The following is a 72,089-nucleotide window of genomic DNA, read 5'->3' on the forward strand; positions in this document are numbered from 1 at the left end:
CATGATCACACCGGCAGTGTGCTTCTTCCGTGTGGGCTTGTTGCTTCTCTGCTGGGTGGCTGCTTGTTTAACTTCAAGCCTTTAAGACCCCAGATGCTATATCATTTAATAGCCGGGCACCATCTGTTTTCTTCACCACATTTGCTTATGCACCCATTTTGTCTTCAGCCATTGTGCCGGGAGGGTGAACATCTCAGATTGCCAGTTTGTTAGAACAAAGTGTTCTTCTATTGAGGGAGCGTGTGAGCAGAGGTCTGAAATCCATCCACTATATCAGAGTATTGCTAAATAAATATATGCACATAGGGCAAAACATCTATTTTGTGGATTACATATGTAAATGCCTAAGCCTATATCTCTCTATCTATTGCTTTACCTTCCTCCTGCCCCACCATCATGCTCCCCCTATTTCCACCTCTTAGTAATTCCTCTTAGCTAGTTTTCTGTTGCTCCGACACCCATAGGATCTCTATTTCCTCCTGCTGCTGATTTTAATTCCCTAGTTGTTCTCCTGTCTATGGCATTGTTCACTTAGCACATCCTTCCCCCTGCCATCTTCTCCCCCCAAACCCTTCCAGGACTGTTGGTCCTGTTGCTTTCTCCTCTAGCTTGCTTCCCATAACTATCTTACATAAGTAGGCAAACAAACAATGACAAAGACCAAACAATTTTTGAGAATATTGTACCCATAGAAACATTTTGGGAATATTGTACCCATAGAAACATTTCAAGCTTGGACTGAAAAGGAAAGAGATTGGACAAGACTAAGAAGGGATATAATAATATAATTAAATAATTCTCAGGTGTGGGACCTTTGAGTGACATCCAATGTTTCACCATAGCTAATCTTTTAAAATAATATTTTTTGGATATTAGATAAAAGAGGCTACTACAAATGATCAGTTTCCTTTTTTGATACACAGGTATTTTTCCTAAATCTGTATTTTCTAAGGATGAAGTTTAATATATACTAACTTATAACCAGTTAAGTAGGGCAGGTAGAAATGGGCAAAAATAATATAAAGTAAAAGTTCAATGCCCTCTACATATGTACATTGTATATCTAAAAATAATAAGGAAGTTCATATGCCTAAATAAATTAATGCAGTTACATTTATAAGGATAGACAGGCTAAACCAACAAGATTTTTATTGTTATTTTGATAATTTCTTGGGGTTTTTTTGGGGGGGGGGCTAGATATATGCCTACCAAATATGAAAATAATTTGATTATCATGATGATTAAAAATAATCATTGGTTTGTGTCTGTCTTTGATCAAATAAAAACATATGGTATTAATTATTATTTACTGTTTTTAATCAATTTCTAGAGAAGCGCATCATGGTTGGCAAAATGGTGTAAACAACAGACATACCAGCATACATGGAAATGGTGCAGGACCCATCAATATTGTGTTCAGGTCAACAAGTCACAGTTAATATGACAGCAACTAAAAATAATGAGTCTATAAGAGTAAAACCATGTTAATAATTAAAGAATTCATTTGATGGTGGAACCACAATTGTAAGAGTGCACAAACTACCTCCTACAAAATTCGGGGACTACCTATAATTAGCAATTTGTGAAAGTTGACATGATGCGTAAAATCATTTTTTGATTCATGTTTAAATGGATGCTGGTAGAAATTCTGCTACCCATAGATCTAGAATATTACAAAATTCAACAACAAAAAAGTAAAAACAAAAAGCCAAAACTATTTTTACTTCAGAGGGAATTCAGTATAAAGCTTGTAGACTATCATTCCCAATCTAAGATATCTGCATCTCATATTTCTTTTACCAATACCTCCCCTTTTCATGTTAAATATATATCCATGTATACATGTAAATATAGCCAACCAGGTAGAGCTTGACTGTCCCTTCCTGCTTTCAGGTTGCTTCAATTTCTACCTTGAAAATAATTAATTCCAGGTATCTTGATCACCAAGTCTTCACATTCCTCCTTGGGATATAATTTTCAGTCTAGGACTGTGAGGCTGCTGGGTGCCTCTGAGTCCTTTTCAGTTCAGAGTGACCCACTGTAACAGAGGAAAACTGTCCCTACCAGACATTCTGTGGTATCATCTTTGTGGATGCAGACCACCATCTTTGTCTCCTGTGGAGCTACCGAGTGGTGTTTTGAACTGGCAACCTTTCAGTGAGCAGCTCGAGGCTTCACTAGCACACTACCAGAGCGCCTTCAGTTTTAACTATGTCCTCCAAATTTTACTTATACAAACTCCCTGAGAGCTTGAACCAAGATCATGCATCTCTTCTGAATTCTGGCCCATGCTTCATTGTTTCTCCTTGACTACATGGATGCAACGTTTACGTATTTATTTTTAAATGCTACCAAGTCAGCCTTGGTCAGGGCAAAATTTAAGAGTAAATTTTCTTGTTCCCCTCTTGGAGGCCCAGTCAATGGTATTCTTTGTTTATCCCAATCCCCAAACTTAGTTCTCTGTATTCACTTTTTCAAGGGACTCATCCATTCAAGGCGAATTACTTCCAGGTCATTAACATCCTGTAAATATCACCTCATATAGAGCTTTGCACAGTCAACAACTTAATACCTGTTTGCTGAGTGAAACTGATTTGAAAACAGCAAACACCAAACATGAATCGCATGTCAAGAAACATTCTTTGAATAAATTATCCTCAGAGGTTTATTTGAATGGTCGGCTTTTGTTTTTCTTCCCTCACCCAAGCCATATTCCTTACACAGATATTAAAGGGGGAAAAATCGCCTCTTAACACTGACAACAATTTAAAATATGGAAAGCTTAAGTCTAAGGTCTAGTCCCACTAGTCAATATAGTTATCTAAGGCCATTTTTGAATTTCAACAGGGTCAGTTAAATGGAGACTACAGGAGACTAAGCTTCTATCTGAAGACTACTGTGGTGAGAAGTGTTTGCCGTCTCAGCAGCTGAGGCCAAGTACAAAGGTTCCTCGACAGCTTGATGTCAAGGTTGAATATCTGAGAGTTCCCTCTAATTAGATCACGTGGCATATATTTTTAAAACCTATCAACATCAGAGCAGTGTTTTGCGGAAGGGATTCTGTGGCTTCCACCAGAAGTCTATATTTTTCCTCTTGGGCACATCTGTGGCAATGTTTGCTAGGTCTGATTGCCCCAAGGTATGTTATTTTCCTTTCAGGCATCCTAATTGAACCTTACTGATGAAAAGGGGTAGGGGGGGCGAGGATGGAATCCAAAAGGAACATGCAGTACAAAATAATATTTGTCACTGATGTGGTAGAAATAGAAAATTATAAAAACAGTTTTGGGAATTATAGGTTCATCCCTACTGGGGTGAAAAGTTATAGACCATTTCTCACCCTCAATTACCCACTGGTTCCCTGTTGTATGAGAGCCAAATACCTGGTCTCTTTGCAGGCTTCTCTTACCTTCAACTCACCAACTCACCAAGATCTAATACTCAAAAATGCCAGCCAAAAATGACACTGTGCAGGTTCTTGTTGAATACCTTTGAGGGCAATAATATATATTTACATGTAACTCATAATTAATCAATAAACTTCCTAGTGAAAGGGAAAAAAAGCACATTTGGGGGTTTATTTTACTGTCTTGGGGGCAATAAATGACAGGATGGGAAGAGAGGAGAAGTCAGTCAGGGGGGATGATTGAAAACATTTGACTTGGCCTGAAATAAAAGTACATATTTCACACATATTTTTAACCAACCCCAAAAGACAGCCCGACTTCGAACACACTGAACAGGAAGCCATTTAGGGTTGGAATGCTTGCTGAATCCATCCAAAGCACACACACTCCTAATACCTTTGGGCTATCTAAAAAGGGTTGGGGTGAAAATGTTTAATTTATATGTGCAATCCAGTTTCCTGTTTTATTTGTCCCCTCTTTGCCAACTCTGTTTTTCACACTTGGTGAAAAAATGACAGGAACCATATTTCATTTTTCTCCCCACCCTATATTGACCCAGCTGTACATTCTACCTCCATTTACAGTGCATACCTGGCTGGAAGACCAAAGAGGAGAGAAAGGTAAAGACGGATGTTAAGCTTTCATGGTTACTGTGGCTAAGAAGGGATTTCAGTGAAGGAAAGATTGCTGCGGTGTCGCTATCAAGGGCAGGAGGATGTGGAACGGGGCTTGTCTTGGCTCTCAGAAGGTGCGCATTCAGTAGTGTACTTTCCCAAAGGGTAAACTGAAAAAAATACAGAGGCGGGGGAGGAAGAATTTTCTGAGGATCACTCACGTGTCTACAGACACATCTGAATCCTATTCCATTTCAAAGAATCAGTCCCAGTTATCAAGACAGATTTGGAAGTCTTTGAGAGAGGAAAAACGAAAGCCCTAGATCATTTGGAATCACAAGGCAAGCATGAGATGTTCCAAAACGTTGATTAGCTATATTGGAACACTTTCTATTTGGTTTAACCCTGAAGGTGGGTTCGTTCAGAATAAAATGAGATCCAGATGGGTATACTTTACATAGCATCTCTGTTGTCCTTATTATTATATTTGGATTTCTTTGAGAATGCTGAGTCAATGTACAATCAAATACTTGAAAGAAAATGTGAAACCAAGTGGAATTCCAGCAAGTTTGAAGTTCAGATTTCAAAATTCTTGAATTCAAACCTAATTTTCCCAGAAAGCTGACCACACTCTATGGAAATCCTGTCATAGGAAGGGTTCTATAATTGAGCAGTTTGTTGGGAATACTTCAAGAGAAGGAGGAAAACCAAATATTCACAAATACTTGAACTCAAATAAGAACTTCAATATTATCTCTTGAAGGCTGTGGTGCACTTTCAGTCTCATATAAGATTTAGAGTCTAAGTGGGACAGAACACTGGGAAATTCACATCTCCTTGGGCTTTGCAATGTTTTGATCTACAGGCAACTGCATTATCTTAAACTTCTGCTTGCAGTTGCGAAAAGTGAGGTAGTAAAGCACCTTTCCATTATCGCGATCATATATAACTGTTTAATATCACAGTTCTTGATATCCTTTTCTTTTTTAATTACCTTTCACCGTTTGTAAACAATGCATATGACCACCCATTTGTACGTTTGAATCAGATATGTAAATCTGTATGTACATTTTGAAGAAAAAAAGTCAATTTTGCACTGCTCCAAATCGCAAGTGGCCACAGATGTATGTGACGTTCCTTTCAAGACTGCGTCACATATCCTTATTCTGCCAAATATTTTCACCCTGGTTTGCATTCAGGAGGGTGACGTGAAAGCAGGGTTCTGAGAAACAAGTTAAGGGAAACCAGAGTGCATCATTAGAGCGCTGGGTAGCCCCAGCTCTGTGCCAGCCATTGGCAACTATCTCCCAGGTAACCACTGCTGCAACAGCATAGGCTCAGAAGGAAGTGGACACACATTAAAGGTAAGGAGGCCCTGGATGGAGCACAAAATTAAACGCCTCCAGAGGTAACTATAGTTATATACACAATCTTGCAAACACAGTCATCTAAGAGTGGATACACAGGCCCTCAACTTGAGCAGATATGGGAAGGAGAATGGGAGAACACCCAAGTATGGGCGTGCCACTTGACAGGAGATATTTCTACACATGTGTTTGCCTAGGCTGTGCTTATATCCAAGATTATAGTATTGCATACAAGCCCAAACGTTATGGGGACTTCTTAGCCACGTCCAAACACCTGGGGGAAATATGTTGCTGGACTTGGAGGGTCAGGACCACAGTCTTGGGGACACCAAGTCAAGTGACTAAACATAATCCATAAGCACGTTCTACATTCTACTTTACTGAGTAGCAACGGATGTCTTCAAAGCTCTGAGTTGTGATCTATGGTGAAACTAACTACTGACCTCGCCCCACCTGGATTAAGAAGTGTGAAGAAAATCGAGATGCAGAGAAACGATTAGTTCAATAGATTACTAATGGACAACATAAACCTCAGCTTCCAGGACTTGAGATTAGAACTACATGGTGCCCAACTACCACTGCTGATACTCTACAAGGAATCCCTTTAGAAAATCGTTGACAGCGGTGAGAAAAAATAGGGAACACTCAAAGCCATAAAAACCTGAAAAAAGACAAGGCTTACTGGTCAGATAGAGACTGGTAGAACCACCCAGACTATGACTGGCAGTTGTCCTTCAGGCCTGAAACAAAATTCACTGCCATGGCTCAGTTTCCAGCCAAACAATTGGCAGGTCTATCCGGTGAACTGTAACTTTAGGGAGGAGCAGACTTCTCGGAGTATCATCGATGGGAGACCCCAAGGGCAGCATTTGCCCAAGGATAGAGTTCCGAGGCAGAAAGGCAGATGAAATTGATAACCACAATGGGTTAGAGAACAAGGAGGAACACCAACTGTAAATACAGAGAGTGGCATCGATTCCATTGACAGGAGTACAAACAATGGCATGAAACAAAATGTATATATATTGTTGTTTAAGAACCGGATTTGTTTTGTAAAACTCCACCCAATTAACAGTAAAGAAAATCTAAGTACATAAATTGTACTTGAGCACAAAGAAAACACAAGGACACCTCTCCTCCTCACAGAAGCTCCTTTAACTCTGGAGGTTGGAGCACGCTTGCGTTGGATGAGCGGTGTTGCTACACTCACTGAACTTTACCTTTTTATAGGATTCGGTCTCCTTACCAAGAAGGAAGGCACTTTTGTCCTGACATGATTTCTTTCATCTTCTCACTACCTTTGCTGGGTAACTACTCTTCGGAGTCATTCCTTGTAGGCACTATGTGTAAATGAATATTCTTCTTCCCCTAAAATATTGACCTCTTGTATCTTCTGCTATATAAGTCACATTGAGGCCAAGAAACTGCTCGAACCCTCAAGGTGTGAGTAACAACTTTAGCATTGTTAAGTGGCCAAAGAATGGCATGATTCATACAATGTTTCTAGGAGCTCTGGTGGCATCGTGGTCAAGCTCTCCGCTGTTAATAAAATGGTTAGCAGATCGAGCCCACTCACCAGCGGCTCTGTGGGAGAAAGATGTATTGAGTGGCCGCTGTGAAGACGACAGGCTTGGAAACCCTTGGGACAGTCCTGGAGGGCATTTATCGGTTGGAATCACTGTGATGGCAACAGGTTTGACCTTTTGATTTGGTAGAATGAAAAGTAGTTGGCTATGTCACAATAAAGGGTTAAAAGAAACCGGCACACATACACTTATGGGGACGATCCAAAGCTGGGGTGTGCAGATGAAGGCCACCTGGACACGCACACCAGAAAATAGCAACACCTAAACTCAGCCACAAAAGAGCCACTAGAGAATGGCCAATATCCTCAACCACACCCTCTGCGCAGACGCCCCGCGCCGCCCCTACCCAGTGAGGGTAAGAGGGATAAAAACAGGAACAGGTGCACACACTCCTTTTTTGGTTCTGCAGCCTTCTCCTTCTGGCCATTTTTTCCATGTGGGTTCTCTGCATTCCCTTGAAGCAGCCATTTTTGGTCATGAACTCTTGCATGGTCCCCCGTGCAGCCTTGCATACATTCCAGGAATAGCATGTACCAACTGAGACTGTATTAGTTGAAACTTCTCTTTCCCTCAGAAAAGGTACTTGGACAATCAAAAGTGCTTCTGCTGTGTGAATTCTTTCCTCATTGAGAAGCAAGAACGGGGGAAACCATTCCAGAGACCCAACACCAACACATAAGGGCAGTCTAAAGCCAATCATATCTTTTCATTAAAATGTTTGCGTTAGCTAATCTTTATATTCATTCAGTCTCCCATTAAATGAGTGAGAATGAACACTTGCATAGAATAATCAGTACTTGCACGAAGCCCCTTTCTATTGTTTGTTGTCTTAGGTGGGCTCCAGTGTGTGGTCATCTATGTAGCTGGAAAGAAATGCTTCCCAATTGCCATGCGTCTTCATGGTCAGTGGCATGCTTGTTTCCAGTTCAAAAATATTCTCTCCTGATCCACATGTTTACATGGGTTCATTGTCAGAAGTAGGCCACAGGCCTTAATTTTAGTTTCATTCGGGAAGCTCCAGTCAAACCTACCTACCCCGGAGACCCTGATGCTATTTGAAATACTGGTGGCATAATTCTCAGCAACTGCAAGCCACCACAGAACAAGAACCTGGCAGACAGATATCAGCTGTCGGGGCAACATATTAGGATAATTTACATATAGACAATCATAGCGGGGATAGGACCAGCAGCACCCTTAAGAAAACCAGTCACAGAAATGGATAACAGCCCTGAGATCAGAGTCAATGATCCTGTTCCCACGACGGGGAAGCACGTTGGCCTTCCACCCTTACACAGATGGAAGATCACATCGTTGCTCCGAAGGTCCTTATCTCACTTTGAATGGAACTCTTTTCGAGAACCCCATCCAGGGGGTACCCTATGCAGCCACAGTGTGTGTGTGTTGGGAGTGGGAGATGGGCAGGGCCCAGCATGATGAGAGCACCCATACTCCTTTCCGGTGAGTCAGAGACCACTGATGCATTTCAAAGCGGTGATGACATTCAGGCAGTTTCATTGTCTTTGCAACCGAGGGAGTTCCAGTCAAAACTGCACAGAACCCTCCATTAACCTGCTGTGGTGCCAATTAGAGAATGGCGAAGAGCTAGCCCTTTCCTTTGTACCCTTCTCTATGGTGGATCCAAACATGCTTGGTGAAATAATAAGCTAGAGTGAAAGAACGTGAACAAATCGACACTCTTCTTCCCCAGTACAGTCGTAATTCTTCTGTCCTGAATCAGTTACCATTTAGTGGTTAATTAATGAGTTTTGCCTTATGCCAATATAACCAGAAAGAGCTCGCGTGGTGTTACTGGGCAAGCACTGGACTGCTAAGTGTAACATGGACACTTCAAAGCCACAAGCGATCCTCAGAAAAAAGAAGTGATCTAGTGGCAATGCACTGAGCTGCTCACTCCAAAGTCAGCTATTTGAAACCACCAGCTGCATCTGCAGGAGAAAGAAGGGGCGTTTTACTCCGTAGAGTTGCAGCCTCAAAAAACCCGGATGGGCAGCTCTACTCTGTCCTGTAGGAGTTCTATGAGCTGGAATTGACTCGATGGCAGTGATTTGGGGTTTAATCTGCTCCTGTAAAGAGGTGCAGCATTGATGGCACAGGGTTAATCCAACCAGAAATGCTCTATTTGGAGTTGAAAGGTAGCAGAGTGACTGTCCCTGAACTCCAACCCATGCCATTTCGATCATATGTGAACATGAACAAGATGGTAACTAGCAAAAGTAAGCAATCATGCTTTTATCATTTAGACTCCAGTGGATTTCAGGGAATCTTCTTTTTCTCCATCAACACAGAAATGAAACAATTGCAAACTTCAGGAGCAGAAACTACTTACCTCTTTTAACTGAAGAGATCTGTTTCTAAAGCTGGTCTCTGCATCCATGAAAAGAAGAAGAAGGGGGGGTTAAGAAACCTTTTCCCCAGCCCTAATAGATCCAGTATTATGCAAGAACAAAGAACCAAAGTCTAGGAAGGTCATAGTATCCTCCTACATTTACCTACCGAGTTCATAATCTAGTCTATGGAGAACTAGAAGCTGTTACCCGAGAGAGTTTTCTCCAATTGGGGGAAAAGGGGAACTCCAAAGGAAAAAATGCTTTCCATCAATTGTTAGTCAAGGTCAAGAATACATTCTTGAAAACACTTGCGTGACATTTTACCACTTCAATGACAGCACTAAGGGGATATAGTACAAAAACCAACAATCCCAAGAATGCCACAGATTCCAAGAGAATCAAGAGCCTGCCTATTCACCGCTGGACACCCCCTGTCTGGGAGCCCAGAGCTAGCCCTGCAGTCATGCCTTGGGCCATTAGGCCCCTGTGTCTCTGAATTAACCCATGAAAGGGGCATAACATTCACAAAGCACAGGGCAGACCAGAATCAAATTTCTATTGAGGCTCAAAGTGGAACACTCTGAGAGACTTTCCCTCTCTGGGCTTGCTCCCCCTCATTTAAAATGTCAGAACAAAAGTGCTATTCTTGGTATTATTTCATGTTATCTCTATACCTCCCCCTATCCCACCCCCTTCCCCAATTCCAAGTCCTAAACACTGGGGATATCTGGCCTGGAGGGTGCTAAGCTGTTACCTTAGAGACTGTTTCTTTATGAGGCAATAGAGCTGCCTGCCTTTGCTGCTTACCTTGGCAACTGTGAATTGCTGAATGCTGTTCTCATGAATGCAAGCCTTTCACTGGCATCTGGACATGCCCACAGGTATAAACTTTTTTTTTCCTTGAAGAAGACCAGGGAGTACAAGTTGCATCAATAAACCTCTTGAGTGGCAAACAAATTCCTTCCATATGGCATGTCAGCTATATCACATTAGAGTTCATATAACGCAAATCTCCAATATCATTGCTTCCAAACATGGTAAAATGAAGTATTCATTCTCTGTGTCCTTCAATCTTATCAGGGAAACGGGAGGAAGTGGATGGAGAAATAAGGCATGCAGAGAGAGGTCCAAAGCAGCCCTCACTATTAAATAGGCGGCCACCGAGTGCAACTGAGAGTAAATACACTAAAAGGTGGAGGAGGGGTGATCCATTTCTCACTAGCATTTCTCTCTAGGGGGATACCCAACCGTAGGCATTCTTGCTCTTGGCTTGATGAAAGAAGACTGCCGCTTACCCCGTTGAAAAGCATGTTTATGTTCTCCATAGGCAAATATTACAGATGAAATTCTTAAAATATTTATAAGGACATAGTTTCTGTACTTGACGGTGGGGTGGGGTTGGGGGATGAAAAAAATGAAACAAGGCCTCTATTATGTTTTCTTGTAAACAAAGTTGCTATGAACCTTGGAATTCAGCCAGAGCTCTAGCATTAAGCTCAATTCTTCCATATATCTACTATTTATTTTTGGATCCCGCACACTTTGATTCCTCGTCACTATTAGTGCCTCAGATGTGATGTCTTTGACATACCTTTGTTATGTTCACGCCTTAGCACCCACAGACAAAGATAAAATACAGTGCTACCTAGAAGAGCGAGAGCACCACGGGACTGTCTTGTTTTCCTGGGTTTCCCTAGTTTTCCATTCTTGACAAGATGCTGTCTGACCACTTTACTATCATGCTGATCGGTTGAAAGTATTTTGGTTTTCAATCTTGGACAGCCTGACCCAGGTTCCAGCTTTTACGTGTTTTACAGTATATAATTGTAGCCACATTCATATGATTATGTAACCAAAATAAGATGTGTTCCATGAACCAGGGCTTCTCCAATAAACGAGGGAGAGAAAGCATGGGCACAGGGCAGTTGTTGACATGCTCGATATGACCAGAAATGAGAAGAAAGAGCAGGGCTGTGTGCAGGGAGCAACAAAAGAGAGCCCACATTTCCTTAGTTTTCCCACTTAAAAAAAATGCCTTCTAAAATTATTAACTGATGAAGGACTAATATATATTTTTTAATTCTAGTATTCTTAATACCCTTGTTCCACAATGGGTGATGTATCTGGTCGGGTCTCAAATATGACTTGGGGGGAATTTAGAAATTTGTGACGATATACTCTCTTTCCATAACAAGATGGTATTTTTGTTTTCTGTTTTCTTTTTCTTTCTTGGTGATAAAACTGTCCAGTTCAGTAAAATGATTAAATAAAAATCCCTGTTTACCAGATATAAAATGAACATTTTTCAAGATGCTAAATTGACCTGGGCTTCCCCTTCACCCCACCCCATCCCTGGCCCCCATCCCCTTTTGCCTTTAAAAGTTCAAGATGTCTCAAACAGTAACCGTTACATTCTGTCTAGCAAGTCTGGACTGTGGACAGTGATCTAACCTCTTGGAAAAGACATGGAGTTCACCCAAAATCTGGGAGAGACGTTCTCTCGCCCCAGCCGCCAACTCATAGGTTTCAAAGCTCTGGGGCAAACCTCATGAACAGCTTGGGGCTCTAGCATGTAAGCTGGCAGCGCCAATTCAAACACAGAAAGCACTTGAGCAGGTATAAACAGCAGCCACACACCCCAGGCAGGCCCCAGAATGCAAGCAGTCGGGGGCGGGGGGTGGGGGGGGCGGATGTTTGGACCAGCCAGTCTGGTCCATGGCCGCACCACTCACTCTCCATCGGGCTGCTGCTGTGTCTGAGCCACAGGGAACAGGGAACAATGATGCTCCCCAGACTGCACACCGAGAAAATCAGGGGTCTCAGATTAAGTGAAAGTGGAAACAACTTTTTTATCCCTGAAAAACAGTCTTGCTGATGAACACCCAGAAGCATAATTATTTATCTGCAAACAGTTCTGCAGCCCTCAGTAACCGATAGTCATTTGGGTTAGCTTTGGTAGGACGTGCCAAACACGAAAGCCATCCCTTTGTCTTTTAGAGAGTCTGCTCTGTTCCTTCGGGAGGTCTGCAACACCCACTCGTCTCCACATTCCATATACACAACTTGACTTTCAGTCTATTGCCACTAGCTGCTGGCACGAGGATGCCTTCCTCATGGTCACAGTCACTAAGCTCCATCCTTTTCTGGTTAATATTTCGGGCTATGAATTTCCAGAACAACAACAAAAAATATCCTCACCACCTGGGAAACAAAATGTTCAACGTCCCCAGGAGTATCCGTTCTGCCCCGGGGTTATCAAAGTTCGAAGAGTAGCCATTACGGATGTTACTCATTTACACTTTTTTTAAAAAGTTTTTTTTCTAAAAAAAATAAATAAAAGGTGTTTTCTAGTAAGTTATAAGTGCAGTTGACCCAAGAACAGTGTCGTTTTGAGCCTTGAGAACACAAGTAGTGCGCACATCCCCTCAAAGAAGTGCTGCCCTGTGTTAATTATCTCCATGTGATTAGTTCGTATCTCCAGTAACTGCATATCCCTCATTTTTCCATCCTTCTGACTGCAGAGAGAAACTCTGCGGAGATGATTAGCATTACCAGGCTTTCTGAGAGGATTCTCACCACCCTTGAGCTCACTCCAATAAGAACAAGTGGCCAGTAAGTGGAGCCAACATAGGCACCTCTTTCTCCCACACGGTGACTGGTTTGAATTTTCGACCTTATGATTACCAGTCCAACTTGTAATTGAACAGCGGACTTCTACAGCAGCAGTAAAAAAAAAAAGCCCACATATCAATAGGTCCTCCATAGTTCAAATCCATTGTCAGTTGTATTTACCACTCCCCTAAGAGTTGTTGGGATATCAATTAAAATTTTTCATTCCACTGATGAAGGACTGGAAGCACCCACTGGTCTGTGCCCAAAAAAGTTGAAGATGCTCCCTGGTCACCAGACTGAAAGAGACCCATAGCTGTACCCTGTTCAAAGAAAGGTGGCCCCACAGAATGCGGATATCATCCAACAATATCATTATTAATTTTTGCTGAAGATCATTCAACGAAGGTGGCAGCTGGTCATTGACAAGGAGTTATCAGAGATTCAAGCCAGCTTCAAAAGAGGACATGGAATAAAGAATATCATTGATGATGTCAGATGGGCTTTGGCTGAAAGCAGGGAATACCAGAAAACATGTTTACTTATTATGTTTCATTGACGATGCCAAGGTATTTGTTTGTGTGGCTCATAGTCTCATCTACAGATAACAGTGAGAACAATGAGAATTCCAGAACACTTCACTGTACTCACGTGCAACCTGGACTTGGATCAAGAGGCAGCTGTGCAAACAGAACATGGGAATGCTATATGGTTCAAAATCAGGAAAAGTGTGAGTCAGGTTTATAACCTTTCACCTGAGCAAAGAATCTGAGAAACTGGACTAGCAGAAGAACTCAGGATCAAGGCTGGAGGAAGGCTCATTATCAACGTATGATTTGCAGATGACATACACAACCTTGTGTACTGAAAATCAGGAGGACTTGAAGCATTTGTTGATGAAGACAAAGGATGTCAGCCTTGGGGATTGCTTACAACTCAATGTAAAGAAAGCAGAAATCCCCACAACTGGATCAATAGGCAACATTACAATAACAAAGAAAAGACTGAAGTTGTCAAGGTTTTCATCTTGCTTGGCTTCACAATGAATGCTCACGTAGCAGCAATGAAGAGCTCAGTCTATGTGTTTCATTGGGTGAATTCGCTGCACAGATCTCTTTAAAGTGTTCACGAGCAAAGATATCGCTTTGAGGGCAAAGTGTGCTTGGCTGAAACCATGGTATTTTCAATGGTCTCATTTGCATTCTGCATGTGAAGGTGGACGTTGAATAAGGGAGACTGAAGAAAAATAGGTGCCTTTGAATGATGGTGCTGGAAATGACTGAAAAATAAATCAACAAAATTGTCTTAGAAAAAGTACAACGACAGAGTTCCTGAAAATCAAGCAAGGGGAGGCTATGTCTTGCACATTGTGGACATGCTAACAGGAGAGACCGGTCCCTGTAAAAAGACATCATACTTGGCACAGTAAAAGGCCATGAGAAAGAGAAAGACCGTCCAGGGACGCATTGGCAGTGTGGCTGCAACAGTGGGCTCAAGCATATCAGTTGTGAGGATGGTCCAGGACTAGTCAGTGTTTTGCTTTTTGGACAAAGGGTTGTTGTGAGCTGAAATGGACTAGATGGCATCTAACAACAACAGCAAGAGTCGTCCCACCTCCTGTGGCCAAATGTCAGTTTTTCCTACCAGGTGGCTTGCATATTGCTGTGATATCAAAAGCTTTGCCATCAGTATTTCAAATACCAGGAGGGACACTGTGTTTGGGTGGAGCTTCCAGTCTATGGTGGATTAGAAAGTAAAGCTTGGTGAATTTCTGAAAATCAGCCAATAAGAACCCTCTGGATTGTTACAGAAGATTACTATATGTATTTCTAGATGAACCTCTTAAATTTGAAGGTACTCAAAACACACAGTAGATACAAAACTGAACTTGAGCAGCCAGAATAGTAAATATAAAGTATGGGGCAATATTTCATTCTGTTATGAAGGAGGTCACCGTGAATCAGAGTCGACTAACAACAACAAATTGTTTTGTTGATTCTTGTATCCTCGTATAAAGAGAATTGTTAATTTTTAGACTTTTACCCAATATTGTATTTATTTTAAGTTCAGTTAAAGTTCATTTCAATAACTGTCAACTTGTTTGCCACTTATAGGCTCAACCGAAATTAAACTGAAATGCACTACCACATTATTCTATATATATAAGTAATTCACATCCCTATCATCAAGGAGCAAGGTGGAGAAAACAGACTCCAAAATAATGACTTATACAGTTTTTTGTACCCCAAATGCCTTAGACACTCACTAATGTTTTCAGAGAACAATCATCAAATTATTCAGTACTTATTATATCTAAATTCTCTCATGAATTTCATGAAGATATAAGTCATAGGAAACATGGCTCCTGCTACAAAGGAAGTCACAATGCCCCTGTGTCATTTTAAACAACATGTTTCAATACTTTATAGTTTGAAACTGAGGCACATACACACGGGAATAAGCACCTCTCTAAAACGCCACAGACACACAATATCATAGAATGTTATGACAAACAACAAACGGTTTGTGCTTAGAGATTTGCCCGCCAAATTACAAATGACAAGACAGGACCTACCCGAGGTGGAAGAACTATTTATGGCTATTCAACATCATGCTGATTATTAGTTCTGACTGCAGCTAAGTAGAAGAAACAAACACTTGTCCAAGTGGGGACTGACTTTTGCTTTTCTAAGTCATCAAACTCTGAGCATTTGTAAATTACTTTATAATGGATTCATTGGTTGCTATTTTCATTCTATTTATTAATTTAGCAGTAATTTGACCCTTACATCACTTCAAAATAAAGTGGCCCTCGCATTGGTTTTGAACATTTCTTAATGACTTCTCAAATATGGAATGAACTTATTTTGCTACTTAAAATAAAATGGTTGGTTGTAATGATATTTCCATTTGCACACACACAAATGGGTATATGGAATCAACCACCTTTGTACAACCTTGGAAGAAATGTTTTTATTTCTAATTTATTTGTAAGTTGAGAAAACTAAAACAAGCTTATTGAAATCACTCCTTGATATGTCGCTGATTTATTTATAGGGTGGATCCAGCCCTAAAGACTCCAGAAGTATCATTTTAGTGAAATGTTAATAAATCATCCATGCCCCATAAACAATAAGAGAACCAAGGGTTTAGGGCTATTTTTGACTTAGCTTTCTCTTTTGACCAAGCCCTCTGGGATCTGAAAAGGATTCTAGATTTCTTGAGCCCATACTACTACATAGGCATTTTGTGAACTCTTCCCACAGGTCAACTCCTATATTTACATATATTAAATATCTATGCCAGGAACCCTGGTGGCATCGCGGCTCCATATTGGGTCAGTAATTTGAAGCCACCAGTCACTCCTCAGGAAAAATATGGGCCGTTTTACTCCCATAAAGAGTTATAGTCTTAGAAACTCACAGGGCCAGTTCTATTCTGTGATAGTTACATATCTGTTGTCAATTTGAAACTTATGAGTGAAGGGGTGGAGTTTAGCCTCTCAATCAGGTCAAAACTTGCTGATGTCATTTGGAAGCAATATGGAGATAAAGAGCGCACTGGAGGCGGGACACAGACTCTCTCCCTGTGAGATATTCCTGCGGAGAAGACATATGGAGCTATGCTAGAGCCCGGGAGCTGAAGGAGCCATGTGGAGACCCCTGACAGCACAGAGAAGCTTACACCATCACTAGATCCAAAAGACTTTCCACCCCCTGGCATGTGATCTTCCTGCATTCCGTGCCATTGCATGTGTTTCGTGAGTCTGAAGAGGAAATTGTAGATTGGTATCAGACATATTGGCTAATATCGGAATTATGGGCTTGATCTGGTCTGCGCTGGGATGTTTTCTCAATATTCAACTGCTCTTGTATTGAAAGCTCTTTCTTATACACATATGTGTGTCTCTGGATTTGTTTCTCTAGTCAACCTGGACTAACTAACACAGTCTCTAGGAGTGAGCATTGATTCAATGGCAGAAAATTTGGTTTGATTAAGCCAGATATAGAAATAGATTGATAAAGGTGACATGTCATCCTCAATGTCACACTACTAGTAAGTTATGGAGGCAGGATTCCTATCTGGTTATTCCAAGAACAAAGCCTTTCCACTACATTGCAGACAGTTGTGCTCTAGATCTCGCATAGACCATGTCTAAATGCACTATATTTGTAACATGTACATGTATATAGTATAAGATTTTTTGCCCTCCTATAAAAAATCATTATGTAAAGGATGAAATATTACATGACTTCCCATAAAGATTAGGAAATGACAGGGATTAGTAGTATAACCAATATTATTCAACATTGTTGATGAAATTATGGTGAATGCAAACAGATAATAATAGGATAACAAGCATATATTTCTAAGAAACCCCTTTTGAAGACATTATGAGCAGAAGAATCAGACTTAATGGTGATTTCAGTAAACGCTATGTAGGGCTAACATTTTTAACAATCAACATTTTTTGGTTCTACCAGCAAGAACTGCTCATTGATTCAGAAGTCACTGCCAGCTGGTCAATTACAAGTCAGGCAGAGCAGAACTGCCTGCCCCTGTTTGTCTTCCAGGCTGTAAACCTTACAGGAGCAGAAAACCTTGTTTTATCCCGGGAGCAGCTCGTCATTTCAAACTGCTGACCTTGTGATCAGTAGCCCAATTCGTAACTTACTATGCCAATAGGCTTCCTTCTCCCTTGATGCAAGGAACTGAAAAATCTCTGTTCAGACTAGCAAAAAGAATTTGAATGTCTAGGAATAAGCTCAGCATGAATGAGGCACACTTACATGCAAAAAATAACTATAAAATATTAATGAATCACATGCAAAATGTTGTGATATAGAGATACCATTCTAATAAAAAAAGACCTCACAATTATAAAGAAATAAATTATCTCTTTATTCTTTTGGTAAAGTATTTTGATATACAGACATATCTAATTATTAGAATTTTCTAGTCATCTACATTGACTTCTGCTTTGAATGTGTTATACAAGTTAATTAATAAATTTAATTCAATCCCATAAGATTAAAGATAGCACTTACCAAATTGGTTTTAAACTTCATGTTAAAATAAAAATATACAAGGAAATTTATATTTTTTCTTTTCATATTGACATATTTATTTTTGTATCAAAAGTAGAAAGAATATGTAATACATTAACATTTTATATGAATTTATAAAATAGTTTAACATGGAATTGCAACTTTGTATCAACATCCCATTTTCTCGATGTCAGGCACCACTCTTGGCTCCAGGCAATGCTTGTATATCACAGTAGTGTGAGAATACATCATGGCCTGTGACACATCAACAGAGCAAATCATGATTGCTTCATGACTTTTCTATATTTTTGCCAAAATATCAAAAATTCTTACCGTTGGTTATAGATGTAAACTGAAAAAACAAAACACAAAGACCAGAAAGATAATTTAGTATACTGTGATCTCTAACATTAGAAACCTTGAGAATTAAGGTATGGGATTCATTATTTAAAAAAAAACTCATTGAGTAGTCTGAGCATGCCTTTTTCCTTTTTGTGAATAACTTTTGACACCCAGTGAGCACCTTTAGTCAACTTCTCAGTTTGGATTAGCGTCCAACCTTTGCTGCTCTGCGCTGCAGCTCCAAGAGTTCCTTTCCCATAAAGAATTTCCCCCACCGGCCCCCAGCATCACTTCTGCTGCGGCATATTCGTCCTTTTCATCACAACGTTTTTCTAATCTGTTATGGATATCTCTCCATAAAGCTCTCTGGAGGCTGGTTCTAGATACCTGGCTGCCTGTTCCAGAGTCTCCTCGAAGAGCTAGTGTCAGCATTCCCATAATCACCTATTTTTCTACAACTCTCCATAGGTTTGGTTCACATTTCGTTGTTTAGTGTCCTGTTAATTTCATTGCTGCACCTTTCTCTGTTGGCTACTTCTCTCTCTTTCGATGATCGACTTTTGCAAAATGCCACACGAGTGACAAGGAGGCATAATGACTACAGGCTTTGCTGTGTGTGACCTGAATGGCTGTGGCGCAGTGACCACTCATCGATAGATTTTGAAAGGGAATGGTCGTTGTTCGTGATGTGCATCTTTTATTTTCATAGTGATCTGAGGACTGACGAGTAGGGAAGTTTCTGCCTTCTACAGTTACTCAGGTCTATCACAGTAACTGCATTGTAGGGTAACCAGAATGTCTATGTTTGGGGACTGTACAGACTGAGAACTGCCTATCCGTACTTGTTTACATTGACCTAGGTGAACCAAAAGCAAGGTGTCCATCTAAATATAAATTGAATAATGTATCTTTAAACCTCCCACATGTAGTATTTGGACACCTTGAGTTTTCCAAATCTGTTAGATGGCGATCAAGTGTAAAATGACACTACAGCTTTAGAATTACACAATTGTAAAATAAGAGAAAGGATCTTCAAAGGACTTCATAGTTTAATACCACCAATTATCCTTATGGTTATTGTGAATGACCTCTCCTGCTGCTTCAATTTTCTCATACAGTCACTTGCGGTTACAGCAGCTCTGAGCTCCACAATTGGTAGAAGTACAGGCAGGACCAGCATAGGCGCATCCCAAGCAGTCTTCATTGGGCAGTCGCAGAGGTCCATCCCGCTGAAAATCAGGAGGCCCCGGCTATGGTAGACCTTGCTCTTTGCTGGTATCACTTGTCTATCTGAACCAGCTGATGCATTTTTTGTAGGTCTTCTGGTAAAAATTCTGTTTGCTTTCCTGGGTTTGTAAACTGTAACAACCTTAAAGCTTTATCAGTGCTTCCATCTGAATCAGGTTTTCTCCTCTGGAGATTTTCAGAATCCATATCCACCCTTCCATTGCTTATCTGTGTACCTTTTGGACAAAGCTTTGAACCAGGTACAAGCTGCCTTCCAAATTTGGCCCTCAGGAAGGTGGCATCATCTATATCAATCACATGCAAAAATTTTGGACTAGATTTTGTATTTATTAAATGGTCACAACGTGACTTCTGCAGATCCTCAAATCTGTCCATGTAAACCTTTGCATGAAGGAAACAGATCGTTCTGTTCCCAGAAAGTGTCATTCCAGTTCCCAGTTGAAGTAAAAGCTTATTTGGTGATAGTTCCTGCAAAGTCTTGAAGGCTGCATGACAAGTAGAGTGGGTTTTATGGCACTCCTTTGTGGTGTGAAGTTCGACAACAACTGAACAAGGATTCATCGTTCTTGATTCTAGCAAATTTCTCTTGTCTTACTTTGCCTCCTTTTTGTTAGGCAACTCTTATTGTGAGCTCTTCACCACTGCAGCTCAAGCGTGACCTGAAAATCTGATTGTTTTTTAAAAAGTATTATATCAAAAAATGAGAGCAACTTAAATAGTATGACATTATACAGAAGTAGTCAACTAGATCATAAAACAAATATACAAATCAATGCATGTTTAAAAAGTAATTTAGTAAAAGATAAAGTAAATGGGCATAGAAGTCAGTGTGAAATATGAAAATAATAATTTTTTTAGGATTTCCAGGGGCCAGGAGGGGGTCAGGAGGGGGGCAAGAGGGGGGCAGGAGGGGGGCAGGAGGGGGACAGGAGGAGGGCAGGAGGGAGGCAAGGGCTCAAATAGAAAGTAACGCTTTAGAAAATAATAATGGCAACATATGTATAACTAGCTTGATACAATTGATGTATATACTGTCACAGAGCTGTAAGAGCCCCAATAAAATGATCGTAAAATAATAATAAAATCAGGGAAAAAGGTAAATTAAACATGCTAAAGATGTATTAAATGCACAATGGGAAGGATGGAACACATTGGGAAAATCTAGCAATGAAACATGGGTGAAGAGATAAGTCAAATGTGGGAAAAAGAAAAATATATAATAACCTTTGAAATTCACAAAAATAAACTTCAGATGGGTCAAAGAACTGTATGTAAAAATTTTAAAGTACCTATCACTTGGGGTATGAAAACTTTCTGATGAAAGATATGCATTTACAAATATTAAAAAAGAGATTGGTCATTTAGAGTTTATCAGTCATAAAGTTTTGTGTTGCCAAAGATAGAATATAATGTTTAAAGAAATTTATAGCCTAGGGAAAATATTTGCCACTGGTTTTTATATATACCCTCTATTATTAGGTACTGTTTGACTTTATTCTTTTTTAAGTAGTGTTTTGGGGTAGTACTGGCATTTTCACAACATTAAATCGTCAAATTCATTAGAATGGCATATTCTTCCATTTCTGTTGGTAAATATTTCCTAAAATTATCCACAGTTATAGGCAATCCCTTATATCCAAAATAAATGGAAATAGTAACTTTCAACTTAATATGGAGAGGGAAGAGCCCCCAATTAAGCTAAGCACCACTAAAGAGAAGAACAAAATAAGAGACCTCTCACCTACCAATCTCAAAACATACATAGTCATGATAGTCAAAATAGTCTGCTACTGGTACAAGAATAGATATGTAGACCCGTGGAGCATAATTGAGAACCCAGAATTAAATCCTTCTATCTATAGATCTTTGATAAAGGGCTGAACACATTAAATGGGGATGACATACTTTCTTTAGCATATGGGGCTGGAAAAATTGGCTACCATTTGCAAAAGAAGAATCGTTATCTCACACAATATACAAAATCAAACTCAAGCTAGATAAAAATAAAAATCATCAATGGACTCATAGGGACAAATTTAGCCTTAATAATCAATGGCGTAAAAAAACTATCAGACATAATGAAAAGGTACAAACCAGGCAGAATACAATGTAGATAACTGAGACCATCTAAAAATGAGACACGTTTGTACAACAAAATATTGCCCCCAAAAGTAAAGAGAAAACCCATAGAGTGAACAAAATATATTTTGGCAATGACGTTTCAGACAGGGGCCTGATTTGTAATATATATTTTTTTCACTCTTCAATGTTTATTTCACTAACTTCTGGTCAAATTTCCACAACTGTTTCCTGGTGAATTTACTCTCCTTGCTTGGCTTCCAAAAATGGTAGTACGGAGACCTCTTTCAGAAGCCTTGCATTTACTCATCTTCCACAAGGCAAGAGCGTGGGGCATCTGACTGTTCCAATAAAACAAAGCTTTCACAGCATCCAGGAGGGCAGGCAGGCAATCCAGGCTGCAGATACTCTTCCATTTGTCAAAATCAGACCAGAGAAAACCTACTCCACACAAACATAACAGGTATTACCATTCATCTTTTCTTTTTCTGTTGTCGCAACATTTTTCTTCTTTTAAGTATCATATCGTGTAGTTTCTCAAGTCCCTCCTTTAGTCCATCTCCTATGATTACACAGGTAGGCTGCAAATGCCAAGGAGTTGACGAGTTCAGTTCACCCATTGCTAGCAATTTCTCAATTTCTGAGAGAGACAATGAATTCCTTAGGTCCTGTTTATTAGCAACTATGAGTACCGGGACGCCTTGATTTTGTGATATCCTAGTGATTTTATGAAGTTCCGTTTTGGCTTCTTCCATTCTTTCAACATCAACAGAGTCAACAACAAAAACAATGCCATCTGTGCATCTGGTATAGAACTTCCACAAGGGCCTTAATTTCTCCTGACCACCTACATCCCAGAAGTGAAAAGTGACTGTTTTAGAATTTCCCAAGGTTACCTTAATTTTCTCAGTGTTAAATCCTTTGGTCGGGACAGTATTTACAAATTCATTGAACTGCAGTCTGTACAGTACGGTCATCTTTCCAGCACAGTCCAAACCCAGAATGACAATGTGGAAGGACTGAAATGAAGGCAGGCTGGACAGGATAGAAGTCTGGTCTGACAGTCCATTCCCCATTTCCAGCTGCAAATAAGTATCCCAAGTTGAAATGCTTTCTTCTTAAGGCTTTGGAATTTCGTTTCCTAGGTGATACAGCTACAGGACTGAGGAACCGTCCTTCCCTCGTCCGGGGCCCATGTCGCTGCCAGCCACTTAGGAAAAATTCAACACTTTCTTTTAGCAGTGCATCATCTTTTTTATATGAAATGCGTCCATTCTTCTTTAGTCTTCCTTATTTAATGTCCAACTTTCACATGCATATGAGGCAATGGAAAATGCTATGACATGGGTCAGCTGTACTTTATTCCTCACAATAGCATCCCTGATTTTCAGTAGTCTAGATCTTTTGATCTCCCGATGGTTGCTTCCATGAACATTGATTGTGGATCCAAGCAAGACAAAATTCTGGCCTTCAGTCTTTTCTCCATTTATCATGATGTTATCTATTGATCCAATTGTGAGGTTTTGGTCTTCTTTACATGGACTTGCATTCCATAATGAAAGCTCTAATCTTTGATCATCAGCAAGTGCTTCAAGTCTTCAACACTTTCACCAAGCAAGATTGTGTCATCTGCATATCACAGTTGGTTAATAAGTCTTCCTCCAACCACAGGGCCACATTCTTCTTCATATAACTCAGATTTTTGTGATGATTTACTCAGCATACAGATTGAATAAGCATGGCGAAAGGATATAAGCCTGATGCACATCTTTCCTTATTTAAAACCAAGCAGTATTCCCTTGTTCCGTTTGCACAACTGCTTTTTAATCCATGGACAAGTCCCACGTGACTACAATGACGTGTGCTGGAATTCCCATTCTTCTCAAGAAGTTTGTTATCATCCACATGGTCAAATGACACTATTGGGATTGGACCTTTTTGACCACAAATTGTTAGTTTGTCGTACTATGGTGGCTTGTATGTTGCTGTGTTGCTGAAAGGTATGCACCAGTGTTTCAAATGCCAGTAGGCTCACCTAAAGTGAGCAAAAGCCGGTGGAGCTCTTAGACTAAGAAGAGACTGTGGAGAAGGAAGTGAGTGTCCAGTTTGGAAGAACTAGTCGCTGAAAACCTTAAGCACAGTGTTGAAACATTGTCAAGTACTGAAGGCCTAAAAAATGGAAGCAACACATTGTTGTAGATGTTGCCTGAAGATGGGGCCCTTGGATTAAAGGGCACTTGGATTGTGACCAACAAGGAAAAGCTTGTGGGAGTGGTACCTTCGGGATCTTCATTTGCTGATGGGACATGACTCAAAGTAAGAAGAAATATCTGAAAAAACTGCTAATGATTACAGGTTGGAATGTGTGAAGTATGAATCTAATAAAATTAGATGTGGAAAAAAATGAAATGGAACGTGCAATGATCAATATTGAGGCATGAGTGAATTGAAACTGACTGGTATTGACCATTCTGGATCAGAAACACATACGATTTACTGTGCTGGGAATGCCATGGTTGAGAGAAAAGGTGTGCCATGCATTGTCAAAACGGACGGTGCAAAATCAACGTAGAAGAATAATGATGTCTGCAATAGAATTATATCTATCCACCTTTAATGAAATTCAATCAATACAATTACTATTCAAATGTATGCATCAACCACAAAAGCAAGTCATAAAGGACTTGCACATTTCAACCAATGACTTCAGTCAAACTTAATCAAACATGTTATCAAGATGCATTGATAGTAACTGGTGATAGGAATATAAATTTGGAAACAAAGAGGAAGATACAGTAATTGGAAAATATAGACTTGAAGGTAAAAATGACACTGAAGATCACATGTCACAATTTTGCAAAACCAAAGACTATTTATAGCAAATACCTTTTTTCAACAACACAGATGACAAGTATACACATAGATTTTTCCAGATAGAATACATAGAAATCAAACTGAGTGCATCTGTGGGGAGAAAAAAAGAGAAGTTTAATATCAGTAGCTAAAACCAGGCCAGAGGCTGACTGTGCAACAGACCATCATTTGCTCATATATAAGTTCAGGATAATGCTGGAGAAAAGTAAAATAAGCTACGAAAGCCAAATTATGACCTTGAATATATGCAACCTGAATTCATGAACATCTCAAGAACACTATTGCATTGAACACAATATGCATTGAAAACTAATGACCGAAGATCGGATGATCTATGGAAGGACATCGAGAATATCATTCATGAATAAAGTAAAATGTCATTAAAAAGATAGACACAAAAGAAAAGATCAAAGTGGATATCAGAAGAGACTCTGAAACTTGCTCATAATCACAGAGCAGCTAAAGTAAATGGGAAAGTAAGAGGTGTAGTCAAATAGCTGAATAAAAGTGTCCAAGGGCAGCTCAAAAATATAAAGTCAGATATTATAATGAAATGTGCAACAACTTAGAGTTAGAAAATCAAAAAGGGGGAACACATTCAGCATATCTGAAACTGAAAAAACCTCAGCCTTGAGTTGCAATCATGAAAGATTCTATGTGCAAAATACTTAATGATGCAGGAAACATCAAAAGAAGATGGAAAGAATACAGAGGCACTGTGCCAAAAAGAATTGGTTAGTACTCAACCATTCCAGGGGGAAACATGAGCAAGAGCCAATGGAGCTGAAGGAAGAAGCCCAAGCTGCACTGACAGCATGAGCCACAAACAAGTCTCCAGGAACTGAAGGAATATCAATAGAAACGTTTCAACAAGCCGATTAAGCACTGGGTGTACTTTATTTGGAAGACAACTACTTGGCCAACTGAGTGGAAGAGATCCATATTTCTATCCAGTCCAAAGGATTAAAATAAGAAAATGCGCAAACTATAGAACAACATCTCATGCAAGTAAAATTTTGCTAAAGACCATGCAATAGTTCCAGCAGGACATTTACAAGGTGCTACCAGAGATTCAGGCCCGATTCAGAAGATAACGGGGAGAAGAAATACAATGCAGGTATCAGATGCAACTTGACTCAAAGCAGAGAATACCAAAAATATGTTTACTTACTTTTTATTGATGATGACATTAACTGTGTGAACCGTAAGTCTCTACAGGACCATAAAGTCTCATCTCTCCTCTGAGGAGTAGTTTGTGGGTTTGAATTGCTGAGCTTGCAATCAGTAGCCCTATGTGTAATTAGTAGTAGCCCAACTGGTAGCCAAATTAGTAGCCTCACTACCCACCAGGGCTTTGGATATGTATATCAGGAATTTAAAAGTGTCATGCTAGGCACACCTTAAATTTCAAAGCAACAGCTGTGCTTTTTAACACTCTGAGAGGGTTGTGTGCAGCAGATCTGCCTAGTGCAACCTATCATCTGATTTCTGGACTGCTGCTTCTGTGAATGTTGATGATCAAAGTAAAATAAAAATCTTGGCAATTTCAATCTTTTTTTTTTCATTTATCACGATGATGTCGATTGGTCTAGTTGTAAGGGCTTCTGTATTCTTTACACTGCATGCATTGCATGTAAGCCACATTGACAGCTGTAATTTTTGATTCTTATCAGTAATTATTTAAAATTCTATTGGCTTTCAGTAAGCAAGGCTGTGTCATCCACAGATCACCTCTTGTTAAAGAGCTTTCCTTGGATCCTGATACCACATTCATATTAGTATAGTCTAGTTTCTCAACTTATTTGCTCAGCGTAAAGACTGAATAAGTATAATGAAAGGATGTAACACAGACACACACATTTCTGGATTTTTAACAAGTTTGTTCAAGCAGCTGCTTGTTGATCCACCCACAGATTCTGTGGAAGAAACATGAAGTATTCTGGAATTCCTCTTCTTTTGATGTTAGCAAAGTTGGTTTTGATCCAAGTAGTCAAGTGCTTTCATCAAATCTGACCTTGAGAAAATCTCTAGATTCAGACTGGATAATACTCAAAGTCATCACTGGCTCTTGTGAACTTGTATTGATTTTATTCGGCTTCCACCTGGACTTGCATATGAGCAGAGGATCCACAGTTTTCCATAGGCCTTATCTTGGCCAATCACATTGACCTACTCTGTCATCTCTTCCCACAGATGTCGTCAATTTTATTTCTATGTATTTCATCTGTCGAGCTCCACGTACATGTATAGTTGCCATTAACATTGTTGGAGACAACGGTGTTTGCAATGCAGAAGTCACTGATCTTACACACTTCTATCATAAACCTTTACTTCTACCATCTGGGGCCATACATTCCAATTACTGTTCCTTCCAACTTTTACATTTGTCACCAGTTGTTATAAATTCATCTTGATTGTATGCTAGATCTATTTCAGACTAGGGAGATGACAGTATGCTTGACTTTCTTCACCACTGGCTTTAGTGGTTGGTGGGTAAATTTGAATAATAGTTTTATTAACTGGCTTTCTTGTAGGTATACTGATACTACCCTCTTCCAGCCTTCAGATCAATCATGAAGTGCTCTTTCAAAGACTGGATTAGTAAGATAGGAGACAAATATTAATCTGTTAGAGGAACAATAACAAATAACACCCACTCCCCCCTCCCAAAATCACTAAGAAAGCCCAAAAATCACATGGGATATGATTAGTAGGAATAAGTTACATATGCTCTCAGAATTCTAGAACTGGGGGAAAAAAGAAAAGTCACAGACATAATTGTTGAAACGTTATTGGAAAGTTATGTTATGCATGAAAGAATCCCAAAGAGGGTAAGTCCCAGAAGACAATCACAAAGACATATCATAATCAGACTTTCCAAAACCAGGTAAGGAACAAATCCTGAAAGAAGTCAGGAAAGAAGAAAATTTACCTATGAAGGGAGCCAATAAAACTTAGCTCTGGCTTTGCAACGAAGGCAGTAAGGTAAAGGGACAATATATGGAACACCGAAGAAAAAATGTCCGCCTAGAATTAAATACCCCGTAAATTTCTTCCTTAAAAACGTTAACACATTTTCAGGCAATATCTTAATTTTCAGGTAAATAAAAATGAAAGGAATTTGTTTAAAAAAACAAATCAATCTTAAAAGAAGTGTGAAAGAGAGTTCTTCAGATAACCACCAAATGGCAGAAAATTACCTGAAATTAATGTATATGGCAATATCACTCAGAAGTCAACTCAGATACAGAAATATTCAAAGTAAAACAAACCTACAAGATTGAAAATAGAGATATCTATTTAAATAAAAACAAAATAAAAAGTGGAAGTAACTAGTGAATTTACAGAACTTCTGTGAAGAGAATAGAGAGAAAATCAAGTCAATTTCAAGATAAAGTGAACTCGTAAACTTGAAGAAAAACTAATAAATTACAAGATAACCACAGAGAAATAAACTTTTTTTAAAACGTCACAGGAAAATTATGAAGCTTTAATAAATACTAAAACAACAGCTAAGAAGAAAATGATAAGAAATCCAAAAAAGAAATGAACTAAACATAGAAAATTATGTGGGGCAAAGAAATTAGTAGCATCAGGAGATTTGGTAATGCTGTAAATCTGAGAAAATGGTAATAACCTAATTATGCATTAATGGAAGATTATTAGACAAATAATTTATAAGATACGATGGAATTTTCTTCAGCAAAAAGACGCAAAGATATCTATTTGTGTGGATATGGATAAATATCGAAGATTTTAAAATTCAAGAAATAGACATGCTAAATACCATTTCAAGGATTTTTCAAATAAAAGCAATGTACGATAAGAATAAAGCAGATGCGTTATAAAAGTTAGAGGACAATGTACATCCAGCCAGGGAAAGGAATGGGAGTGCTGAAAGAGGACGCATATTATTATTAAGCTCTTTTCACAAGGAATATGTATGTTACATCTACAACTTCCAAAGAGATGGAACATCAATCCTCTCCAAATTAACTAAACCTACAGTGCAATATTAAACAAAATTCCATTTATTTTCTTTTCAAAACTTGAAAAAAATTATCACAAAGTTCATCTGGAAAAAATAAAGCTAAGATGTAGCCAACACATTTTTGTAAAAGAATAATGAGAAAAAACTTGTTTACCAGGCCTCAAACATGTGCTGCAAAGCTAAAATAATTAAGACCGTGTGGTCGTGGCTCAAAAGAAAGTTGGAAGATCAAAGGAATGGAATAGCAAGTCTGGAAACACATCCATGCATATTAGTTGGGACACTTTTTTGTTACAATCCGCTTCTAACTTGCTTAAGCAAAACGAGATGTAAACCAGGAAAGAGTGAGAAAGAAGCCGATCCATAAAAAGTGTAAAGATCCGGATAGGGCAAGATATGACAAAATAACGAGGTATAAATTACCAAGGGCACATCAGGGAGGGGGAAAGGGGAGGGAGGGGGAAAAAAAGAGGACCTGATGCAAGGGGCTTAAGTGGAGAGCAAATGCCTTGAGAATGATTGGGGCAGGGAATGTATGGATGTGCTTTATACAATTGATGTATGTATATGTATGGATGGTGATAAGAGTTGTATGAGTCCCTAATAAAAAGTAAAAAAAGAAAAGAGGAGAAAAAAATGATCAGGGCAAAGACTGTACAGATGTGCTTTATACAATTGATGTATGTATATGTATGAACTGTGATAAGAATTGTATGAGCCCCTAATAAATTGTTAAAATTTTAAAAAAAAGTGTGAAGATCCATCTGTGGTGATGGAGTGCCTGGAATCCAGGACTCTGACCCGGGGCTTTCTCTCCATGTCTTCGCATCACATTTCTGTGCACACTGGTTTCATTTTCTTTCTGTTCCTCAAACTGCATATCCCCACGTGGTGGAAAGCACACATGTGAAGCAGTACCTGAGTGTTATACCGTCAGACACTTTCCTGGTTGCAAGTCAAAAGCCATCAGGAGAGGGCATAATGGACACAATTCTAACTAGAGTCTCAGTAGCAGAATCACATTGAACTGAAGGGATGGTGGTCACATAAGTAGGAAAATGACTTGCTATTCTCCCCCAGCTCTCAAAGCAGCAGATGTTGGTGAATGTCTATGTTTGAATAAAGGTGTGGCAGATGTGCCACTTTTGGTAAAAGGAGACAGATGTTCCTCTTATTACCGTAATGGACTAATTTACATCCACCTGGTCTTTGCACCAAGAACATCTAGAAAATATGGATAAGAATAGGTATTTCAAGACAGATTGAAAGTATCACAAAGCAGCCACGTCAGTCATTAATTGAGTAATGAAAATCCTGGAGAATGGAGAAGCGCATGAAGATAAGGTAGAACCACTGCAGTGCTTTCTCTCATGGGAGCATTTACCAATTCACCATACCCTAGGAATCTGACTGAAGGCCACGCAGAAAGTTGTCATCTGGAACTTTCAGTATTCTTAGCGAGCTGAAGAGACAAAACCAGAAATTAAAAAGCTATTTAAAAAACAACTACAGAACATGAGAACCCATGATTCTTGTGAAAAGGGCAAAGAAAGCAGGAATGGAATATAATATATTTTAAATATATATTCTTTTATTTTCTATAAAGGGATGAAAGTATCTCTAATAAGTTAAGAATAAAGGCCCGCAGTTCAGGGTAGATTCTAAAAGATCCTTGAAGCAGGCACACCATGCTATTCCTGTAGTTAGGTGCTGTTGAGCTGCTTCTAACTCATAGCAACCCCATGCCTGACACTGACCAGCCCTACACTCTCCTCACAGCGGTCGCTATGCCGGAATTCACTGCTGCACAGTCTTCATTTCTGCTGACACTGGCAAGCAGGCTCCTCTTCTGCAAACGCTTGCTCTTCTCAGTGATATGTCCAAAGTACATGGGACGAAACCTCACCACTCTCATTTGGAAAAGGATTATGGCTGTATTTCTTCTAACATTTCTAAAAATGTAATTAAAATATTCAATCCAAAAAGATATAAGAAGAAAGACATCGGTAAGAAAAAATGGTGTTACAGTTGGTTTAAACTCAAAGATATTGCTACTTTAATTCCTGAACAAACTTAAAATTGAACCTGAAGGCCAACCATATGATGCTTACATAAAGAAAACAAGAGATAAAGGTTAAACGCTGACAAAGATATACCATACAAAAGTTAAACCCTAAAAGTTGGAGTATTTATGCTGATTTTAGATTGGCAAAGGATTTAAGATAGAATTTTGGGGGAGGATATTTTATTTACTTTTTATATTTTAATTTGGATGAAAATTTAGAGAAAATTAGTTTATATTGAATAATTTTATACATTTTTATTCACAACATATATTGTAATTCCTACACTGCTATAGCACTCCCCGCAGTTTTTTCCATATTTCCATTCATCCTTTCCTGTCCCTTTGAGCCTTCTAGCCTTTATTCCTGAACAAATGCTGCCCTTTGATGTTGTGTTTGGTTGTTCTGCAAATCAAACCAAACTCACTGTCATCGAATCAATTCTGATTTTGGTGACCCTGAAGGACAGGGAAGAACTACCTTTGTGGGTTTCTGAGACTACAACTCTTCATAGGAGTAGAAAGCCTCATCTTTCTCCCTTGGTTAGCAGTACAATGTGTAACCATTAAGTTACCAAGGGAATGCATTTCCCTGGTTCTGTTATTTACATTATATAGTTATCTATTGTTTGGCTGAACGTTGAGCCACAGGGTAGTTTAAGGGTTGAATCCAGTTTCAAGGATGCCATCAGTCTTTATCAAATGAGTACGCCCGTTGTTTTTAATCTATTTTTTATTATTTTGTTTTCCTCCACTTGCCCTCCAGGGCCCCTTCGTGTGATCCCTTCCAGAGTGCTCAGCACTATGATAGATAAGTTTTATGTTGACTTGTGTAAACCAGGACTCTCCATGACATGATCTAACATCGTGCTGTCAACTCCATGATGGGTCTTCTGTGAAGTAGTCAAGCCATTAATCTCCTCACAATCTTGCTTTAACTTGGAGCGATTTCTTTTGGAGCATGACATACACAGAAGCTAGCTCACTTCTACTGCTGTATTTGGATCCTGCATCTGGTTCTTCAACCTCCTGTTACATTGCCCACTGATCCCGGGATTTGGATTCACTCAGCTCTCTATCTACCAACTATGATCTTCCTGCTTCATCTACCCGGGTCCTGTTCCTCAACTCCTTCTTGAGAAGCCTTCACTTTCTATCTGACCTACAGACTCGAACTGAACTGGACTAACCCACTTCTACAATTGAATGAGCCCTTCCTTGATAGAATTTCTTTCTATATACATACACATACAAGAGTGACTGGTTTGGGCTCTGTAGAGAGCCCAGCATAACACAAGCACATATGTAGAGAGGATAAGAAAGAAGACAATGTTCTAGAATTGATTGGGATAATAATTGCACAACTCTTTAATATTGAACTTTTGAATTGTATAAGTGATTTGCATACCTATAAAACTATTTAAAATAGCTAGAAATATCCTCCATGAAACCTATAATATCCTATATTTGTGGGTGTAGCCCCTTTATTTTTTCACTCCTGATCGATCAGCCTGTGAGTATATTTATATATACACACATAGGTTATTGTTATTAGTGCTATTGCATGTTCCTCTGTGCAAAATTATCTACCTGTGTTTAGTTAAAATCTCGTGACTTTTCTTTGGGATCTAGGATTAGGCAAGGGTTACTACTATCACTACTGCTACTCAACGTTGTAGTAGAGATTCTGGCTAAAGCAATAAACCAAGAGGGAAAAATAGACCTTCAGTCGAATCACCTGAATTTTGAGAATATCTGAAGAATACCTATGCTGCATTGAAAACTAATAACCAAGACCAGTGGTAGAATATCAAAGCCATCATTCATGGAGAGCAAAGGAGCATTAAAGAGACAGGAAAGAAAGACAAGATTAAAGTAGATGTCAGAAGAGGCTATGAAACTTGCTCTGAGTCTTAGAGTAGCTAAAGCAAAGGGAAGAAAGGATAAAGTCAAAGAACTGAATAGAAAATTTAAAAGGGTAGCTCAAGAAGATAAAGTCAAGTATTATAACGAAATGTGCAAAAACCTAGAATTATAAAACCAGAAAGGAATAACACATTCAATATATTTGAAACTGAAATCAAGAAAAAAAATCAAGCCTCATGGTGCAATATTGAAAGATTTTATGAGCAAAATATTGAATGAGGCAGGAAGTATCAAGAGAATATGTAAAGAAGACAAGGAGTCACTGTACCAAAAAGAGCTATCCGACAGTCCACCATTTCAAGAGGTAGCATATGAACAAGAACCATTGGGGCTGAAGGAAGAAGTTTAAACAGCACTGGAAGGCATTAGCCAAAAAAAAAAAGTCCAGAAATTGATGGAGTATCAAGTAAAATATTTCAGCAAACTGATGAAGCACTGGAAGCACTCATTAGTCTATGTCAGGAAAGTTCAAAGACAGTTACCTGGCCAACTGACTGGAAGAGATCCATATTGGTGCCCACTCCAAAGAAAGATGACCAAACAGAATGCTCAAACTATAGAATGACATCATTGCTATCATACACAAGTAAATTTTTGCTTAAGATCATCCAACAATGGTTGTAGCAGTACATTGACAGGGAACTGCCAGAGGTGCAGGCTGTCTTTGGAACAGAATGTGGAAGAGATTTGCTGATGTCAGATGGATCGTGGCTCAAAATAGACACCAGAAAGTTATTTACATTACTTGTTTTTATTGACTGCATAGAGGAATTCAGCCATGTGGACCATAAAAGACTATGGAAAACCTTGATAAGAATAGGAATTCCAGAACCCTTCGTTGTGTTCATGAAGAACTTCTATATGGATCATATGTATTCAGTCTGTATGCTGAGCAAATCGTCAAAGAATCTGGGTTATATGAAGGAGAATGTGGCATCGGGACTGGAGGAAAGCTCAATTCCTGCAATGTGTAGATGATACAGCCTTGCTTGCTGAATGTGAGGAGAATTTGAAGCACGTACTGATGAAGATCAAGGATTGCAGCCTACAGTGTGGATTACAACCCAATGTCAAGAAGACCAAAATTCTCACAGCTGGTCCTATAGGTCACATCATAATAAGTGGAGAAAAAATTGAAGTGGTCCAGGACTTTGTCATGCTTGGATCCGCAAACAATGCACATGGAAGCAGCAGACAAGAGATCGAAAGGCGTGTTTCATTAGGTGAATCTGCTGCACAAGACCATTTTAGAATGTTGAAAAGCAAGGATGTCACTTTGAGGACTGAGGTGCGCCTGACCCAAGCCATGGTATTTTCCATCGCCTCAAATGCATGTGAAAGTTGGACATAGAATAAAAATTTTTTAAAAGAAGAAGAATCCATGCTGCTCAATTTTGCTGCTGGAGAAGAATATTGAACATCCTATGGCTTGCTAAAAGGACAAACTGATCTGTATTGGAAGAAGTAAAGCCAAAGTAACTACTGAGAGGACTTTCAAAGGAGACTGCTTGGTGATGCTTGCGTGATGATAATGCTGCTGGGGTGATGAAATGCACTGTCTTTGATCCAGATGTTGATTACATGTATGAGTTGATTTTGTTAAGTCAATACTTACATGGTGCATGTACTTTTCTATATGGATGACAAACAAGTGTAAAGATGGAACAGGACCATGAAGCATTTCATGCTGTTGTATGTAGGATCGCTAAGGGTCAGCACCGACTCATCTGCACCTAATAAGATCAACATGTTATACGTCTACTGAAAATGTTAAGTAGAGCGGAGAAAAGAAATATTTTTATTCATTGATGTCACTCACTCATTCACTGCCATCACACCCTTTTCTACTTAGTGGGACTCCACAGACAGTAAACTGCCACGGTGGGTTTCGGAGAGTAAACCTTTACGGGAGTAGAGCTCCTCAGGGAGCATACATTGGTAGAGCTTCTGTAGAGGGAGATTTGTTAATGTTTATCAAGTGGAGAATTTTACTTCTAGGAATTTGTCATGATATGAATATATTAATTTGTAGTAAAGAAAATAAGGAGAATAGCAATGAATAACTTTGGGAATCATTTTTATCATATACACTCTTTTGGGCAATTTCCATCCATTAGTGATTACGGGTGGGGTTGCCAACCACCAGGGCAGCAGTTGTAAATCTGCTGGAGAAAGAAGAGGTTTTCTACACTCAGGAAGAATTATTCATGGAAACGAAAAGGGGAAAATGCTACCATGTCCTCTAGGTTCACTACAAGGTGGAATTGACTCAGTGGTAGTGCTGGGGTGTATTAATTATTTCCAATATGCCTATAAGAGAAGTAATAGTATCTTTGTTATACAGAGTTGTGAATAAATTTTGGTTAGCAGCCTAACACTTAGAAAAAAACTCATCTTTAAAAGTATCTAATAAAGATCAAGTAAAATATATCTCACTACTGAAGTTCAGCTGTGAAACATGAAAGGTGAGGAACTGATGCCAGGGGCTTACATGGAGAGCAAATGTTTTGAGAATGATGAAGGTAACGAATGTACAAATGTGCTTTATACAATTGATGTATGTATGGATTGTGATCAGAGTTGTATGAGCCCCCAATAAAATGATTTAAAAAACATGAAAGGATGTTGAGGCAAGTATTTGCCAGTTCCTGTAATGATTTTCCGTGTTGGGAACTACAGGGCAGTTCTACACTGTCATGTGATGTCCCTGTATGTTGGCATGGACTCAGGGGCAGTAGATTAGTGAGCAAATAATCCTCAATGACAAAATAGAGAAATATTAGTCCAGATATATGTGGAAAACACTCATAGTTCATTAACGAAGGAAAAACAGTATTATTTTGGAGCCCATTTTCTTTCAAAAACTAAAGATCAACACATAGATGCACATATCTGTAGAAATAAACCTGTAAGAGTTCAAAGTAAGCTGTTGACTTTGGAGCTCTCCAGGAAGCGGGGTTGTGGGCAAGTTATGTATTTTTGAGTTTATACATTTTCTATTGATGTTTTACCGTGAGCATATGTTATATGATTAAGAATAATAAGGACATTCTCCATTAAAATTAATAGGAGACATCAAACTGTGTACTTTTATCACAAACAATATTAATACCATAAAAATAAAGAAAATGACTCATCTTAAAATCTATCTAAGAAAGGACAAATAAAATATATCTCAATACTTGCCTCAGAAACCTTTCATGTTCTAAAGCCAATACCAGAGAGAGAAAGAAAGCGTATTGGAATGAATATGTTTATATTCTTTTCATGAGAAAACTACATCTATCTTGCCTCTTTGTTTTGGTGATAACGGAATAGAAATTTTAATTTGCCCTGTTTGAAAGTAAGCCTGGGAAACAATGCAAATGTGAAAGCCATTCATGGCAACAGTATTTGCTGAACACGGACATCTGACTGCGTGATAGATCAAGTTTAGCAGCTTTGGTGTATCTAGTTCTAAAAATGAAGGCATAGGGAACAAAAATAAGAAGTCCTGGCTCCGAGGTTGACTGAACTTCTTCTGGCAGAAATGTTGCTTTTCAGTCTGACCTAACTGAACATGAATCGTTGAAAGAGTTGGATCTCAAAAGAAGTGGACCAAATTGCAAGACATAAACAGTGTATTTACGTGTGCACACAACATGTAGGGGAAGCCGTAGTCAGAAAAAAAATGCATTTTAGACTAAAATGTTTAAAATCTCTCTTTCCTTATGCCCTTCGGATTAAACAATTCATCAAGAAGATAGATCACAAGTTCTTGAATATTCATACCTAAAAGGTCAGAAAAAACTGGCCGGAACAAGAAGAAAGAAAGAAATGAAAACAAACAGAACTTGAAGGAACGGTGGCATCCAAAGTCTGGCATGAAATTTGGCAACAGGTGAATTTTCTTTGGAGGGCAGTGATTTTGTAAATCAAAGCTATTAAAACGCGACTTCCCGTTTCAGGTCTGGAAGGCATAATGTGCAGGTCTCTTGCTCCAGCTCTCCCCAGGGGCTGTATTTTATCCAACTAGCCCCACCTCTTCGCTGGCTCCTAATTTAAGTGCAAAATCTACTGGCCAAGGCTCTTCAGTTGGCCTTGCCACATACTGTGCGGAAGTCTATGTCAATGTTAATCTTGCCTTCCCGGATGAATACACATGCCCGTACGACATGCTCAAACACACGGTTCCCAAAACTGACTGATGATACTTTTAAATCTCAGGAGAATGTTCAGTACCCCTTTTCTGCACAACTCACTTGGAAACAGACTAATTGCGATGTATTTATAGAACAGATGCACTACCATGCCTCTATTTCCAGCTTACTCCCGCAACATGTCTCATTCCAACAATCTTTTGACCACACTACAATCAATCCATTCTAATTCCCTAATATGTCGATTCTCCTACTCACTTTATTCAAAGACTGCCTCACCTTCTTCCCTTCTCTTTTTCAGCCTCCATACCCTCTGCCATCAGTCAATTCTGGCTTCAGCAGCCCCACAGAGATTCCGGAGACTGTAATTCTTTCTGGGAGCAGACAGCGTCATCTTTCCCTGCTGAATGGACAGTGGGTTTGAACTGCCCACCTTGTTGCTAACAGTCCACTACCTAACCCACAGTGCTAACAGCTCTCTCTGATACCCCAATACCTCCTGTCTCTGTTGACGGTAGACCCTTGATAAGAGATCAGTGGTTGATGAACCTCACTGATGCCAGGTCTTTGACTCCTGCCCTAGATCCCGTCCCGCTTTCCCAGGTCTCACATCCCTGCCTTAACCATCCATTTCTGCCTTGTTCTATTCATTGTATTCCAAAGCAATCATGCCATTCCTCTTACCTTTCAAAATCATCTCTTGATCACATTTATCTCTCCAGATCCTCACCCCTCTTTCTCCCAACTCCTCCAGGGATGTCAGTACCTCAAATTCACTTCTCCCATTTTCTCTCAAGCTTCATTTAGAAAAGTTCACCTCACTTCGCCACTCCGCAGAAAAGGCTTTGGTCAAGGGCACCAATAACTCCCACACGTTGCTGAATACTGTTGCTCAATCCTTATTGGTCAGTTTTCAACATTTAACAAGGGTGATTACTATGTCCTTGTAAAAACATTGTTTGGTGTTTTGGGTTTGTTTTGTTTTTTTGTCATTTGACTTCTAAGAGTGCAACTCTTTTAAGTGGTTTCTCTCCTACTTAGTTGGTTTCATTTCAATCTCCCTTTCTGGTCCGTCCACCTCCCTCAACTAAGAGACCCCCAGCACTCAGACCCTGAGTCTCTTCCCTGTCTTCACTGACTCTTTGGATAACCTCATGCAGTCTCATAACTGTGAATGCCATCTAATTTCTGACATCTTCCAAAAGTGCGTATCTAGCCTGGACATATTCACTGACCACCAGACTTAAAGATCTGAATGGCATATCCCACACTCCTAGTAGAATATGTAATGAGTGTCATCCCTTTTCCTGATGTAAACTGACCTCCTGATCCCCACTGTGCCAAAACTTGCTCCCCCTTTACTCATTCCCTTTCAGTAAATGGCAACTGTATCTTCCCTTAAATTTAGGCCAGTGAATCCTAGAGTCTTCTTTGTCTGTCTTTCATACATGGAGAAGTCATCAGAAAGATTCGTTTCACTAGCTTTAAAATATTAAGCATTAAGTGAATTATTAAACACTGACCGTGGTGTTAACTAATGTTACCTCCTCCATTGTTTTTATCTTTGCCCACACCATTGCCACTTTCATTGGGATCATGGCAACAGATTCCTAACTGGTCTTTCTACTCTCACCATTGTCCCCTCACTCTACATTCAGCACAGATGACAGGCTGTTTGTTTGATAACCTCAAGTCTTGTCTTCTCTGCTCATGACTCTGAATTGGTTCTGAAGTTCACACCAATGTAAACACCAAGCTCCTGTGACCAAAAAGACCCTCTCCCCTGCCCTGCTCCCTTGCATACCCATCTCTTTTAGAATATCCTGCTGGCACAGTGGGGTATGCATTGGGCTGCCGACCACCAAGTCACCACCAGCTACTCCAAGAGAGAAAGAGTTAGAGAGGTTTTCTCCTCCCATGAAGTGTTACAGCCTCGGAATTCACAGGGGGCAGTTCTACACTGTTCTGCAGGGTCACTACGAGTCGGAATCCACTCAGTGTCTGTAAATTTGAGCTTTTGTGAGTATGTGCTGCCATCTTTTCTACGTCTCTGACTGCTCCATCACACAGACCGACTTGCTGCTCTGGAAAATCGGCCTCATTCCCACGTCCAGGCCTTTGTACTTTATATTTACCATTTCCAGGAACAATTGTTATTTAAGGTAGAAATGTGGCTCACTAATTCTCCTCTTCCAATTTTTCTCTCAGTGATGCTCCCTCAAAACTAACATTGTGACCTTCCAAACTTTCCTCTCTCCGATGGTCTCTGTACCACCTATCATTGCATAGCACGTTTTGTAATGTCTACACAATGTTGAATTCTATGAGAACAAGGATATTTGTTCACTTTTGTTGTAGCCCCAGCACTTGAAGTAGTGTTTGGTACAGCTAGTGTTTACTAAGCAAACTGAATGAAAAAATTAATTTACTCAGTTTGCAAAGTTTCAAGAACAGTGATAGTTGCTGGGTCTAGCAGTTTGACTCCTCTAGCGTGGTATCACGGTATAAAGCAAAAGTTTGGTTCTTTCTGAGGACATAGGCAATCCAGAAAGCATACCAAGTGGAACCCTTTCCATTACTAGATCTACAACCCAGGTACATGCCAAGATAAAGACTCTTATTATTTTTTCCTTTTGTGCGAGTGTGTCTGATTTTTGTATTTTTTAATCATTTTATTGGGGGCTCATATAACTCTTATCACAATCCATACATCCATCCATTGTGTCAAGCTCATTTGTGCATTTGTTGCCACCATCATTCTCAAAACATTTTCTTTCTACTTGAGCCTTTGGTATCAGCTCCTCAGTTTTCCCCTCCTCCCTGCTCCACCTCCCTCACGAATCCTTGATAATTTATAAATTATAATTATTTGGTCATGTCTTACACTGTCAAATGTCCATCCTCCAGAGAAGAGGTTATATGTAGATCCTTGTAATCGGTTCCCCCTTTCTAACCCACCTTCCCTCCACCCTACGGGTATTGCCACTCTCACCCCTGGTCCTGAAGGGATCATCTGTCCTGGATTCCCTGAACACGCAGCTAGACATTTCCTTTTCCCCTTGCAGTGGGGTGTGGCCCTGTAGCTGGGCCCTCATGTGTGATTCTGCCAAATAGTTCTGGCTTAAATATTAAGAATTATACTATGTAAAACTTCTATCCCCTCCATTTACTGGCTGGAATTGGAGGAGTCATAAGAGAGCTATGAGCTGGTGGAGGCAGTCTAGGTCCCCCAATAACCACTAAGTAGACAACTCACTGTCCAGGAACATCCACACTAGGTCTGATGAGAGCAAAAATAAACCTATTGTGTTATGCCATTGGGATTTTGGAGTTATTACAGTGATCACTGATACTTAAGTAAAATATTGCTAGAAACTATTTGCCGGAGGTAGTAAATGGCACACTGTTATCAAAGGCATATCCTCCAGATGTCTGGCAGGGGTGTTTGTAAAACAAACATAATGCACGGCATCAAGAAAAGGTACTTTCATCTGTTTCACTCACTAACTACCACAGCATGACAGAAGTAAATTAAGGCTTCTTAGAACTAAGGAATACGTTCTTAAATATACATCGAAATAATTTGTAATGCGATACCTTAGTGAATCAGAACCTTTCGCCATTATTCAAGCCAAAATTAAGCTTAATTTTTCCCCTTTACTCTTAAAAGTACTGAATCCAATAACTCTTTCTCAATCTTTCTTCTCCAGTCAGAAAAATCATCCAAAGAGTTCTTTGAACATTGCCACCATATTTCCTCTTCAAAACACAAAATACCTTTACTCACACACACGTTTTTATGACTCCTATGACTGGATCACAGAGATAATAATGTAAAAGAAACAAAGCTAGTCCTACCCTTAACTTTAAAATCTCTCCATAATTCAAACAAGCTTTTTCATATTATATTGTGTATAATATAATCATCAGGAAAGATGATCTGGGATTCTAAGGGGACATTTAGGGTTAGTGGTACAGAAATGGCACAATTGAGGTATTGGAACAGAACAGACTAGCTAATGAGGACGACGAGGCAGGACAAGCTTTGAATAAGAGTTGGCTATGGAGCTAACCATGTAATTAACAAGAGGTACATCGGCTACTGTTGTGAGGTGTTGTTCAGTTGGTTCTGACTCAGAGTGACCCAATGGACAGCTGAATGGAACACTGCCCGGGCCTGCACCATCCTCACAATCGTCATACTTTAGCTCATTATTGCAGCCACCGTGTCAGTCCATCTTGTCCAGTCTTCCTCTTTTTCATTGTCCCTCTACTTTACCAAGCATGAAGTCCTTAGCTAGGGAATGGTCTCTCCTCATAACATGTCCAGAGTACTTAAGTGAAAGTCTCACCATCCATGCTTCTAAGGAGCATTTAGCTGTACCTTTTCCAAGACAGATGTTTGCTCTTTTAGCAGGCCATGGTCCTTTTAATATTCTTTGCCTGCCATTAACCCACCCAAGGGGAGGGTATTGTTTATATCTCCACAGGGAAAGAGAGACCAGACTTCAAACCAGTGCTCCAAGATGTGAATGCAACATGCCGGCGTGGAGTAGGGAACCAGTGCAGAGGTCTGGGGGGCCTACCCCAATCCTGACTACTACGTGCACAACTGCGCCTCCCCCCAGAAGAATTTATTTCAAAGGACGGCACTGAATCTGCAGCTCTGGGAGAGGGACCTAACTGATTTGAGCACATGGGAGCTGATGAATTGGGAGGAGGAGAGAGTGGAGCGCATCTTGGCCCACCAGGCCTTGAGGATGAGGTTCCCGATTAGAGCAGCCAGTCCACAGAGAGGACCATATGGCCAGCCAGACTATGAGGCATGATGTTCCTCACTTACACATATCCCTACAGGGGATAACACTGGAGACACAGTGTAGGAATTGTGCCTGATCTGATCCTGCCACACGGCAGCAAAACACTAAGGGGGTGCAACAGAACAGCAAGGGAACAGAGCAGCAAGGTCCCCAGGGAATGCTGAAGGTGGACTTTGGGGCCAGGGTGTGGTGCCCCAGCAGGCTGGACTGGAAAAACTGGAAAACTCCCCTAAAGGCCAATAAACTAACTACAAGCTTTTCTTTCATGTTATGTTTTGTTTTGCACTCTGTCATTAGTTTGTTGTTGTGTTGTTATATATTGTTATTTGGTTTTGCTCTGTCTTATTTTTGTGCATGTTATTATCTCCAAAGGTCTGTCTAAATAAGATAGGCTAGATGAACAATCTGGAGGAAAAAACAAAGGGACTGACACTTCCAGGGGGGCATGGGAGAGGGCAAGGTGGGGGTGAAAGGTAGTGGTGTTAACAAACCCAGGGACAAGGGAACAACAAGTGATCCAAATCGGTGGAGAGGAGGGTGTGGGAGGCCTGGTAGAGTGTGATCAAGGGTAATGTAACCAAGAGGAATTACTGAAACCCAAATGAAAACTGAGCATGATAGTGGGAAGAGGAAAGTCAAAGGAAATAGAGGAAAGAGCTAGGAGGAAAAGGGAAATTATAGAGGTCTAAATAAAGGCATGTACATATGTAAATATATTTGTAACTGAGGATGGGGAAATAGATCTATGTGCATATATTTATAGGCTTAGTATTACAGTAGCAGATGGACATTGGACCTCCACTCAAGTACTCCCTCAATATAAGCCAAAAGCCGGTGAATAAGCAAATGTGGTGAAGAAAGCTGATGGTGCCCAGCTATCAAAATATATAACATCTGGGGTCTTAAAGGCTTGAAGGTAAACAAGCAGCCATCTAGCTCAGAAGCAACAAAGCCCACATGGAAGAAGCACACCAGCCTGTGCGATCATGAGGTATCAAAGGGATCAGGTATTATGCATCATCAGAACAAAAACATCATATCATAGTGAATGGGGGTAGAGTGTAGAGAGAGACCCAAAGCCCACTTGTAGGCCATTGGACATCCCCTTATAGAAGGGTCTTGGGGAGGAGATGAGCCTGTCAGGGTGTGATGTAGCAATGATGAAACATACAACTTTCCTCTAGTTCCTAAATGCTTCCTCCACCCCCAATATCATGATCTCAATTCTATCTTAAAAATATGGGTAGACCAGAGGATGTACACTGGTACAGACGGGAACTGGAAACAACACAGGGGATCCAGGGCAGATGATCCCTCAGGACCAGTGGTGAGAGTGGTGATACTGGGAGGGTACAGGGAGGTCGGGGTTGAGAGGGGGAACCGATTACAAGCATCTACATGTGACCTCCTCCCTGGGGGATGGACAACAGAAAAGGGGGTGAAGGGAGACATCAGACAGTGCAAGATATGACAAAATAATAATTTATAAATTATCAAGGGTTCATGAGGGAGGGGCAAAAATGAGGGGCTGATGCCAGGGGCTTAGCTGTAGAGCAAATGTCCTGAGAATGATGAGGGCAATGAATGTACAAAGGTGCTTACACAATTGATGTATGTATGCATTGTGATAAGAGTTGTATGAGCCCCTAGTAAAACTATTTAAAAAAATTATTTGCCTGCACTACAATTCAAATGCATCCATTCTTCAGTTTTCCCTATTCAATGGCCAACTTTCACATGCATATGAGGCTATTGAAAATTACTATGGCTTGCTAAAGGCGCAGCCTGGTCCTCAAAGTAACATCCTTGCTTTTCAATGCTTTCAGAAGGTCTTGTGCAGCAGATTGCTCAAGGAAACACGGCTTTTGATCTCTTAACTGCTGCTTCCATGAGCCTTAATGGTGGATCCAAGCAAGATGAAATTCTTGACTTCAATCTTTTCTCTCTTTATCACAATGTCACCTGTGTGTTCAGATTTGAGGATTTCTGTTTTGCTTACACTGCGTTGTAATCCATATGCATGAAGGCTGCCATCCTTTATCTTCCTCAGCAAGTGCTTCAAGTTGTCCTCTCGTTCAGCAAGCAAGGTAGTATCATTTGCATATCTCAGATTGTTAATAAGCCTTCCTCTAATCCTGTTACCATATTCTTCTTCAGACAACCCAGCTTCTTGGATGAGCTCCTCACCACACAGATTAAGTATGGTGAAAGGACACAATCCAGACACACAGCTCTCCTGAGTTTAAACCATGTTGTATTCCCTTATTCGTTTAGCACAATGGCCTCTTATCTAGATAAGAGCATCACGAAGTGTTCCAGAATCCCCATTCTTCTCAGTGTTATCTCTAGTTTGTCATAGTCCACATAGTTGACTGTCTTTTCAGAGTCAATAAAACACAAGTAAATCTCTTTCTTGCTTTCTCTACTTGCCACCAAGATCCATCTGGCATCAGCGAGAACAGTCCTTGGTTTTGTCCTGTTCTGGTCTGTGGAATTCCTCAGCTAGCACACATACACCTGACAGCAGGGAGCCGCAGGTGTTGGAGGCTCCTGGATTCACAAGCATCAGAAGAGGCATGTCCTTTAGACAGCTGGCCCTGACCAAGGCTGATTTCCACGAGGCGGCGATCAAACATGCTTTTGCCCTATACCCTTCTTTTCCCTTTTCTGACACCAACCAGACCTCCCTTGACACTGTACTTCCTGACAGGGTTCAATAATTTGTTGCAATGGACATACAGACCTCAGACAACAGTCACGATGGTGGGACTCTATTAAAGAAACCCAAGGATTACAAAATGCTAAACATAGAGTTCTTTTGTCCACACTTCCTCTTCTCAGCCTTGTTGGCAAGTGCAATTGTCTCTAGTCCTGAGCCACTGTGTGTCAGAATCAACTCCAGGACACCAGAGCCACGCCAAACCTCAGGAAAAGCACACAATACACTTTTCTATGAATACTGTGCTTACAATGATTTTTCTCATGGAAGATGCCAGTACCATCAAACTTTCTGCCTGACGTGGTTTGGGAGTCATTTGATGGAGAAAACAGTATGCTGGGAGAACATTGAAGACCCCAGACTGTTTGCACGAGGCACTGGGATGTGGTGGCACCTACGCTCTCTATTCAAGTTCTTATTCTAATTTGAATGTTAACAACAGTCTGAAATTCACATTAAAAAAACAACAACGTCAGCTAGCATTTTCTTGAGAACAAAGTTTCTCGAGACATTTTCAAGCTTCCTGATGATTTCACTTCTAGCCCAAATTACTGCAAAAAACAGCCTCTCTCGTCATTCTTCCACACCTCTGCTTTCAATCCTGGCCAGACTCTCGAGTACAAAAAAAGATGTGTTGAGACCGTCAGGGGAAAAGTTCAGTGGATGCTATTGAACCTCTAAAGTAAACTTTGGAACAAATGCAATGCTAGCGGCCGTCTTCATTTTTGGTTTGCTTTTGGTAGTCAAATTGTTCTTCTTATTCTGAGTTTTCAATGATGAAACATTTTAATTGCTTATCATGTCTTTCTACACCTGTAGTCTTAAATTCCATGACTAAAGTTGTATGTCTACCTAGGCAATGGAAGATGAAACTGTGGGGGCATTCAAAACGCAGGCAGACTTGCAAACAAACTGAAGGTTACGGACCTAATGCATGATCATTTCAGGATAGACTTGCAAAGGAAGTGTTTTTTTTTTATACCTCTGGCCCACACAGAGCAATTACTGTAAAAATGACTCAGGATCAGACAATGTTTCGTTCCAGATATAGGGCTGCTATCAGTCAAAGCTGACTTACCACCACCTCAATTGCATCTACTCTAATAAGAAGAATTCACAAGACACTCAAGAATGGCCATCATGTCCTGATAGAATAATCTCAATGCTACAGGATTCCCCTTTAGTTTGAGTCAAAATCTTAGGAGTGGGAAGGGACTGTATAAGAGTCTCCCTCTGCTAAAGAGGGCAGGGTTTTCAGACACAAAGGACTAACACCGGGGTGGGAGACATAAAATTCCTGATGATGAAAACCCTCCACGACCAAAATGGAAAATAATGTTCAGATAGATGAATTTTAGGTTGTTTGGAGGATGACATTCTTTAGGGGTCATTAGAACTCAGAGACTTTTTTTTTTAAGGGAAGGGTTATAACTTAGGGCTAACTAAAGATCCTCAGAAGAAAGCCCTCGTGTTCCCCTGATCCTGGGGACCAAGGTTCCTGTGTTTTATTTTTTACCTCAGAGGAGAAAAACAACAACAGTGAAACTAAAACCACCATGTTCAGCTCCATGGGCCAAATCCTAAAAATAGGCCAGACTCAGCTTTCTTATGGAAAAAAATACAAAAGTGAAAAAGAGAGAGAGAAAAAGCAACCCAGAAGGCTTGAACTGCTTTTCAAAGTTGTCTGAATTTAAAGCCAAGTCCACAAGGCAGCCTGGCTTTTAGAGGCCTCTTGTGAGTTTTCTTTAGCTCTTTACAGTCACCAGTAGCTAGTGTAAGAGTCTGTGAAGTAATAGGAAAAAGGACAAAAAGTTATTATAAAGCAAGCACACTTTGTTCTGTGAATTATTGTTTGAAAACATAATTTTAAATATTACAAGTGGAAAAGTATGTTTTTTGTGGCTTGATCTATTCATTCTCTGGAAGTTCACACATACAGGGGTAGAGTACAAGCAGGAAAAGTGTGCATGCTCTGCCATTTGAACGTGGCTTTCCACATGTTGCTGGTATTTATCAAGACCACAGTTCAAAACATTTTAAATAGCGTTTATTTTATATTTGCGTACCACAGAGTGAGCTGTCATAGGAACATGGTTGCATTTTGATTCTGAACTTTTCTTCATGAGCACTTGGTCCTCCACATTTAGCAAACATTTTGTGATATAAAATCAGTGTGTCATAGAAAAACTAGAAAACCAGCAATTATTAGTGAAAAACATTTAAAATAATTCATTGCTTGACATGCACACACAGAAGACTCTGTAAATATCATCAATGGCACCCATGACAACACCAATCCATATCCTTCTACATATGAAGCATTCTTAAAATACTGGGCTGTCGTCTTTCACAAATACATATATTGTATTACTCCTTTTTCTTCCAACAATAGCAGCCTTTCTTCCCACCATTTAAACTTCAGGGGCCAGGAAAGAGGATCAAGCTCATACACAAAGCAATATATATATCCTTAGAAGGATATAAACAGAGTATTATGATGCTCAAACATAGGGTGTGGAAATGTTGCCTTCTTCTGGGAATTGATATTTGAGCTGGGTTTTAAGAGACAGGAAAGAGTTCAATAAAACGTTCAGCTAGGTTACAGAATGCATCAAGATATCTGTCTGGCCACAATGTTGCTAGGCTTGAATACAGATTACGAGCTTACTTTTAAAGTTTATTCACCAAGGAATTGGGAGCCCCAAAGAGATATTCTAAAAAGGAAAGTGAAATATACATATCCACCTGCTGTATATGGTTTCATTATGAGGTGCCATTGGGTGGATTTCAACTCACAGCAGTCGGTCTTCTGCTTCCTCAAAACTGTTATGCCTGAGCTCCTTGTTGAAGCCACTGAGTCAATCCATCTCATTGTAAACTCAATCACTCACACACATACGTACACACACACCTAAAGATAAGTATATCCATATATGCACATTTATCGTAGGACAATGTTTCTTCTGATATAGAATTCAGCCCTTACACAAAGGAGGAAAAACCCAAATCTTATGCCTGTCAAGTAGATTCTGACTCCTAGCAACCCTACAATGGATTCTGATGCTGTAATCTTTACAGAAAGCCACATCTTTCTCCTATGGAACAGGTGGTAGCTTTGGGCTGCCAACCTGTGACAGTGCCGCCTGGTCTCAATTCCTGGCCCATGAACTTCAAATACAGTTATTATTTGTCAGTCAGTGGATGTTTTCATGTTGCTATGTTTCTGGTTAGATTCTATGTTAATGTATCCATTTGAAGGGGTAGCCCATTTATGAGTGATGCTGTTGAGAACTTTTTTTCCCATCCTGTTTCCTTGGATTCTACATATGACTCTCTGACCAGCAGCTAATGTGGCTTTTCTAGCTCTGCCATATCGCTACCAATCCAGGGGGTATGTGAGGGATGGGAAATAGGAATAGGAATGCCCTGCCATGTTGCTATCAACCTGGGATCCATGAGATTCTGTGCCCACCAGCCTAGGATCTCTCCACTTCTTGATCCACCTCCTTGCTTTCTGGGCCAGTCAGTAGCTGTGTGAGTTAGGAAGGGGCTCTAGCTGGCATCTGACCCATGGACCTGAGTTGGACTGGGCTAGGGCACTTCTTGATATATGTATTGCTAGAGGAGCTTCCAGATTAGGGCAGAGGTGGAATGAAAGCCTGGCAATCTGCTCCTGAAAATCATCCAGTGAAAACCAAAAGATTACAAAGGTCTGATCGCATTGTGCATAGGTCAAAAGACCACTGGACAGCAGCTAAAACCAATATATGAGTACATGTCAGTGTCTAAGACTACTCTTTGAGTGGTCAACAATATACTCATCTGTCCCTGTTGACACGTTGGATGTAAGATCTCAGATCTTTCTGCTCATTAAGCAATAATAACTGAAGGTATGTGTGTTAGTCTGGGTTGACTAGAGAAACAAATTCATAGATACTCATATAAGATAAGATACTCATAGATAAGAAAGAGCTTTATATAAAAGAGTAATTGTATTAAGAAAACATCCAAGTCAAGTCCATAAGCCCCATATTAGCCCATATGTCCAATACCAGTCTGTAAGTTCCTCTTCAGACTCATGCAGCACATGCAATAACGCTGAGTACAGGAAGATCACAGGCCAGTGGGTGGAAAGTCTTGTGGTTCCAGTGGCGGTAGAAGCATCTTAGCACTGGCGTGGGTCTCTACGTGGCTCCTCCAGCTTCAGGGTTCTAGCTGCCATCAGCATAGCTTCATGTGGATTATCAACAGGAATGTCTCACAGGGAGAATCAAGCAGAGAGTGTATGTGGGTCTGGCCTCCAGTGAACTATTTATCTCTGTTGCCCCTCCAAATGAGGTCATCATGCTGTGACCTGATTGACAGGCTAAAATTTCCACCCCTTCATTCTTAAGAGTCTTACATTGGCACCAGTATGCAGGGGAGATGATCTGGTTATAGAGGATGCAGATGAGGCTCTACTAACATTGGGCACCGTGTCCTGGTCTGTGGTAACCCCGGCAGAGGTCTTTGCTGGATCACTCCCGAAGACCACCTAGATGGGTATAGCAGATGGAGAAGACTCAGCTTCATGAAACATGCAGAGACTTTGTGGCATGTCTAAGGCTGTGTGCCTGTGTCCCAACCAGGCTGCCTAATTTTTTCTGGAGCATTTGCAGAGGAAAGATTGTACTAAAGGATTGGTCCTAGTTTGAGAAAGAGCAACTTTTAGAAGGGGGTGGGAGGCTGGTGTTTGGGAATAGAAAAGTTTCCAGGCTGCATGTTAGCACTCAGTTGATGCTTTTTCTCTTGGTTGACTTGTTGGTCACCAGGGAGAAAATGCCGTGTCTCTCACTGTTCAGTGGCTACCTCTGGTCCAGCCACTCCAGTAGATTCACTAAGGACCTATAAAACCTCTAGCAGGCGGGTTCCAAGGAGGGAAGGCACAAAGCTCCACAAGTGCCTAAAAAACAGCCTCCAACCTCCCCATACTCCTGATCTCCTCCTACACACTGTCCTTGGACCAGGCTTAAGAAGAAAGGATGCCATAATTAAAATAATTATCCACCTACTCTTATGAAACCACTAGGAAAATCCTCCTCCCCATCCCTGTTGACCTCAACCCCCTTGGGAAGTTCACTTGCAGGTCATCTCTCAGTGCTCAGACTCAGCTAACAGCTCCCAGAGAGCCTTACATAGGTGTGAGGACTCTGGGAGGTTAATGATGCATGCCTGCAGAGAATGGTTAAGCTATTTGTCCTGAGGTAGCTAAAGGCAATGTGATGGAAGGGATTTTCAGTACGATGAATGATCTGTGTAGAAACAGAAATGTTGACAGATTTTAACTTTTTTGGGGGGGGCGGTTGGGGAGGGAATTTAACACAAAATCTAAAAATAGTTGAGCTTTATTTAAACTAAAATAATAATGTCAGTAAGTTAGTATGGTTTTTAAGTTGGAAGCTGAAAGTCAGTTAGATTCTTATCATACTTGTCATATGTGTGAGATTATTTTTGTTTGTTTTGGGCTTTTTTACATTAAAAATCATTTTATTGGGGACTCAGATCACAATCCATACATCCATCCATTGTGTCAAGCACATTTGTACATTTGTTGCCATCATCATTCTCAAAACATTTTCTTTCTACTTGAGCCCTTGCTATCAGCTCCTCATTTTTCCCCTCCCTCACAAACCCTTAATAATTATTTTTTTTTATGTCTTACACTGTCTGAGGCCTTCCTTCACCCACTTTTCTGTTTTGTCTGCTTCCCCATGGAGGGGGTTATATATAGATCATTGTGATTGGTTCCCCCTTTCCACCCCACCTTCTCCTTCCCCTCTTGGTATCACTACTCTCATTATTGGTCCTGAGGGGCTTAATCTGTCCTGGATTCCCTGTTTTTCCAGCTTTTATCTGTACCAGTGTATGTGTTCTGGTCTAGTTAGATTTGGAAAGTATAATTGGGATCACAATACTGGGGTTGGCAGGGGGAGGAAGCATTAAATAACTAAAGGAAAGTTGTATGTTTCATTGGTGCTATACTGCACCCAGAATGGCTCATCTCCTTCCCTCAACCATTCTGTAGGGGGGATGTCCAGTTGCCTACAGATGGACTTTGTGTCCCCAATGCACACTCCCCCTCATTCACAATGATATGACTTTTTGTTCTTTCATGTCCGATACTTGATTCCTTCAACACCTTGTGATTACACAGGCTGGTGTGCTTCTTCCATGTGGGTTTTGTTACTTCTTGGCTAGATGGCCACTTGTTTATCTTTAAGCCTTTGATACTCCAGATGCTATATCTTTTGATAGCCAGGCACCATCAGCTTTCATCACCACGTTTCTTATGCACCCACTTTGTCTTCACTGAACATGTCAGGAAGGTGAACATCATGGAATGCCGGTTTAATAGAACAAAGTGTTCTTGCATTGAGGGAGTACTTGAGTAGAGGCCCAATAACAATGTGCTACCTTAATACTAAACCTATAAATATATGTACATATATCTATTTCCCTATCCTCATATATAAATATACTTACATATGTACATGCCTGTATTTAGACTTCTATAAATGCCCTTTGACTCCTAGTTCTTTCCTCTATTTCCTTTTACTTTTCTCTTATCCCACTATCATGTTCAGCCTTCATTTGGGTTTCAGTAATTCCTCTTGGTTACATTGCCCTTGATCAAGTCCTACCAGGCCTCCTACACCGTCCTTGTCATCAATTTTGGATCACTTGTTGTTCCCTTGTCCCTGGGTTTCTTAGCACCCACTTCCTTGGAAGTGTGATATTATTATAGGTATGGAATTCTTAAGATCTATTTATGTTTACATTGACCTAGGATGACAGTTGGTGGGACTCATCACAAATTGTGATAAATTTCAAGTTGGTATATTATAACATATAAGGGAAAATCCGCTTCATACATGCATAGGGTTTTTTTTTTTACAAACAAAACATGTTCAGACTTGTCTCTGCAATCAGTGAATGGCAGCAGACAAGTAACATAGTGGTCTCAGTCTCAGTAAGGTGCTGTAAAAACAAGAGTCCAACAAAAACAGTGACTCCCATGGGGATCTGCCAGGTGAGTTCCACTGAAGGTAGAGTTGGACTCAGAAGGTTATAGTGACTGGTTTGTTCTGTTGATTATTGTGATTCTTTTATTTGAAAGGGGTAATCTTGATAGATTATCTCAGAAGACCCAGGCCAATCATAAGAGTTTATTAGAAGTTGTAAGAAAACTGAAAAGTGCATTGGTGAAAAAAGGACTAGGAATGGTGAACCAAGGAATTTTTTCCCCACTAAGGCAATGCATCTGCTCACATTTTAGAGTAGCAAGGGCTTATCTGGAAAATAGCCCTGCCTTCATTTTGTTCCTCGGACTCAAGGAACATTGAAAAAGACCATGAGTCCCATCCCTCTGGGAGGCCCACACTGCCATTCTGATGCATTGTAAATTGAAACGCACAGAATTCTTCGGGGGAGGATTAAAGAGATGGACGTGTCTCCACCTTCAGAAGTGGAGACACATTGAGAAACAATAGCTTCACATTTTAATATTTGGTTTAGTACTTGTTTCTATGATTTTGTAGCGATCGTGCGGTAGTTAGGAAATCTCATGTCAGTTGAGGATATTAAGAGTGAAAGGGTGCAATAATCTATCCTGTCAATCAGGTCACAGAGTGAAGGTGGGCCACACTCTCTGTCTGCCTTGGTCTTCCTGTTGCTTTGCTACATGAAGACTTGAGCCAGCACTGAGATGCTGCTGCTGCCAATGGATCCACAAGACTTTCACCCACAGGCCCGTGATCTTCTTGCATCCGCATTATTGCATGTCTGAGTGAGTCTGAATAGACTAGTATCAAACATAGGGGCTAATACTGGATTTATGGACTTGAGCTGGACAGGGCTGGGATGTTTTCTGAAAATATAATTGCTCCTTGATATAAAGCTCTCTCTTAAATACATATGAATGTCTCTGGATCTGTTTCTCTAATCAACCTGGTCTGACACGATTAGATTTTTACTTACCCTCATAATATTTGTTGAGTAACTTGTAAAAATTATCTATTTAAAATATGCCTTCCTTACTAAATACTAAATAAGCTCAATGAAGATTGTTGTTAGGTCTGTGGAGTCAGTATCAAATCACAGTTACCCACATGACTGAATGGAAGCATCCCACAGGGTTGGTTGTAATCTTTACAGGACCAAAGTGCCAAGTTTTCCTCCTGTGGAGGTACTGGATGAATTTAGACTTCCAATGTTTGGGTTAGTAGCTGGGAGTTTAATCATTGAGCCACCTTCCATGTAGATTGGGCCTGAATATTTTTGATTCTCTTTAATATTCCCTGCATACTCACAACTCACTGCCATCAAGTTGATTCCAGCCCATAGTGACACTATTTCAGTACACACATGCAAAAACATGTAAGGAATGGCTGTAGACCACAAAAAGCCGGAGAGGAAAACTCATTAGATTTAGGAGCTATTTTGGAAAAAAAATGGGAAGAAGATTCAATGAGTCATTCTAAAATTCTGGACTTTATCATTTGAATGACATTATTCACAATTAACCTTCAGGAATATTGAGTTGGGAGACAGACACCCTCTAGCTGAGCAGGTCTAGAATTGCCTTGGTGTGTATACCGCACAGAACTAATGTGCCAAGTGCTTCATCCGGGATTAATTTAAAACATACGGTGATAAAAGTTTGAATTCAAATGAAAAAATTTAAAATAAGTTGGTAAAATCAGTATGAATTAGTTTATTGATGGTTCCTAATTGATTAATAATTACTCTGCCAGCAGGTCCACTCCACTCCAGCTCAGAATTTGCCTTTAGATCTTCTTGTACTTTTCCTGAACTTACTAAGCCTGCTAATAAGATAGATCACTACATCTTCTACATTAGGACATACAAACTGATGGGTTTTATTTACCAACATTGGTGAATATGTGGATATTCATTGTCTACTTCTTTCAAATTTTTTGTGTTTCTGAAATTTTTCAGAATAACATTTTCAGAAAACATTAAATTAGAAAGGAAGAATAGAATAGGTGATTTATTGTCATTGTATAGATGGGGTTAAACTTGTAATGGTTTGATATTAGTGAAATTATTATATATATTATACACTGTAAGGTATATGTGGGCATATATTATAAGGTGCTACCCCACCAAAAAAAATAGATAAAAGCTCCTCTGGGAAGAGCTGTCGCAGTATGCATTTTTCCTGCTAGGTGAGCATCAAACAACTCACGCTGAGTTAGTGCACCCGGTAGCATTTCCTGGGAAGGTTTTCTTTGATCACAGTGATTTTTTTTCCTAAAAGCAGTTTCACTCAAACCTCATTTTTTTTGAGGACCAATTTAAGAGAACAGCATGTAGTTCTGAAATTTTAGTTCCTGCTTTGGAAAAATGTCACAAAAACTGTTGCAATGGTGAACACAGCTTACTAGGACAGTGCTATGGGGTAAAATGAAGTGCTTTTCTCATTTTGAAAAAGGTGAAATGTTGATTGACGACAAACCTCGTCTGGATGTCCATCAACTTCCCAAATGGATGAAAATGTCTACAAAATCGATGCACTTGTGCTTGAAGGCTGACCACAGACCGCTGAAGAGACGGGGAAGTTGTCTGTACTGTCTTGGAGCTCGGTTCGGTGAGTTTAACAGAAGATGGGGATGAGAAGGGCCGCTGCAAAATGTGTGCCTCAAGTTCTGACTGCCCAGGGAAAGAGTGTCCCGTGGAAACATTCTGTGCTTTGAAAGAACAGCTGCAAATGACCCAAACTTTTTTTACCAAGGGCATTACTAATGATGAGACATGGTGCTTATGACCCCAATAGCAAGCATCAATCAAACCAGTGGAAGATGCCAACATCATCTCACCCGAAAAAAGCTTGTCAAGTGAAATGAAAGTGAATGAGTGGGGGAGTCCTTTGGAGGCCCAAAGCCCATTTGTCGGCCACTGGACATCCCCTTACAGAAGAGTCTCGGGGAGGAGAAGAGACAGGGTGTAATGCAGCAACGACGAAAAACACAATTTTTCTCTAGTTCCTAAATGCTACCCCACCCCACCCCCACTGTCATGATCCAAATCTTACCTTGCAAGTCTGACTAGACCAGAGGATGTACACTGGTACAGATGGGAACTGGAAACACAGGGAAGCCAGGCCGGATGATCCCTTCAGGACCAGTGGTGTGAGTGGCGATACTGGGAGGGTATAGAGAGGGTAGGTTGGAAAGGGGGAAACTATTTCAAGGATCTACATGTGAACCCCTCCCTGGGAGACATAAAACAGAAAAGTGCGGGAAGGGAGATGTGGGATAGAGAAAGATATGACAAAATAACAATTTATAAATTATCAAGGGTCATGAGGGAGGGGGGAGTGGGAAGCTAGGAGGAAAATGAGGACCTGATGCCAGGGGCATGGGTGGAGAGCAAAATTTTTGAGAATGTTGAGAGCAATGAATGTACAAATGTGCTTTACACAATTGATGTATGTATGGATTTTGATAGGAGTTGTATGAGCCCCTAATAAAATGATTTTTTTTAAATGAGGAGCTGATCCCAAGGGCTCAAGTAGAAAGCAAATGTTTTGAGAATGATGATGTCAACAAATGTACAAATGTGCTTGATACATGGATGTATATATAGATTGTATTAAGAGTTGTACGAACCCCCAATAAAATGATTGAAAAAAAATTTTTTTTAAAGATGATGCTCATTTGAGGATTTTTTGTTGTTGTTTGTTAGTTGGTTTGGAAAAGTTCTTTTTTTTAATTAAATCATTTTATTGGGGGCTTGTACAACTCTTATCACAATCCATACATCCATCCATTGTGTCAAGCACTTTTGTACATTTGATTCTCTCATCATTCTCAAAACATTTGCTTTCTACTTGAGTCCCTGGTATTTGCTCCTCATTTGTTCCACTCCCTCCCCATTCCCCCACCCCCTCCCCCATGAACCCTTGATAACTTATAAATTATTATTATTTTGTTATATTTTATACCGTGTGACTTGTCCCCTCACCCACTTCTCCACTCTCTGTCACCCAGGGAGGAGGTTATATGTAGATCCTTGTAATTGGTCCCCCCTTTCTCCCTCACCTTCCCTCCACCCTCCAGTATCGCCATTCTCACAACTGGTCCTGAAAGGATCATCTGTCCTGGATTCCCTGTGTTTCCAGTTCCTATCTGTACTAGTGTACATTCTCCGGTCCAGCCGGATTTGTAAGGTAGAATTGGGATCACGATAGTGTGTGGGGGGTGGGGGGGGGAGGGACGAAAGCATTCAAAAACTACAGGAAAATGGTATGTTTCATCACTGCTACATGGCACCCTGACTGGCTCATCTTCTCCCCGTGACCCTACTACAAGGGGATGTCCAATTTCCCACAGATGGGCTTTGGGTCTCCACTCTGCACTCCACCTCATTCACAATTCTATGATTTTTTTGGTCTCTGATACCTGATCCCTTCAACGCCTCATGATCTCACAGACTGGTGTGCTTCTTTCATGTGGGCTTTGTTGTTTCTCAGCTAGATGGGCACTTGTTTATCTGTAAGCCTTTAAGACCCCAGACTCTATATCTTTGGTGCTTTTTTTTTAATGTGAGGGGGATAGTGCATTTGGAGTTCGTTCCACCAGATCACACTGTTAATCTTTCCATTTAGAGGTTCTGAAAAGATTCCATAACAGTGTGTGACAAAAAGGCCTGATTTGTGGCAGATGAGGAACTGGTTTGCCACCAATGATGATGTACCTGCTTAATAGCCATCAGTGTATTCATTGTTTGTTTTTTTTAAGCAAAAATCAGCATACCTCTCTTGTCCTGTGCATCTGACTCACCTGACCTTGGACCCTGCAAATTATTTTTGTTTCCATGAATGCAGAGGAACATGAAAGAATAGCAATTTGACCACATAGAAGAGGTAAAGAACAAACAAGAGAGGCGCTCTAAGCCATCCAAACAGGTAAGTTGGAAAAGTTTTTCCAAGAATGGAATCACAGATTTGACAAATGTATTAAGCCTAATGAATGGAGAGTACTTTGAAGGTGATAAAGTTTTTTGATTTAAAAAAAATGCATAGCTTTGAAAAAAAGTTTTCACTTTTTGGGGGGGGATGTGACCCCTTGTATGGTTCAACAAAGAGTTTACCTGTGGGATAAAATAGGGAATGGACAACAAGGAAGAAAATTATATTGTATTTCCTTAGTTATATTGGAATGGTAGGTCAATAGATTGTCCATTTGAAATTCTTTTTCATAAATTATTCATAGTTACATAAAATCTATTGTAATATAACATAATACATTAAAATATAAAACCAGCAGAAGATAGGTAGTGCTTTGAAATGGTTGAATAATATCTCAGCACAGAAAGAATATATTTCAAATATGTTCAGCTGAGGCATATTTATTTGGCATATACATTTTTTGTAATACTAATTAGAATGAAAATTTAAATCATTTGACCATCATATGGCTTTTACAATTCAAATATTTGGTTTTCATGAGGTTTCCCGAAGTTCTGTTCTTGTTATTAAAAGTGATATGCTGAGTATTCATAAACTAAAATATGCATAAAGCATGCTCTCTTGATGCAATAATGTTGACCTCAGTTTTATGTACAAATATCCTGGTACTTAGAACTGCTTCCTTGGAAGTTACTTAAGCGGAAACCCCCACCTTTAGTTCACAAGGTTTTGATGATAACACAAAGCAGTAGATATTGATATATATTATTCTAAATCAGAATTAGGGAATTGAATTCTCTTTTCCCCATTATCTTGCCTAAGTGGGTGGATGCACTCGCTCTCTTTTCCCACATGAAAAGAGAAGCAGAGGCGTTCAGAAGAAAATCATGTCTGATTAAGGCTAACTAGAAAAGATACTCTAAAATCCCATGGACTCCTGAGCGCCCAATGTTGTAAAAACCTGTTAAGAAAAATATGGTGAGTCTGCAAAGAAGGCACAGAGCCTTTGTCTAAGTAAGCCTGTGGGTCACGAGCCTTTGGGGGCCAAACGACCTTTTCACAGGGGTCACCTAAGACCATCAGAAAAAGCATAAATATTTCACAATATATAATTACATCTTGCCTTGTGATTAATCACTATGGCTTAATTATAATTATGTTCAATTTATAACAATTGAAATACATCCTGCATATAAGATATTTACATTACGATTCATAACAGTAGCAAAATTACAATGATAAAGTAGCAACAAAAATAATTTTATGGTTGGGGGTCACCACAACATGAGGAACTGTATTAAAGGGTCACGGTACTAGGAAGGTTGAGAACCACTGGTTTAAGTGATCCTACAGTATCTGTATGTACTTTAGTGTAAGCCGAGTTTTTCAGCATAATTTTTATGCCGTTTTTGTGGCAAAATTAGGTGCCTCAGCTGATAATCGGCTCGGCTTGTACTCAGGTATATAGGGTTTCTTGAAAAGGCTGTGAATATTTGGTGAGGTTGTCATTATTTCTAATGTTGTTACTGTCTTAGTCATTAACATAAAGACATACCTGGAAACCATAAATATGCCAGGTGTTTTTTTAATCGTTTTATTAGGGACTCATACAACTTTTATCACAATCCATACATACATCAATTGTGTAAAGCACATCTGTACATTCATTTCCCTCATCATTCTCAAAACCTTTGCTCTCCACTAAAGTCCGTGGCATCAGGTCCTCTTTTTCCTCCCTCTTTCCCAGCTCCCCGCTCCCTCATGAGCCCTTGATAATTTACAAATTATTATTTTGTCATATTTGCCCTGTCCGACGTCTCCCTTCACCCCTTTTCCATTGTCTGCCCCCCAAGGAGGAGGTCACATGTAGATCCTTATAATCTTTTCCCTCTTTCCAACCCACTCTCCCTCTACCCTCCCAGTATTGCCACTCACACCACTGGCCCTGAAGGTATCATCCGCCCTGGCTTCCCTGTGTTTCCAGTTCTTATCTCTACCAGTGTGCATTCTCTGATCTAGCCAGACTTGCAAGGTAGGATTCAGATCATGATAGTGGGGGTGGGGGTGGGGGAGCATTTAGGAACCAGATGAAAGTCGTATTTTTCATCGTTGCTACATCGCACCTTGACTGGTGTCTCCTCCCATAGACCCCTCAGCAAGGGGATCTCCAGTGGCTGACAAAATGGCTAGGTGTTTTTTGTTTGTTTCTTTGTGTTTTTAAGACCTAAGACAGAAAGTAAATTTGTAAAACTGTAAAAATTTCAACCAAAAGAAATTTCTTTATTTGCATTTGAGTGGGTTAGTTTCTCCAAACTGGTAATAAAAGAACTTTAAGAAATAAAAGTCTAAGTGGTTAAGAGATGGTTAAGTGCTTATGTGAAGAGAACCAAGCTCCTTAGGATCCAGTGCGTCTGGTTAACCAACTAGGTGCTTGGTAGAAATTCAGGATCGACAGTCCACCCAGACAACTTGAGTGCGTACTTTCATCGCCACAAACCCCAGATGATTTTTATCCACTATAAATTGAAGAAGTCACTTTTGTAGATGAATTTATTTCTTAAACCCACAAAAAAATATTTTCTTTTCTTCAAATCATAGAATCTCACAGAAATGCAGATGAATAATGAGGAAAGCCAAAAGAGAATCAAACATTAGATGAGCTATAATTCTTGCTGTGTCTTTTAATCTCTCTTCTAACAACAACAATAACAACAAAAACGTTTCCATTTCTTTATCTCTTTATTTGGTTTGTGCTTTCTGGAAAAGCTAGAAACAGCTTACTCCCTTAGGTTGAGGGACACATTCAGACTCATGGAGGGTAAATGCTAAACTGGGAGTATTCTTCTGTAAAATACCCTTGTATTTTAAAAAGATTTATAAACCAAGAATTCCTGATAGATACTAATATTTTTTTAACTGTGAAGAGGGGGCAAAGTAGAGTAATTGGAAAGACTCATTGAAGTACTCAGTTAGCATTCAGTTGGATATTGGCATTAGAAATTATAGTTAACAAATATAAAAGATTTAAAAATACTTAGGAAGTAGTCTTTTCCCTAAGTCCCATGTGAAAAGAGAAAAGTCCCCTCCAACGGTGACGTTCTTTGAATGGATAATATGAGCTCTTAAGATTTGAAAGGCAACACTAAGAATTCATTAGTAGAAATGTGCACCACAACATATATCAAAAGAATAGAAAATTGTTGAATGATATTTTTTCAACAAAACAGGATTTCAAAGTTCAGAGAGAATATTGTAACATCAGATGTGATTAGTAGAAATGCTTACCATTTTGGTTGAGTTTTAACTGATTGATAACACAACTCAGCTTCTCAAGCTCTTCTCTCTTTACTACTTTTCTGTTTAATCAAATGCATGAAAATATCATCACCATAAAAGGCGTATGGATTTCTCATTATTCTTCCCATAATGTCTTGCTCCATTCCACTGCCTTCCTCAGATGTATATTTGTTGCTTTCATTTCAGTTTTTCCCTCCGTCCAATAGAAATAAAATAATATTTAATAGAATCATAACTATGACGTAGCTAAAGTTGTAGGATTTAGTCCACACCACTGTGATAAATGACAGCAGAGGGCCGGATCTGACCTCCTCTGGCTTTCCCATTGCCATGAGTCAGGGGTCAGACAATCCTCCAGGGTCCATCCTTCCTTACAGAGTCTGACATCAGCTCTACCGCCCACACAACTCTACATCTAAAATGGGTTCAATAATTCATGGCAATGAGGACACAGAACTTGCAAACAATACTCCCAATTAAGGGGCCTTAGTAGGGGAGTTAATAGGTTACCACAAGTCAGGATCAGCAAACAGTAAAGGAAATGACACCAATCTTACACAAAATCTTCCAGGTAACAGAGCAATGAAATATTTCATATGAGAGCAGGCTAAGGTTTATACCAAGACCTGAAAAGAATGATCCAGTAAGTCAATTTCTTCCATATACATAGATGCAAAATATACAAAAGCCAAATCCAGTGGTATAAAAAAGGTCACAACATCACAGATTAGAGATTAGATTTTCTCCATAACTGCAAAGGTGGCTTAATATTTACAGTATAGTAATAAAGTCAGACAAACTTGGAGGACAATCATATGATTATCTCAACAATTCCAGGGGAGGAGGCACATTTTTAAAAACTCAACATCCAGACAGTGAAAGCTTAAATCTATATGTAGAACCCCATACATGAATAAAGCTTCCCCTTGAGGTTCCTCTGACCATACACCAGGGAAGTGAACAGTTTTTCCCTCAGATAGAATTCATTAAAAAGTGAATTATCTACATTGTCTTGACCAGTCTAGGAAGGAGCAGTCTCTCTCAGGGGCTTACCTGGGTATATCCTTCATGGATATCACCTTAAGAAGATCACATCATCTTAAGCCATGCCCTGATTGCCGCAGAGGATCCCCCGGACTAGCACTGTAAGTTCCTCTATCTGACACAATGCATACATCCCAATCATGGTCCTTGAATCTGCTCTGGGTGTTGCACGGGTAAATATGTAATATCAATCTGCCACCAATCATGCTTTTGTGACATTCTTCTCTGACCTCCCATGTACTTTTAAAGCAATGCTTCCAGAAAACTCTGGGGCATGATTATGACCTCATGCAACTGGTCTCCCTCACCCAGATCACATGTCACTATAGTTATCTGGTCCTTGTCCCATTTAAGATTTAATACATGTTGTCTTTGTTAAAAATAATGAACTCAAAATCCATTCATGCTGGAAATAAATATTAATTAGAAATACAGGGGAAATTTATCAATCTAATAAAAGACATCTGCAACAAACATTGTACTCTATGGTCATATTAAAAAATCCCTGTCTTTACGTAAGGCTGGGTTGTCTAGATTTTTTAATGTATTTTTTTCCTTATACATACCCTCCTGTATGTATAAAAACTTTGTATCAAGAAGTAATTTTATATCAAGAAGGTACCATATATACTCAAGTATAAGCCAACCCAAATATCAACCGAGGCAACTAATTTTACCACAAAAACTGCATTAAAAATGTGCTGAAAACTCGGCTTATACACAAGTATATACGGTATCCCAACCTAGTCCAACTCAAGCCATGGATATGATGCTAGGGGTCTTCATCAGACTCACATAACTCTCCAGCCAATGACACAGAAAGGTGAAGCTGGAAGCAGGGAGATCAAAGACCAGTGGGTGCAGAATCACATGGGTACACGTGGGTGGAGACATGGCATGGTACTGACAGCTCTCCTGGTAAGTGGTCCATATGGGGTGACCCCTGGAGGCAGACACAGAGTCCCAACAAGGATAAAGGCAAAGGAGCCAGAGAGGTCCATGTCAAGGCTCTGAGTCTGTGTGTAAGTTGTCGCTGATGGTAGACTTACATAGCTACATAGTCTGATATAGCCGAGAGCAGTATGTCAAATCATAGGCATCTGGCTGCAGTGTGTCAGGTAAGATGGGAGACTTCTAGTGACTTCCAGGATCAGCAGGCAATATGACAGGTTACTGGCTCAATCCAAAGAACTGGAAAATCAATCAGACGATCAGCCAAACCATAGGCTCCACGGTGCCACAAGGTGCAAAGGCAGGATCAGCAAACATTCAGGATACAGTCAATGGTATCTGCTGCCAGCAGCCAAGTCTCTCCTTGGTCCTCAGTATCTCAGCTACGTGGTCCCTTGGTCTTTCCTCCGGGAGGTAGAAAGTCAGCCTGCCTGTTACTCCTTCCCACAGTTCCACAGGCTTGGGACAGATGTGGAGAAGTTACTCCATCATCTCGGTGCTACTCCCCTGAGTCTCCATGCCAGAGTCTCTACTGCAGCTGGACTCCGTGATCTCGGCCACTTTAGACAGAGGTCTTGGGTGTGCTCTTCCGAAATGGCCCTGGAGCTTTCTCTCTTGTTGAAAGGTCACACCCCCCAAAAGGCATCATCGGGATGTGACCTGATTAAGAAGTTGGACTCCACTCCTCCACTTGCACAAAAATACAACTTGATACAAAATCTAACTGCCCAACCTTCAAGTAGGAATGGGACAGATGCCCTTTTTTATGTCTATATAATATTGTACTGGACATCTAGCCAGGGTACTAATGGGCCAAGAAAAAAAATGAAAAGCTATATGGTTTGGAACAGAAAATATGTTGTTGTTGTAGCGAGTTAATTAGTTAGTTAGTTGTTGTCCAGTCGATTCTGACTCATAGCAATCTTATGTACAACAGAAGGATACACTGCCTGGTCCTGCATCATCATCCCAATTGTTACGTTTGAACCCACCATTGTAGCCACTGTTTCAATTCATCTTGCAGAGGGCAACTCTCACTCTTTTTCACTGCCCCTCTACATTCTTCTGATATCATTAACAAAGCACATGAAAGGAAGTCTTGCCATCCTAACCTCTAAAGAGCATTCTGGCTGTTCTTCTTCCAAGGCAGTGTTGTTTGTTCTTTTGACAGCCCGCGGTACTTTCAATGCAATTCGCCTCCACCATTACTAAAATACATCACTTTTTCGTTGGTCTTCCCTACTGAATGTTCAACATCCACATACATATCCGGTGATTGAAAACACCATGACTTGGGTCAAGCACTCCTTTAGTCCTCAAAGTGATATATTTGCTTTTCAACACTTCAAAGAAGTCTTGTGTTGCAGATTAACCCAAAGCAATGCATCATTTGATCTTCCATGAGCTGCTTCCATGAGCAGTAACTGTGGAAAGGAAAACATAGACACCTTTATTATTTAAAGAAGATGTTACTAGGTACATAAAAATGCAAAAGATTATAGTAATAAACTATTGTAATTAATAACAATTTTGAAGAGCCAATGTCAATATATACAAATATTGAAATTAAACAGCCCAGCAGTGGTGAATTATTTAATGTTGCTCTTCTAGCCAAAGTCACTGTAATTTCCAAAAAACCAACTATTTCCTCCATGTGTCTGGGTAGGAAAGTGGGAGAAGACACAGATAGGAATCACCTGTGATTAACTGTAAACAGGATTCATTGGACTGTCATCTACAAGGTGTGAAATCAACCTTCTGAGAAGAGTGGTGGTGGTGACACGGGAGGTTTTTTGGGGGGACAGGTCGGATTTTAGTACCAGGAAGAGCCTGGAGTGGAGTTAGTCATGTGACCCCTGAGAAACCTGTGTAATGAACCTCCTTATCTAATTAAAAACAGCTATGACATCAAAGGAGCAGCAGCAGAACCATGACTCAGAGAATGGGACACAGTGCTTTTCCAGACCACAGAGCAAGCAAAGCTGAATGCTTTCCAGCAGAAGGCTGGGTTATAAGTGCGGTGCCTCTGGACCCCAAGTTGGTGGAGCTGGGCACACCTTGAGAAGTAGTTGAGCACCTTCAGGTTGTAGCTTACGGTGGTAGTCTGAGTGGATTAGAGAAACAAATTCATAGACACTTATTTGTGTATAAGAAAGAGCTTTGTATCAAAGAGTAATTGTATATTAAGAAAGCATCCCAGCTCAGTCCAGTTCAAGTCCATAAGTCCAATATTAGCCCATATATCTGATACCACTCTATAAACTCCTTTTCAGACTTACACAATACATGCAATGACACCACATTCAGGAAGATCACAGGCCAGTGGGCAGAAAGTCTTGTGGATCCAGTGGCAGTGGAAGCATCTCAGCACTGGTGGCGGTCTCCATGTGATTCCCTCAGCTCCAGGGCTCTAGTGTAACTCCATGAGTCTTCTCAAAAGGAATGTGTCACAGGGAGTGTGTGTGTCCCACCTCCAGCGAGTTATTTCTCTCCTCAGTGCCTCCAAATGAGGTCATCAAACTGTGGCCTGATTGACAGGTTAAACCCCACCCCTTCACTCTTAAGTCTCAAACTGACAACAGATTATGTAACTACCACAGACTGTGACAGTTAAATAATTTCCTGTCAATGTACAATGGGGTGGAGTCTAGGCTGTCAATCAGGTCATAGCCAATGAGGCCTTGGTATGGGCATGGTCTTCTGAGGATTCTGGGAACTCCTGTATTCCTCCCTGGAGGCAGGAGACTCTCTCTGCTTTTTCTTCCTGCTGACAAGCCACATGGAGCTATGCTGATTGCAGCCAGAACCCTGGATCTGGAGAAGCCGCGTGGAGACCCACACTAGTGCTAAAAGGCTTCTACCCCCACTGGATCCACAAGACTTTCCACCCACTGGTCTGTGATCTTACATTCAGCATCATTGCATGGCTACATAAGTCTAAAGAAGAATTTATGGATTAGTACCAATGTATGGGCTAATATCAGCTTTAGGGACTTGATCTGGACTGCGCTGAGATGTTTTCATAATGCAAAATTGCTCTTTGATATAAAGGCCTCTCGTATACATTTGAGTGTCTCTGGATTTGTTTCTCTAGTCTACTTGGACTACCATATTTACTGAAATGGGGTACCTCTGGGCACTTAATTCAGGGAGCTTGAACTGAATGCCTTTGACTTAAGGATTACAGTGGAATGGCATGCATTTGGGGCATTTATTAGCAGCCTTGAAATAACTTTGTAATACGTCCTAAATGAACAACTGTACCCTGAGTGTTTATCACCTGCATAGCAACCTGTTAACGTCCTTCATAAACCTTTTAACCCTGAATATTGCCTCTGAGTTCTGGGAGGCTATTGCAATGACTTGTTGAATTTAGATTTGAAAAGTAGACAATGTTGTTGGAAATAGAACAAATAGGAAAACGATCACATGAATAGACCAAAAAAAAGAGACATTAAAAACTACAAACAAAAAACCTAGAAAATAGTATTAAAATAAAGGAGATTTAAGTACATAAAAGCATATCTATCTTATATCTCTAGATTAGAAAACTCAGTACAGTAAAGATGACTCACCCCCAAACCAAACCCACTATAGCTGAGTCAATTCTGACTCAAACTGACCTTGTTAGACAGAGTAGAGCTGCCCCATGGGGCTTTCTTGGTTACAAATCTTTTCAGAAGCAAACTGCCATCTTTCTCCCTCAGTGCAATTGGTGTATTTCAACCATTGGCCTTTTGATTAGCAGCCACATGCTTTAACCATTGTGCTACCAGGGCTCCTTGCAAAGATTTAAATTTTCCCCAAATTGATATACAGATCCATTAAAACAAAAATCCCAACTGGCAGTTTTGGAGAAAGTGAACTAGTTGTTAATTATTATTATTATTAACTAGAAAGCAAAAGGTCAAAACATCCAAGACAATCTTGAAAAACTAACCTTGAAAAAAGTTAATATTACCTATAATAAATTAATATAGGCAGATATATAGCCTCTGTATTTATGATAAAAGGTAACACTAAAATACAGTGGGAAACAATATTTTCAGTTAATAGTACTGCATCAACTGGATATCCATATTCTCACCAGTGAATCTTGACTACTTTAGTTTACGTCGTATACATAAAATTAATTCTATGTGGATTTTTTACTTTTCCATCAAGCACTTAACAGAAAAGTAGGGTTGCTGACTCACAGAGCTAAAGCCAAAAATCTTTGGACTGGGGCTTATGCTTCAGTGGAGTGCCCTTTTGCATTTGTCAGCACGGCTGAGAAAGCTTTGGTACAGTGCATGAGTAGGGCAGAGGACAAGGATACTTTGGCTGAGAGGTCAACAATTAGAGAAAGGAGTGCCTGGGGGCATGGCTAAGCCCAAAGAATGATACCCTGAGTGTTTCCGACCTTGAATTGTAGTCCATTACTTTCCCAAATAAAATCCATAATTGTTGAGTATTGGAGCGCTGGTGGGGCAGTGGTTACCTGTTCCACAGAGACCGACATGGCAAGCAGTGTGAAACCACTTTTCCTAACCCCAGGATGTCACAACACGTGCAATAGCAGTGAGATTCTGGAAGAAGAGACTACTTTAGTCGGCTGATGCGTAGTAGGCACTCAGTGAAGAGTTATCAAGTGCATGGATCTGCTTAAGTTAAGATTATTTTAAACTAGAAACATTAAATCACACTTACTAAAATTACAATTAATTTAAACATGTAGTAATTTCTGCTAGGAAAATATTTCCAACTTGGGTGTTAAAAATAAATATCAAGGTCTTACTGTGGCCAGTCATCTCATACTCAGTACCTTCTTTAATCCCTACAAAGCCACTAAAAGACAGATATTAATATCCAAACTTCACAGATGAGGAAACTCTGGTTTAAAATCAAAACCAACCAAACTCACTGCCATTGAGTCCATTTAGACTCAGAGACCCCACAGGACAGCGTAGAACTGTCCCGCTGTGTTACCAAGGCTATTAATCTTTATGGGAGCAGAAAGCCTCACCTTTCTCCCATGCAGTCCTGGGTGAGTTTGAACTGCTGTACTTGTAATTATCAACCCACCACATAATTCACTGTTCCTCACTCAGGCTTAGGGAGTTATAAAACATACCCAAGTCAGTTACTAAATGGTAGAATTGGGATTTAAAGTCAAACAATCACTCTCCCAAGCTTAACCTTCAAATTTTCAATTTTAAAAAATTGCATTTAATTTACTTTATGTAGTTTTTGAAACCCAATTGGGGGAGGGGATACAGCAGACAGACTCCTATTTCCTAAAAGAAGATACAAAATGTAATGAAAATACTTGTAATGGCACATATTTTAGCCAAGATGGTGGTTTTTAATAAAACTGAGAAAGGGTGGGCTGCTTTCCCACAGAAATTGTGGAAACACAGACGCTGTCCAACCTTAGAAATGTAAAACTGCTCATGTTTTTGATCTCTGGACCAAAGGGAAAACTACAAATTCCACTGTTTGGAACATTTAATGGAAGAGATTTTAAGGAAGCCATTATCATAATCATGGTACCCACCAGCACTCTGAGAACCCAAGCTCTGTCAACATTTGCTTTATAAATCCGCTTTCTGGACTTTCTAACTCATCCCGGATTATTCACCCAGGGCTCAAAAATCTGAAATGTAAGATGTTAAATTGTGAGTGATGTTATTCCAATAATCAAGGAGGGAAAATTAATATAATGTGATATAAGCACAATAGAAAAATGCTTGGCTTAGGCACCACTTTAACAGGTATTAACTGTCTTTTACTTTGTTTTTATTGCTTTGGAGAAAGGTTTACAGAAGCGGGAGTGGAGGGGAAGCTGACTTGAAATGGAAATCTGTATTGTCAACTAACCATAAGTAAAAATGTTAAGTTTAATATGTAATATACAGTTTGATAAACTCTAGGAACCTAGCTGCCTCCCCTTTCTAAATCTGCACAAAAGCTTGGAAATATCATAAAGAGAGATTAGTTTTAAGAACTCTGGCACTTTGTTTTTAGTCTAAACCATAAAAAGCTGAAAGAACAGAATTTCTAATCCTGCCCAGTACATTCCAACTAAATGGAAGCAAGAAGACATGGAATAAAAAGAATTATTCAATCATTTCAAAGCTTCAACAAATAATTGAGTAAAATTCCTTTCTCAATAAAGATTAAAGTTGAATGAGTCTAGTCTTAAACATTCTTCTCCTATCTCTATCCTCTATTTATTGACTTTAGTTGTTTGTTTGTTTGTTTTCAATTTTCTTGAGCTTAATGGTCTTAATGTGAAAAGAAAAAGTAGAAAAAAGAGATAAATATAGCAAACCATTCCTTATGAAGGATAGTTGTAACTCATTAATTACAGTTTGTAAGTTCACACCAAATGTCTTAATCAGAAGAGAAAATTGCATCTATGCCATTCATTATAGCCAATCTACACAGTCACACAATATGGAAAAGATCAAGACAGATTCATTTGGGTCTTCATTGATGCTGGAAAATAACACAATGAATTGACAAGGGACCCACAATTTTCATGGAATCACATATATGTAGTCTTAGCTGGCTTCTCATACTAATCGACAGGTTTATTAGATCTAAATAAGGATAAAAGCTACATGCAGTCCCAGCTTTAAACTCCTTCGGACTCTTAAATATTGGGGGAAAAGGAGGTTTATCATGAGAGTGCAAAATAATTTAGATTTATTTTCTGGAATGAGTTCACATTCCCTCCCAAGAGTTGTGAGACTATGTTATCCAACCCAGAATTGTTGGCTTGAGGTTTACTTAACATAGTAAGTGTATTCATCAAACATTCACTTAATGAGTGAAGCCTTAAGCAAAGATGCTTTCTAAATAAAAAATACAATATATAAGAGAGGCCTTGAAACTAAAAAGTATGGTTCTTTCCATTATTGTGGTTTCCATTTTAGCAATCACATTATTTTCTTTTGTACTTTTTTTGGCCAGCGTGTAAAGTTCAAGATGAGATACTTAAATTATATTAAATTATGCGTGTACCAGCATGCTCTACACATGGCTGGTTTCTTCTTATAAGGAGGAACTGTGCTACATTTCTGAAGTTAGAACGTTTACTGTAAGGGAAAAGCCAAAAGTTCAGACACTCAACCAAAGTTGATCCAAACCTCTTGGGGTGGAAATATCACAAAAGCAGACTTTTCCATGAAATGGCCTGCGTTTCCTGTTTTGAGCTAAGCTGGAAATACAGCAGGGACAATACCTCTAAGGGCATGTCTTTGCTTCTACTTTGGGTCTGAAAACACCAAACAGACACTAACAGTGTGACGAATCAAAAGAATAAAAAAAGTTGAGTGGCGAGGTGTTCTGGGCTAAGAAAGGGATCGCTAATGGGAACAGATTCTCCAAGTTGACCACCAGTTAACCGTAGCTTGGACGCCCAGTGTGCTATGACTCATTAGCCCTTGCTCCAAAATAACACGACCACATCTTGGACTGGATCATTATGGGAGCATACTGTCAAGAATTTTCCCAGGGAGATGGGTGGAGAAGAGTACAGAGAAGCACATCTTCAGTAGATAAAGTGGTACTCATGCAAATTCTTTTAAATAAACTAATCTGGAAATGAACTAGCACAGACAACTTGCTAGACAGTCTGATAAAGGTATTTACCACATCCATTTAGAAATATTTGAGAAAAATCACAGTTCCCATCCACACGGTTGATAGCAGCTCTTCACAGGAAGAGAGCATGTGGAAGAAAGACACACACTGAATTTTCAAAAGCAAAATCCCAAAACTTTTTATGGATTGTGAACATGGAGCATTATTTTGTTCATTTTCCATAGTGCTCTTTAAGGCTTTGGGTCCTCATTTAATTGCTTAAAATCTGTTAAGATTCTTGAATGCTTCTTTATAACTTAACAGATAAACTCAAAGCACTGCTAATTGAATAGTTAGCTAATATATATGTAGGATCTGTATAACATTAATTGTGCATGCTCAACTAAGAAATGAGCCCCACTGGTGTTGTTAGGTAAGTGGACAACTAGCTGCAAAGTGAGTGGTTCAAACCACCAGTCATTCTATGAGAGAAAGATGAGGCTGTCTGCACCCTTGAAGATTTACGAAACCTCAGAAACTCTACACAGGGTCACTGGCATCAGAATCAATTGGGTAGAAGGGTTACTTAATAATGAGATATGTAAGTGTGATATTGACTTATTGTAAGTACCAATTAATAACCTGGAACTATCACTTGCCATTGAATAAACAGTTCCAAAGATAAAGTACACTTTTCCACTTGATTTATCCAGAATACATAGAAGAGTCGCTAAGCAATGTGATACATAAGTGTCCTACTGAGATATTGTAAATACCCTATGTTATAACCTGGAACTATCACTTGGCATCTAGCAAATAGTTCCAAAGATAAAGCTTACAGGCCCTTCCACAATTAATAAATGAATAGCACATGGGGGTGGGGAAGGAAAACAAGGGTTTCAGATTTTTAGCCAAGATGGGAGAGCCTTAATATGATATTGATCTTAGCTTATAAAGAAAACTTGTGAGCCTCTGCAAAGAGCAAAAACTGAGAGTGAAATCCAAGAGCAGGCCTGAGACACAGGGCAAGATGTGGGACACCTTCTTGTCCTTCTACTTGCAGAAGTCTGGCCGGGCCAGAGCAAGCCAAGCAGACCGGTGTCCAGGCCTGTGTTCTGGGACAGCGGGCGTGATGGTGCCAGCAGTCCAACAAGGCAACGCATGCCCAGAACCAGCTTTCGAGTGACTTTTCCACCAAGATCAGAGCACGAAGCCAAGGAAGACAAGAGTCAGTAATTATAGAACCGAGAATGTCGCTAAAACCAGATTCAGAAAAATAGTGAAAGTCCTGCAACTTTGAAGAGAAAGGGGACAATACCGACTCTGGGCAAGGGGCTTCTATGAAGCCCTTTCCGATACGCGGCGTCAAAATCCACCATGGGTTGTGTTATTTTGTTTTCTCTGTCTCTTTCTGTTTGTTCTTTTGGTTTGTGTTTTGCAATCTCTGGTTTACCACCGTGTCGGCCTCTTTCCTTTGCCTCCACCCTTGATGCATCGCTACATTTCCGTTCCTCATGTACCCCCGGGAGTTTGGACTCCAGGTCTGAGTCGTACTTCACGCAGAAGCCAAGTAAGCAAACGCATGTATAAAACTCCAAACGTGTTGCCATTGATTCACTGCTGACTCATAGTGACCCCCTGTGGGTTTGCCATTGTCAGACTGTAAAATGGGCATGAGGTTTATGGTGTGATCGCAGCCAGTGGATGGTCAATCTTGAAATAGCCTTGCCAGACAGACTCTGTATGTTGGTTTATTCAGCTTTGATTCCATGACGCAAAGGATGTTTAATTTCTTGAAGAAAACCTGCCTCACTGAGGGAATCATGACAAAGGAAATTCAAACTAGATAGAAGCAAAATAAATGCATGGAGTGGGTTTCTTAATTAAAAAACAATACACTCTTTATATTGAGTTATTTGTGTAAGGTAAAGATAGCCTTGGTCTATTCATTCCTTATTTTCCAACATCTACACGTGGTTTTGTTGTTGTTAGCTGCCATCAAGTCAGTTCCTCTCCACAACGGAATAAGACACTGCCTGCTCCTGCGCCGTCTTCGCAACTGTTCCTGCGCTTGAGCCCATTGTTGCAGCCACTGAGTCCGTCCATCTCACTGAGGGCCCTTCTCTAGGCAGAGTGCCTGGCAATGGTAGACGTTCTGTAAGTATTCACGGCACTGAACTGAATGTTGTTGCATCAGATCACATCTTTGGTCCCCTTTCATCTGGTTAACAGCTGCTCTTCACCTCAACTCAGCCATCACTTCCTCAAAGAGCCCCTTCCTTATCTCCTCGATCTCAACTCCATCATTTCTAATGGTCACATTATCCATTCCACTTCAAAGCATTTATCAAAGCTACACTTTTATTCTTTGATATAAGCAACACAAAAAGTAATAATTTGCCAAAGGGCAAGAACTTTGTCTTTTAATCATGCAATACATATGGTTGGTACTCAGTGAATACTGCTAAAGTATTGAAACAAACACCCATATCCTGCATGGTTTCCTAACATTCTAATAATATTCTCATGGTATCAGGTAGTATGACATCAATTATCCAGCACACAGTCACGCAATCGTCTAGATTGAGAAAGCGAGTTTGTGATGTAGACCATGCAAATAGTATCTGCTAGGTCTGAAGATGACTTCTGTCCTAGAGCCGACACCAGAGAGATATTTCTGAAGAGCCATTTACCCTTTTATAAGCATCTTGGCTTCTTTACGCATAGTCCATAAGGTTTAAGCATTAGCAATAAAAAACTATCAAATATCAACAATTTCATATGGTTCAATATTTTAGTCACAAGCAATCTTTCTATGACGTTGTTGTCTGTACCTGAGGGATAAGAAAAAACGCCGATATAAAATATCAAAATTTGAAAAATTTTTACCTAGTGAATAAAGAGGTTGCTTTCATACAAGTTGAACCTTAGTTGTTAACATTAAACTCATAACAGATTATTTTTACAAACTGATGTTTTCAATTATCCCAATTAATAACTTCATAAATAACATTCCAAGAGAATGGCTAGAACAACAACAAAGTATCCAAGAGCACTGCTTGTTCCATCAGTGTG

At 39.9% G+C, this 72,089-nt stretch overlaps 1 protein-coding gene, 1 long non-coding RNA gene and 1 pseudogene across 2 annotated transcripts in view; all 3 read right to left on the bottom strand.

Annotated features, from left to right (window-relative positions):
• Window positions 1-19,373: 19,373 nt before the first annotated feature.
• On the bottom strand, window positions 19,374-20,133 carry LOC142452340 (ARL14 effector protein pseudogene; annotated as a pseudogene).
• Window positions 20,134-21,839: 1,706 nt separating this feature from the next.
• On the bottom strand, window positions 21,840-22,817 carry LOC142452707 (ADP-ribosylation factor-like protein 4A). Its single transcript, XM_075553931.1, has one exon. The coding sequence runs from the start codon at window positions 22,725-22,727 to the stop codon at window positions 22,125-22,127; it is 603 nt and encodes a 200-aa protein (XP_075410046.1). The 5' UTR covers window positions 22,728-22,817; the 3' UTR covers window positions 21,840-22,124.
• Window positions 22,818-59,613: 36,796 nt separating this feature from the next.
• The window catches only part of LOC142453320 (uncharacterized), a 17,267-nt gene continuing 4,791 nt past the window's right edge, over window positions 59,614-72,089 (bottom strand). Inside the window, exon 2 of the long non-coding RNA XR_012785371.1 lies at window positions 59,614-62,869. This is a non-coding gene — a long non-coding RNA (uncharacterized LOC142453320). The remainder of the gene's footprint in view (window positions 62,870-72,089) is intronic.

The sequence above is a fragment of the Tenrec ecaudatus genome, chromosome 7 (assembly GCF_050624435.1).
Source record: "Tenrec ecaudatus isolate mTenEca1 chromosome 7, mTenEca1.hap1, whole genome shotgun sequence".
Lineage (NCBI taxonomy): Eukaryota > Metazoa > Chordata > Mammalia > Afrosoricida > Tenrecidae > Tenrec > Tenrec ecaudatus.

Excerpts from the sequence above, each read along its gene's own strand:
- LOC142452707 (XM_075553931.1), bottom strand. The coding sequence starts at position 22,727 with ATGGGGAATGGACTGTCAGACCAGACTTCTATCCTGTCCAGCCTGCCT.